We start from the raw sequence: 72,089 nt of genomic DNA, 5'->3' as shown, positions 1-72,089 counted from the left end.
AAACACACCTTACAATGCTTATAGAATGGGGGTAGAAAATAATTGTCAGAGTGAATAAAATCAGTTTCATTTGAACAAAATCAGCCCAGTTTTGGGGGTAAGAGATTGTCAACAGTACATCCTTCCAGCTGGTTATTCCAAACCAAAATCTTAACCATCATAAATTTAGTCAACACGACAGTCACCAGCTTTCTCTGAAACCATTTACGTAACAGGAATTGATTTACTACTGCTTCGACACATCTCATCAGTTGCCAGTTGATTGCCAAATGATGTGTAATTTAGCTATTTTGTGGAGTGCTTGAGTGTTTTCACCTTGTTCTGTAGAAAATGGAGATGACTGTTTGCCTCAGAAGTCATTAGCTGGTCAAAGCAAAGGATTACTTTGTTGGAGCCAGACACAACATCTTTCCCTATCTCCACCATCACGCATGGCCCTGGCCACACACACACACACACACACAAACGGCTGCCCATGCCAGCTTGTCACCCGTGACAGAGCACAGCCCTGATCTTTGGTGACTGTTCACAGTTGTGGTAAAATATGCTGCAGATCCAGCCCCCTCTTGTGACATAGCACTGAAGCGTGGCAGCCATTCTACTAACGCAAGAAGACGCCCACTCAAAGCATTCACCTGCTCTCTGCCTGCCTGCCACCAAAACATTGTTCATTATGACTTGGGTAAAACTACCTTGTCTGCCCAATGCACATGGAAGTGGCTCTTGCTTTTGCAAGTTTTATTCATTCCCTCACTCTAACCCAAAGAAAATGTTTTAAAAAACAATTGAACAAGTATTTGAAACTAAATGGGTCGTTCCACCAAGTAGGTGCCTTTTGAGTAGTGTAACTTGGCGGGAGAAAAAGCACTTTTATTTCACCTAATTTGGATATACTATCATAAATTGCACATGTTCAACTTAATTTAAAAAAAGTTTTCCCATCTCAAGAAGTGAAATTAAAAAAGTACTATAATAAGTGTCTATTAAGAACCAAATATATTAACAGGGTTGATAACTTCATCTTAAATCAGCCATGAATCCCCTTGTGACAGGGGGAATGGAAGCTTGTCGTATGCAACAGGGAGGGGCAATTGAATGCAAGCTTCACCAAAAAAAACACATTGTTAAAACATTTCTAGCCTGTCTATGGGTAACAGGGTTGACGTGTTACGCTCGACCCACTCAGTTTTCCACCACAAAAAAAATAAGAAAAAAGAGTAGAACCAGCTCACCTGCTTAACACTTATTAGCTCCTTTTGTAAAATAAATGTCAAAGGAATATTTAACCATATTAAAATTAGATGTTCAGTTCATGTCACAGGGTTGACCTTTAAAATGAATCACTGATCACATTAAACAAATAATCATCAGAAATTACTAGGTCAAAGCCACAGGATAACTAGGGCTTTACATTGATGGTGAAAAGTTGGAGAAACGTTGGTGTTAAGGTGGGTTAAAATCCTCCTAGAGATCAGAGGATGCACAGAGGGACATGTCTAAATGCAGAATTTTGGCACTTTAGCAAGTCTTTATTCATATTTAAAAAATCACATATTGAATTTTTCCATGTGGTTTATATTAAAAGGCAATGTAGCCTAGTGGTTAGAGAATTGGACTAGTAACCGGAAGGTTGCAAGTTCAAAGCCCTGAGCTTACAAGGTACAAATCTGTCATTCTGCCCCTGAACAGGCAGTTAACCCACTGTTCCTAGGCCATCATTGAAAATAAGAATTTGTTCTTAACTGACTTGCCTAGTTAAATAACAGGCTTTTAAAATTCAATATTTTTTGCACAATTTCTGCTTTGCACTAATTTGAAAGAACAGACCAAATGTGAAGAAAAAAATTGAGAGCAGATATGAATGCCTTCTGTCTAGATCTTAACCGTATACCCCCTTACACACACATTGTGTTTTAACGAGACTCACAGATCAATGTTTAACTATCAATTGCATATTATAACATTTTTGTATTGTGCTGTCTAGGCCTACATAATTTTACATCTACTAACGAATGTTGGGTTGGTAGATTTAGAGGTGTTTTGCTATGATGCAAGAGAACAAGAGTTTCTATGGAATGGCATAGTCATTTAACTGGAGGGGGTAGTTTGGTGACAGGGGTATCCCTTGGTAACAACAACCTGTGGAAGACTGCTCGTTGCTAAGAGATTTCTTCAGAAAAGTGGACCCCCCTTCCTCCAAGAGTACAGATTACATGCAGAATCGCACTCCGTTAGCTGACATGTTCCTAGTTGCCCCAATTAAGACAATCTTTTTCAAATAAACTAACTTTGTCTTCAGTTAAGGAAATGGTTTTGTCACAAAAGTGTGTTGATGTCCGTTAATATGAATCCTACCCTACGACATTCCCTAGCCTAGTTCGACTAGTCTGTCAGTGATGTGATGGCAGACCTTATTTCCATGAGAATGGTGAGGGGCAGGGAAAGGGTTAAGCCTGGACTGTGGGATAAGGAAGAAGGGGCACTCAATGCAACGCTAATTTTCTGCCCCATGGGGCACCCAGAGAAAAGAGGACAAAGCCAGCCATAAGACACGCTGAGAACCACGGTTTACTGTGTGCACCTGCATGCTCTAAAGCAGTGAGGGAACAATGAGATTTACCGAAACGGGTAATTATGCTCGGGAGTTGGATGGCTTTCCACTCTCCTTTTCTGTTGGGAAAGAGAAGCGGGCAAAGGCCTGGTGAAAGTTTAGACTATCTCCATGTTAAATCATATAGGCCTTGAGTTTATTCTACGGAAGACTTCAGTTTTGCATTGGAAGACTTCAGTTATGTTTCATGTAAATGGTGTTAGTTTTAGGAATTTATCATAGGCACATTATGTGACAGTAGAAAATAGAAAAATAATAACACTTTATTACTTTTTTTGTTTTACATCATTCTTGTCAAGTGACTTGAAATAACAATACCCTTACTATAAGGGTATTAATAAAACATGAATCCAATACATTTCACAACGGTAAATAAGGCCTAAACCTCAGAAAAGCAGCATCGATTTAAACTAAACAATAACAAAAATCCTCAAATATCGGTTCAGTTTTGTGTTTCAAAAAGTTGTGAAATAAAAACCAACTGCTATTTAACTTTTATATAAATTACAGGGTGTGTAGACCCATTTAGAGGTAAATTCATTTTCTGAACGGATACAGAAATGGCAGCTGTCTGAGAGAAACATTTGAGATTGTCAATGTCGAAGCCATTTTGTTCAGAATTCACAAAAACAAAATGTCATACTTCCACTTCAACTTTTTGAGTTCCCACTGCAGTCATTAATACTCTTTTAGATGGTGGGTTTAGAGGAATAGCAGAATGGGACAATATCTGGGGTTTGGAATCACTCATAACCATCAAGGCATTCCAACTGGAATGTACACTGAAACCACTCAACCAATCAACGACCAATGATGACGACATCGTCATCTTGTCACAAAATATTGTCTGTGTCAGTGAGGGATCTCATCTTTGTATTAAAATGAATATTATTTTCTTTCTTCAGTCCCTGCACATCTACTGACCCCATTGGGCTACCACCAGTCAATGCCAGCATATCAAGTCAGATCACGTTGTTTCCCAACATCCATCTTACTAGACTTCCACAATAACAGTGTCAGACCCTGTAGGTCAGATGTGGATAAGGGACCAACAAGAATTAGGAGGGGAGTCGACAGCACTTCAACCAACATGATACACGGTTGATTGAATCAGTATAATGTCTCAGTTCAGAGGTGTGCGAGTTGGTGAGTGAGTTCAGCTTAGAGGTGTGTGAGAGGGAATTCAAAGGTGGGTGAGTGGAGCTGACCCTCCCAGGTAATGCTGCTGGATGTTTGCTGCAGAGACGGAGTACCCTCTCTGGGCCTCTGAGGCATCTCCCCCAGGCATGTACATGCTGATCATGTCCCTGAGATGGTCTCCCTGGACCTGGATACCACGCTGGGTCTGGTGCTGCTGGTGGGCCTGGTGGTGGTGCTGCTGGAGGGGGCTGTGGGGCCCGGTGGGGGATGGGGACATGCTGTGGCCATCAGACTGCTGCTTCACCATGGACATCACTGGGCTGACCTGCTGGGGGCTGCTGTTGTAGGACATGGGGCTGAGGGAGAGAGATTGGAGATTGGGTTACTGATCAATTGAGACAAACTACTTTGAGTCAAAGTAACCATTTGACTTCAAAAAGTCACAAAAGGGTCACTGACCAAAAGTAAATGGACAAGATGGAAATAGACTAATAGCGCCAATAAAACCACCTGGTCATGGGTTTTGTATATTCAAAAACAGTTTAGGCCTATAACTGCCAATGGTACATTGGAAAGAAAATATATCTGAATAAAGTAACAATCTAGACTCACCTGTATGCGTTGGCACCATTCATGTAGGCTTGGGCCTGGGCCATGCTGGACTGATACTGAAGTGCTGACAGGTCATAGCGGTGAAGCTGTTGGCTGTAGCCGAGCGCCTCGCTCTGCATCGCCGCAGTGTAGCCCCCTGTGTGGCCCCAGCCATATGCGTCCATTCTGGGGTTTCCAACTTGTCCCTGAGCCGCGGACGCACTCAGCAGGTGGTTACCGGCCGACATCTGATACTGGGCGGCTAGAGTATTGTTCTTCGGCATCGGTTTGGTTTTACGACGGGGCTTGTATTTGTAGTCCGGATAATCCTTCATGTGCACCGCGCGGAGGCGTTTAGCCTCGTCAATGAAGGGCCTTTTCTCAGCGTCTGTTAGAGATTTCCACGCGACACCCAGCCGTTTGGATATCTCAGAATTGTGCATTTTGGGATTTTCCTGAGCCATTTTCCGTCGCTCACCGCGAGACCAGACCATGAAGGCATTCATGGGCCGCTTGACTTTGTCCATTGGGTCAGGTTGGATTGTCGGTAATTTGGAACCTGTGTGGCCGCCCTCGTGCCCCCCTACTCCGTTCGCAGGTGGCATTCCTGTTCCAGGATGATGTGAAGGAACAGAGGACTTGAGTTGGTGCTCTATAATGTTATACATATTTACCATAAACGAAATATACAAAGTTTGAACAGAGCTTTAAAATTACACCGGCTGTGTAATGTCAACCAAGCATCTCAAGCAGAAGTTGAAAACAATAATGATAAAACAAATTGTCAGAGATGGAAACAAAATCGTCGCAAAAACATCCTGCTACCAACTCACGACTTCAGATGCTGGCCTTTAAACTACAATGAGAAGAGAGATACTGCTGTAGAGTTCCTTCTTGAAATAACTCCCTATCCCACTGGTAGCTGGTGATTATAAAACTTCTTCACAAGCAAATCTGCTTCTAACTTCCCTCCCTCCAGCCCACTCATTTACATCACTATAGAAGGGGTGCGGTGAATTTGGAATGCACTTGAGTGAATATGAAGAGAGGCGGAATCGCTGTGGGAGGGAGGGAGGGAGGGAGGCAGCCCCCCCTTCTCTCTCTGCAACGCAAACTTCAAACTTTACTTTGTTACATTTATTATATAGTTCTTGTTAATTTAAGATAAAGAATACTTTTGTTTCAGGCTTCTCCATAACATTGGCCAACAGACATGTTTAAGACAAGGGAGGGAGAAGGCAGGGAACCCCTCACCCAATTCTCTCTCCAATACAAACTTTAAAAACGAGTTTACATTTTCAGATTCATCATTCTTATTTACTTAAGGTTTATAATTATTTTATTTCAGATCTTTCTCTATAATATTGGCCACCACATTAATGACACTTGTTGACAGTAATCAAAATAAGTTTAGGCTTTTCATATCAATGTAATGTCAGAATGACATCTGTAGCATATTTGAATGACCTAATAACATATTACAATGTACAATCCATTGGATTCCATTGTCAAAAGCCTGGTAGGCTTATGTTTTCAGAGAGAAAGTATGTCAACAAAACAAGACCCATTTCACAGTATATACCCCATGCATGGTCCATGCCTCCTCTATCCAGTAGCAGCTCCCTGTGGTTCTAAAATGAGACTAGGTGTGATATTACTAGTAGCTACCCATTACACCTTTTTCTAGTTTCTATGGTCACCACTTTACACCTCCACTGGGGGCTAGGTGTTTGCCCATAGCCATCAATCAGTAAATAGCTCATTCATTATGCTTTGCAGGATTAAGAGTCAGTGCTTGAATTGAGCTGGTGCCCACAGGTGTACCGGCACCTCTTATAGAATACAGGCAATAAAATATGATGACCACTGACACCTACATATAAAGACTACTGGGCCGGCACCCAAAATGAGTACTAGCTGGCACCTACTATTTCAGTCCACTTCAAGCACTGAGTAGTGTGATACAAGTTGAATGTTAGAGTGATATAATCAAATGGGATCATGACAAATATAACAAAAACTATAAACTGGTGAATTACGTTGGTATCCAGTTTATAATAGCAATAAGGCACCTCAGGGGTTTGTGGTATATGGCCAATATACCACAACTCCACTTTGTGCCGTGCCTAGGAACAGCCTAGCCGTGGTATATTGGCCATATACCACAACCCCCAGAGGTGCCTTATTGCTTAAATAGACCGCAATGTGCACAATAATACCAGTCCCCCTTAGCATCAGGGAGATTTGGTTGGTTGAGAGATCGATCTGTTCATTTGGACTGAAAGTCCACAATAATATATACATTATCCAATCTATTTGGATTAGCTAGTTCCAATGGCCACAATAACACAGCCATTAACCAATTTATTTGGACTGGTTCCAATGACCAAGATAATATAGCCATTATGCAACTTATTTGACTATTTGTACTTGGAGTATGCCTCTCCCATTGTGCCAGGGTCATTCTTTTTGTGAGTAGAAGATAAGGGAAATAGAGGAAATACATGTATGTTTCCTGGTGTTGTGGTGGTGACAATCAATTCAACATTAAAGTGGGCAAATAAAAGACCGACAAGACAGAGGGGGTGAGATTTGAAAGCCTCTAGCATTATATACATAGGAAAAAAAACAGAGATTGGCAATGACAGATTTGAGGCAAAGGAAAATGAAGTGGAGAGGTTGAGGAGAAGAAAGAGGATAGAAAGAGAGGGAGGCCAAGAAACAGAGAGTAGCACAAACAAAAGGTTGGTGATGGGGGGTTGGTGGTTGGAAGAGAAAGTCCTCAGAGACAAGCAGATTGAAAGCCGCTCTATTCATCGCTCTCTCCTCCGGCTCTTCTCATGTAAATGGGCCCTGCGGTCTCCCAGCTATCCGTCACAGGGCAGGGGGACCCAGGCAGGGCCCTTTACGAGCCTCCCGCACACACAATTGCTCTACCAACAATTGGGGTGCCAATGGGGGGTTGGGGGGTCACGGTTGGGAGGCCAATCTTGGTGAGAGAAATAGTGAAGGATGGATACCGGAGAGGGGGGTGGGGGGTGGAATTGGAGGAATGACCACCTACACTGAGCCAGAGAAGTATACATTGGTTTAGGTTGGTTGCATTTAATAACATAAGGAAAAGTGATGAAATGATAACAGGAACCGTGTGTGAGAATGACAAGAGGCTGTTCGATGCCAATTCTCAACTGTAAAAGTTTAAAGGGCGAGGATTTGTTTCTTAATAAGAAATAGGACGCTGACATGCTGTTACCTTCTAATAACTCTGATTCATGTAGATTTGTTCAATTGACACGCTGAGAGATCTTTAAAGGGGGCTGTAGCCTATAGACCTACATCATTTCTAAAGAGCACTTAGGCCTATTTCGGACAAACATAAAGACACACAGCAGAGAAATTACAAATTGTAGAAATATACTAGAAAATAATTTCAGAAAAACATGGACTTATTCACCAGATCCACTTTATGACTGTCAGTAACTCCATTAGTAACTAGTTTAGTAAAACAATGTAAATTTGTAAAAATTCTAACTCCCGAATACCTTCCTGGTGTTGTGGTGGTGACAATCAATTCAACATTAAAGTGGGCAAATAAAAGACCGACAAGACAGAGGGGGTGAGATTTGAAAGCCTCTAGCATGATATACATAAGAAAAAAAACAGAGATTGGCAATGACAGATTTTAGGCAAAGGACACTTGAGACAAAGCTGTTGTTGATAGTCTTTCTGACCTATCTACCACCTTGGGTCCATCTCTCTTTTTTTTGTGGGTGCATTTAAACATAAAAAGTGATTTATAATGTTTTAAAATCTAAATGCCTGAAGGATAGGCACTGCTGAGTGAAGCAGCAACACTGGATGGAAGGCACCCAAAATTGGACAGTATTTGGAATCCATCTGGTGGCAGACACAGGTATTTATTTATTCTTAGTTTAACTAGGCAAGTCTTAAGAAAAAGTTCTTATTTTCAATGATGGCCTAGGAACAGTGGATTAACTGCCTTGTTCAGGGGGCAGAACAACATATTTTTACTCTGTCAGCTCAGGGATTTGATCTTGCAATCTTTCAGTTCCAAGTCCAATGCTCTAACCACTAGGCTACCTGCCTCCCATTGAAAACCCCATTGTCATAATACATTTGTTTTTCCTCTGTGTAATGTCAAACAAGCAGTAACGTTCTACATTTTATCCCTAAAATGGTACTGGTCAAGCATACTGCTTGTGCATTTCAATGAACCAAATGTGATTAAGTGCACTCTGTGGTGATCAAATCAGTTCCAACTGCAAATATCCAAAGAAGCTGAACATTTTTATTAAATCAAAGACATCCCCACTTACATAGAGCAGAATACAATGTAGAAATTATTTTTTACATTGTTTCTGTAAAAATGATTTCAGCTAGACTACATTTGTATGATAATTGCTGTTGTTTCATTATGTTTCAGCTAGTCTACAACGTCAATATTGTTAACTATGTTTGAGCAGAAATCTTAAAATGCTTGCAGGCAGACTAATTCTGAAATGTTGCCAAATTATTGTCAAAAGAGCTGATCTGATTGGTCAAAATACCAATTTGGTGGAATAAGATCAGAATTTGGCTGCCTGTGTAAATGCAGCCTAATTTTGGTCACAGTACAACATTTGCCTAGTCCTAGAGACAATCCGAGAATGCATCTGAATACAAAATATATGGGTTTATACAAGACAAGAATGCAATTATTTCATGGCCCCACTATTTATGCAATAAATCCCCCCTGCATGACCATTCGGATGTTCCAAAAAACAGGATCATTAAATCTCTTAATATGGGTCATATTGAGGGAGATCGATTAAGCTGAACTGCAGTGCACAGGTCTATAGCCAGTGACGTAAATGGGTAAAAGCAGTGAGGGAGGAGCACCCTTCTCAAATTGAAGAGTAATCTGCACCGCTCGGTCATTTGGTCAACAAGGCAGCATGATGCATCGTTTAGAAACATACAACATTTCTTTTCCGCAAAACACACTATATATATAAAAGTATGTGGACACCCCTTCAAATGAGTGGATTTAGCTATTTCAGCTACACCCGTTACTGACAGGTGTATAAAATCGCCATGCAATGTCCATAGACAAATATTGACAGTAGAATAGCCTAGCAGCCGCACACAAGCCTAAGATCACCATACGCAATGCCAAGCGTCGGCTGGAGTGGTGTAAATCTCACCGCCATTGGACTCTTCGAGCAGTAGAGACGCGTTTTCTGGAGTGATGAATCACTCCATCAGGTAGCCTGACGGACGAATCTGGGTTTGGTGGATGCCAAGACAACGCTACCTACCCCAATTTATAGTGCCAACTGTGTAGTTTGGTGGGGGAGGAATAATGTTCTGAGGCTGTTTTTCATGGTTCGGGTTAGGCCCTTAGTTCCAGTGAAGGCAAATCTTATCGCTACAGCATACAAGGACATTCTAGATTATTCTTTGCTTCCAACTTTGTGGCAACAGTTTGGGAAAGGCCCTTTCCTTTCCTGTTTCAGCATGACAATGCCCCTTGCACAAAACGAGGTCTACACAGAAATGTTTTTTCGAGATCGGTGTGGAAGAACTTGACTGGAGAGCCCTGACCTCAACCCCATCGAACACCTTTGGGGTGAATTGGAACGCCAACTGCAAGCCAGGCCTAATTGCCCAACATCAGTGCCTGACCTCACTAATGCTCTTGTGGCTGAATGGAAGCAAGTCCACACAGCAATGTTCCAACACCTAGTGGACAGCCTTCCCAGAAGAGTGGTTGTTATAGCAGCAAAGGGGGGGCCAACTCCCTATTAATGCCATTACTTTGGAATGAGATGTTCGACGAGAAGGTGTCCACAAACTTTTAGTCATGTAGGGTCATGCAGGGTATATTTTCGAATTTTGACATCCGGTTCCGTTGGCATGCATTGAAACGTGTGGCCTTATCGTGGCTTGCAAATTACCATGAATTAATGGACTTATTTCCTAAAATGTATTATTTCCTGATACTAAACAATATATTAAGGTGTTGGACATTCATTGTGTGACAAGAAATAACTATCAGGTCTATTATGCTCCAGCAGCTAGAATTTGTCTGTCCACAATTCAACTGTGGGAACATGGAGGCTCTCAACACCAGACAACAGAAAGAGCTGTCCGCTACTATACCAGAGATTGTTCATGAGGAGATTACCTCTGCCCTTGACTTACCACTAAAAATGTTAAATGAATCATTGGCAGTGCTCACTGCTGAAGTGGATAACTTTTTAACTAAAGCAGAAAGTCTGGACATGGCAGCCAATGCAACAGAGGTGCTACTCCGTGACCTGGAAACAGCGCAACCTAAATTGGAAGGGATAATCATACTCCTTAAAAGAGAAAACAGAATAAAACTAAAATTATTTCCTTAAATTCAATGTGCGGGTCACAGGACATGAAACTGGTGTGGAAGCAGGCAACCCAACTTCCATCATGAGACTGCGGTAAAGTCAGCTTTATATTAAAGATGCGGACTTTGCTCATCAATACCTCTTTAACAGAATATGCCGGGATGAAATAAATGTAATATTCTGAATCACCTGACGATAGTGAACAATCTATACCCCTTTTCTCGGTTCCGTTCTGTTTTCAGTCCATTTACAGTCATTTCTATGGCAGGGACCATCTTAAAATTGCAATTGGAACCTAGAAAAACAATCACATGACATAGAACTCTCAAGTCAACTGTAATATAGTGATTTACGATAGTGATTTACAATCAATTAAAATGTACTTCCTTAAAACTTTAATAGCTTCGAACCCATAATACCTTCATGAATATACCATTTTTTCTATACATTTTATATAATTGTATGTCTAAAATACTTCCTATACTTCAATAGCTTTCACCCAATACGGACTTGCATGAACTATTGGTCCAGGGACCTCTTCCCTCCAATCCACAGCAATTACTTTTTGGCTTTGTGACGGTCTATTTTTTTTTAATGTTAACTTTTTTTACACGACAAACACTTTCCTAAAACTTGAAATGACTTCCATCCCATATGACTTCTATGAATTAAAAAAGAGGCCAGCTTTCCATTATAGAGCAGTGTGTCACCATTTGGCTACACTAAGAGTCATATTAACTGCCGTTTTCCCGCGCTTCATTGAATGTCTTCACTTTGACATGAGGAGCACCGCTTGTCTCCTTTGAATATAATCAATTTGTCATTCGGGTTGAGCCACATGGTCAAGTAGACCCTTTTCCGGCTTACAGACTGGCCATCGACCTATCTAGTCATCAATGTGCTATGCAATACTTACCAGGAGAAGAGAGAGCCAAGGAATAGCGCTACTATCCTGCATCCTTCAGCTGGGGTGGGCATCCTTTCCCTACTGCTTGTCTCTGTCCAGCACTCTGAGACACCTGAGAGCAACACAAGAGGGATTACTTGGCTGGGAATCGGATGGTAGCGCCCTCGGCCAATGTAGGAAAGCATGAGCTTTGCTGGTTAGAGTGTGTGTTCGTGATACTTGTTACTGTTCAATATCTATAGTATCTATATCCACAGTAAAACGAGTCCTATATCGACATAACCTGAAAGGCCGATCAACAAGGAAGAAGCCACTGCTCCAAAACCGCCATAAAAAAGCCAGACTACGGTTTGCCAGACTAACAGCACATGGGGACAAAAATCGTACTTTTTGGAGAAATGTCCTCTGGTCTGATGAAACAAAAATAGAACTGTTTGGACATAATGACCATCGTTATGTTTGGAAGAAAAAGGGGGAGGCTTGCAAGCCGAAGAACACCATCCAAACCGTGAAGCATGGGGGTGGCAGCATCATGTTGTGGGGGTGCTTTGCTGCAGGAGGGACTGGTGCACTTCACAAAGTAGATGGCATCATGAGGTAGGAAAATGATGTGGGTATATTGAAGCAACATCTCAAGACATCAGTCAGGAAGTTAAAGCTTGGTCGCAAATGGTCTTCCAAATGGACAATGACCCCAAGCATACTTCCAAAGTTGTGGCAAAATAGCTTAAGGACAACAAAGTCAAGGTATTGGAGTGGCCATCACAAAGCCCTGACCTCAATCCTATAGAAAATTTGTGGGCAGAACTGAAAAAGCGTGTGCGAGCAAGGAGGCCTACAAACCTGACACAGTTACACCAGCTCTGTCAGGAGGAATGGGCCAAAATTCACCCAACTTATTGTGGGAAGCTTGTGGAAGGCTACTCGGAATGCTAAACAATTTAAAGGCAATGCTACTAAATACTAATTGAGTGTATGTAAACTTCTGACCCACTGGGAATGTGATGAAAGAAATAAAAGCTGAAATAAATCATTCTCTCTACTATTATTCTGACATTTCACCATCTTTAAAATAAAGTGGTAATCCTAACTGACCTAAAACAGGGAATTTTTACGAGGATTAAATGTCAGGAATTGTGAAAAAAATATTTTAAATGTATTTGGCTAAGGTGAATGTAAACTTCCGACTTCAACTGTATGTGTGAATATGGGTATATGTGTGTTGCGAGCAGAAGTCACTTTCATTACCGTGCCATCCCTTGTTTACTCCCTTCGACCTGCACCGTCGTCAGAGTGCCCCCATGTGCTGACAACCACCTATGTTCCTCCTGGCCAGAGCCGGGGATTTGTTCGAGCCGCCTTCATCTAATAGACCACTTGTCAACTCCCTTCGGCCTGCACTCTTTTCGAATCTAGTCACCATGAGGGGTATTATTATCACCAGAATGATGCATTCTATGTGCCGTGCCTGTGTGCCTCTCACAGTTAGTTTCTCATAGCTTAAAGCCCCTCTCCTTGTAAACTCTAGAGGGTAAGGCCCTATCTAGTGGACCTATTTTGTAAGATGGCCCTCCGACCTGCAACTGTCTTTTACATTTATATACTGTATGTGTTCCCCTTCTTATAATGTATATTATTGCCCCTTTTACTATCATCCTGGGCTAAGGTCTCCTTAAGAGGGTCATAGTTACTACCACCATTTACCCGCGCTTAATTTAATTTCTTCACTTGACATTCAGAGCACTGGGCAGAAATCACATCGCGTCAATACCCACCTCGGGCCTTCACGATGCTTTGATTTAATTAAACAGTCAGATTCCCCTGGTCTGCACCAGTTCTGAGTCAGTTGCTAGGCGCCGGCTATGGCGACCTGCCGGAGACACATGCGCGAACTGGGCAGGCATGCGCCGTAGCTAGGGAGATCCATGAGAAGGGCCTGGCACTCGTCCAGAGTAGCCGCCGCCAACCGCCGGACTAAACCCCCACCGGTCCGCCATCGCCAGACGAACCTCCGCAGGCAGCCCCTTGCGAGACCATGCACGAGAGTCCACGAGACGGGCCACACGACAAATTTCCGACGGTTGCGAGAGGAAGGCAACAGTGCGACTTCTCCCAAGCTCGAGCCCAGCCCGACCGACCCAGCCTTTAAATCTGACTTGCCGACTATCCTTACATACCTTGTTCTAAAATGCCAGAGGCTGTTCACCTTGTAGAGATGCTATGGATATGGGTACGGTCCGGGGAGAGATTTACACCCTACCCTCTCTTCTGGAATTTCAAGGGCCAGCGAGAGCTCACCGGACACTACTGGAACGTAACGCTTTCCAGGGCTTTTTATGTTGAAAATACTTCCTATATGTAACAGTATAACTTTAGACCGTCCCCTCGCCAATACCCGGGCGCGAACCCGGGACCCTCTACACACATCAACGACAGTCACTCACGAAGCATCGTTAACCATCGCTCCACAAAAGCCACGGCCCTTGCAGAGCAAGGGGAACCACTACTTCAAGGTCTCAGAGCAAGTGACGTTACCGATTGAAATGCTATTTAGCGTGTACCGCTAACTAAGCTAGCCGTTTCAAGTTTATCTCAATACTTTGTTATATACCCTTTGTTGGCAATGACAGAGGTCAAACGTTTTCACACACTGTTGCTGGTATTTTGGCCCATTCCTCCATGCAGATCTCCTCTAGAGCAGTGATGTTTTGGGGCTGTTGCTGGGCAACACGGACTTTCAACTCCCTCCAAAGATTTTCTATGGGGTTGAGATCTGGAGACTGGCTAGGCCACTCCAGGACCTTGAAATGCTTCTTACAAAGACACTCCTTCGTTGCCCGGGCGGTGTGTTTGGGATCATTGTCATGCTGAAAGACCCAGCCACATTTCAAATTCAATGCCCTTGCTGATGGAAGGAGGTTTTCACTCAAAATCTCACAATACATGGCCCCATTCATTCTTTTACACGGCTCAGTCGTCCTGGTCCCTTTGCAGAAAAACAGCCCCAAAGCATGATGTTTTCACCCCCATGCGTCACAGTAGGTATGGTGTTCTTTGGATGCAACTCAGCATTCATTGTCCTCCAAACACGACGAGTTGAGTTTTTACCAAAAAGTTATATTTTGGTTTCATCTGACCATATGACATTCTCCCAATCTTCTTCTGGATCATCCAAATGCTCTCTAGCAAACTTCAGACAGGCCTGGACACGTCTGGCACTGCAGGATTTGAGTCCCTGGCGGCGTAGTGTGTTACTGATGGTAGGCTTTGTTACTTTGGTCCCAGCTTTCTGCAGGTCTTTCACTAGGTCCCCCCGTGTGGTTCTGGGATTTTTGCTCACCGTTCTTGTGATCATTTTGACCCCACGGGGTGAGATCTTGCATGGAGCCCCAGATCGAGGGAGATTATCAGTGGTCTTGCATGTCTTCCATGTCCTAATAATTGCTCCCACAGTTGAATTCTTCAAACCAAGCTGCTTACCTATTGCAGATTCAGTCTTCCCAGCCTGGTGCAGGTCTACAATTTTGTTTCTGGTGTCCTTTGACAGCTCTTTGGTCTTGGCCATAGTGGAGTTTGGAGTGTGACTGTTTGAGGTTGTGGACAGGTGTCTTTTATACTGATAACAAGTTCAAACGGGTGCCATTAATACAGGTAACGAGTGGAGGACAGAGGAGCCTCTTAAAGAAAAAGTTACAGGTTTGTGAGAGCCAGAAATCTTGCTTGTTTGTAGGTGACCAAATACTTATTTTCCACCAATATTTGCAAATAAATTCATTAAAAATCCTACATTGTGATTTTCTGGATTTTTTTTCCTCATTTTGTCTGTCATAGTTGAAGTGTACCTATGATGAAAATTACAGGCCTCTCATATTTTTAAGTGGGAGAACTTGCACAATTGGTGGCTAACTAAATACTTTTTTGCCCCACTCTATGACTTCTATGAATGAAAACAATAACACACGAGACCAGCTTCCGCTCCACTGGCCATTTTATAGCAGTGTGTCACCATTTGGCTACCTCAAGAGGGTCATATTACCCGCCGTTTACACCACTTCATTTGATTTTTTAACTTGACATGAGGAGCGCCAGCGAAACGGGGCTCGTCTCCTTTGAATATCATCAATTTGTCATTCGGTTGCGCCACATGGCTGGGTAGAATATTATTCATTTTTTGCCCTCCAGGACACCTACAACACCCGATGTCACAGGAAGGCCATCATCAGAACTATGAAACAACACATATGGAATCATGTAGTAACCAAAAAACAAATCTAAATATATTTTATATTTGAGATTATTCAAAGTAGCCACCGTTTGAGGTGATGACATCTTTGCACACTCTTGGCATTCTCTCAACCAGTTTCATGAGGTAGTCACCTGGAATTCCTTTCCTTTTAAATACGTTTGAGACAATCAGTCAGGCGGGTATACAGAAGATAGGCCTATTTGGTAAAAGATCCAATCCATATTATGGCAAGAACAGCTCAAATAAGCAAAGAGAAACGAAAGTCCATCATAACTTTAAGACATGAAAGTCAGTCAATGCGGAACATTTTAAGAACTTTGAAAGTTTCTTCAAGTGCAGTCACAAAAACCATCAAGCGCTATGATGAAACTGGCTCTCATGAGAACCGCCACAGGAAAGGAAGACCCAGAGTTACCTCTGCTGCAGAGGATAAGTTCATTAGAGTTACCAGCCTCAAATAAATGCTTCACAGAGTTCAAGTAACAGACACATCTCAACATCAACTGTTCAGAGGAGCCTGCGTGAACCAGGCCTTCATAGTCAAATTGCTGCAAAGAAATCACTACTAAAGGACACCAATAAGAAGAGACTTGCTTGGGCCAAGAAACACGAGCAATGGACATTAGACCGGTGGAAATCTGTACTTTGGTGAGACGAGTCCAAATATGAGATTTTTAGATCCAACCACCGTGTCTTTGTGAGACGCAAAATAGGTAAACGGATGATCTCCGCATGTGTGGTTCCCACCGTGAAGCATGGAGGAGGTGGTGTGATTGTGTGGTGGTGCTTTGCTGGGGACACTGTCTGATTTATTTAGAATTCAAGGCACAATTAACCAACATGGCTGCCACAACATTCTGCAGCGATACGCCTTCCCATCTGGTTTGCACTTAGTGGGACTATCATTTGTTTTTCAACAGGACAATGACCCAAAACACCTCCAGGCTGTGTAAGGGATATTTGACCAAGAAGGAGAGTGATGGAGTGCTGCATCAGATGACCTGGCTTCCACAATCACCTGACCTCAACCCAATTGAGATGGTTTGGGATGAGTTGGACCGCAGAGTGAAGGAAAAGCAGCCAACAAGTGCTCAGCATATGTGGGAATTCCTTCAAGATTTTTGGAAAAGCATTCCAGGTAAAGCTGGTTGAGAGAATTCCAAGTGTGCAACGCTGCTATCAAGTCAAAGAGTGGTTACTACATGATTCCACATGTATTATTTCATAGTTGTGATGTCTTCACTATTATTCTACAATGTAGAAAATAGTAAAAATAACGAAAAACCCTTGAATGAGTAGATGTCCACATTTTTTAACTGGTACTATATAAGAAAAGGTTTGAGCTTTGCCGATATGAGTGTGTGTGGGATACTTGTTACCACTCCATCCCTTCACACCTTACCTTGTGTTCGTCTCTGTTTGGGTGGCTGTGTATTGTGAGCGGAAGAGAAGGCACTTTCATTACCAGGCCATCCCTTGTTTACTTCATTCGGGCCTGCACAATTGTCAGAGTGCCCCCTTGCTCTGACGACCGCCAAAGTGGTCTCCCAATCGTGGTAGGGGTTTTCGTTGTCAGGAGTACCAAGGAATGTCAAACCCACTTGACCTGATGTAGCCCCGGGTGGTTTAAGCACCCTCGTCACTCAAAGCCTTTTCCTCGAGCAGATCTATGGAGTACAGCAGGACTCTCTGGCTTACCAGCTTTGCGAAGGCTGCCCTTTGGGACTGCTATACTTCCATGGGTCGCAGCACTTGGTTGTTACGAGTGGGCCACATGGCCCTGGTCCCTACCGGGACTCCCGGAAACTTTTCTAGGATTTCTGGGGCAGTATGGAGATGGTGCGTGATCTTTTTAGATCTAGCCAACTCAAGAGTGTCAAAGGCGAATTCGTATGGCACTGTAACATTGACCACCAAAGCTGCAGCTTTCCTCAGTTTCCCATTCTGTGAAAAGAAACTTATCTCCTTGATAACGTTCCATCTGTTGCTTTCGGCTTCTACTAATAGGTCACATACCTTGTTGTGCCTATTTATGCAGGCTCCTTGGATCGACGGGCATCGACCCAGGATGTGTGAACAAGATTCGTACGGGTCTGGACAGCGCCTGCAATGAGGAATCCCTCTCTGGCCTTCCTCTTGCAAGCATCTCCGGGGTGGGATAAATGTTGGCCGTCAACTTAAGCCCTTCGATGTACTGGCCTTGCTTGAATCCCACTGAGGATTAGCCAGCCAAGTATTGCTGGTCTTGCCATTACCAAAGGCCTGCGTCCCTATACCTTGAGTTACCAGGCTGATCCATTTCCGCATTTCCTCTCGCCTCCAATCGTACGGTATTGGGCACCGCGGTGTCACTAAGCCGGTTAAGTTGTCTTCGAGGGAGGGCCTCCCTGTGTCACTCCCACCGGCTCTCAGCCATGTTCCCTTGAATACCGATTCCTCAACCGTGCTGCCAGTTATCTTCCGGGTGCACTCATCAGAAGAGTGCCACAGCCAGTGGATTCTTCTGGCCTGGATCGATGGAATTTGGCAGACCAATATTATTTTTATTTGTCAAACGGCAGCCAAGCATCGATGATCATGTCACTAGAATAAGACTTGATATTGGAGAGGAGCATTAAGCTCATCACATTGGACTTTCACCACCCTGTGATGTTCATCGTCATTTATTTCATATGTAGCCTAATAAACTGCACACTTTCCCAATGAGTCGTTGTGGGAGGACAACACGTCATCGCGTGACACCCAAGTTTACTTCAATATGATGGTTATTTGGTAGACACTAAAAGATCCCACCTTGTCTAGCGTATTTTTGTTGTCTGCATTTGGAAAGTTAACCGGAGAATGTTCTGTTTCCATCAGGCCTGTCATGACATTTTTTATGCAACATGTACTTTACTCGCATAATAAGGTTGGATGAAAACCTGGTTAGTGTCGACAAAAAAAAATCACTGGACAAGTTAATGGAAACATAGCTACTGATTATATTAACATGATAAATAACTGGCAAAACAAACACATTATTTATTTGGTAACTTTATTGAAGTCACCCCCCTTCCCCAATTTGTAAAATGAAACCAAACTAATGAATAAAAAAAGGTGTGGGAAATAAATAAAATGTTTATACTGGAATTTTATTCCATGTAGTCCATCAAATGTCTTTGCACTCAAAGCAAAACTCCCAATAGCCCCCTCTGTACACCTTCAGTTTCTCCCCCAAAATGCCAACCTTTGTGAAATGTAAATTATACACTTTAGAATTAAATATGGGTAGTTTTATATATTCAATCAAAATATCTACCAACAGCTTGTGTCTTACCACTCATTAACGGTGTTAAAATGAATAGCTCTACTTTCAAGGAGGCACATGGAGGATTTTTTAAAACATTTTTATAAACAATGTCATCCTTTGTTTGTTTAAAAACTCTCCTGCAGAAAATCTACTGCATATCAGCAATGGAGAGTGATAAAATATAACAACTTCAATGCAAATAACAAAGACTGCAACTGCATAGTGCAATCCCCATTCCCAAAAGAAGTTACCATTTCCTATTGAAATGGAGTCCCAAGGGGTCCTTGTATACAACATAAGGACATGAAGTCTGCTGCTAATGCAAACATACTGATCCTCGTCTGTGACCAAGTAAACATACAATTCTAGGTTTTTATAATGCAAGGCTAGCAGGAGAGGTGGTCTCTTTCCTTTAAGCCATAGAGAACCAAATGAGTGAGGCTGAGCTGAGGGACCGCAGAGGGTATGGAAAAGGAGGGGAAAACAGGGGTTCCCCTACCCCATTTAAGAGCGCAAAATTGGGATACACGGGAGAGGCTTGGATAGGTGGGAATATAGATGGGTGATAGGTAGGAAATGGGAGATTTTAGACAACAGTGAGATGATGATAGTGGTATGTAGACCACCAGCAGGCAGGGCGCCAGGGGCAGGGGGCTCTACTCTAGATCAGGTCAGCCACATTCATGGGCATCTCTTCTACTGTGGTGTTGTAGAACGTCTCAATGTCCCGGAGAGTGCGCTTGTCCTCCTCTGTCACCATGTTGATGGCAACACCCTTTCTGCCAAAACGGCCTCCTCTCCCGATCCTGGCACACAACATTTAAAGACAAGGTTAATATGAACCCTGCCGATCTGCATTTAGAATTAAAACAGTAGTGAAATAAACATGAAATGAAACAAACCAGGAGGAATGTGAGCAGATCAATATAGATAACTCTGGAAATGTAAAAAAATAAACAGGAATTCCTGATTCATTCGCTTTATAACTAGGGTGGCAACAAATTCTACAGGTGGAATTCAAACCTGAGTTAAGCACACAAAAATTATACATGATTCCCTTTTAATGCACTTCTCTCTATGCATATTCTGACCTTTAATTTAAGCATGAGAATAGCATGCTATTCACACGCTATTCATTCTGGGGTGGAGACCCAAAAACTTAAGTTGTGGCAAAGGCGTCTTTATACGCCGTATTCTGACAGCTACCTAATTACCTCATAATTCCACTACCTTTACGCACGATGAATAACGTCGAGCAACTTGTCGGTTCCAAGTGGAACATCTTTCTTTTATCCAACAGAAATAACACCATTCTCCATGCACTATTGATTAGAGCTAGGTAAATTAGTAATCCATTTGGATAAGGGGATTGTAAATAAATCTAAATAAATGTGAAACCAGTCAAAGGGTAGCAAACTGAAGCATATCAACATATCACCTTTCCCACAGTGAAGTTCATGAAATGCTGGCCTTATAACTTGGGGTGAAATTTGGAGACCCGAGGTATAGGCTTCTGTAGCCATAGAGCCATGCACAAAGGGCAGTATAACGCCAAACCTACAGAGTTTATTTATGATTTCTAGAATGTTTTAATTAGAGTGAGCTCCAAAAGTATTGGGACAGTGACACATTGTTGTTTTGCCTCTGTACTTCAGCACTTTGGAATTTAAATGATACAAGGAAGTTAAAGTGCAGACTATCAGCCTTACTTTTAGGGTATTTTCATCTATATCGGGTGAATCGTTTAGAAATTACAGCAATTGTTGTACATAGTCCCTCTATTTTAAGGGACCAAAAGAATTGGGAAGAATTCACTTGTGCCTTGATTACTTCTGGAAGTTCGTTTTGCACAAAGTTTGTTTTGCATTTCTGGCATTGTTCACTAGCCAACATCAACTTCTTTTTGTTCTAACCTATTGTACAACTTTCTCACCTTCCAATATTTCATGGATTGAACAATCCATTCAAATTCTATAGTTACAATATAATAGTGAGCACTTTGAATACACTGTTGTTTGACATGACAACGAATGAACAAGCCCAGGGAGGAATTATTGTGACAGGATAGGAACCAAAGTGTTGGTCAGTGTTACCTAGGGGACCCTATAATCTAGCTAGATTAAATGTTTTCTCTTAGCTACATCATATAGCTAACATTTTCATGCTTCGCCTATTCCTCTTTGATTTAGAAGATACTGTTGCACAAAAACAATGATGACAGGCCTACACCAGCACTGGTATCAGGCTGTATTAGCTAGTTATGTTTGCTCCGACTCAGTAAATGTATTAGCTAACTGGTGATTAGCATTAGCAGCTAAAACTATACAATTTTAGCAACAACTTGCTAAAAAAATACACTAGCTGTTTGCACACCGCAAGACACACAACGCTTGTGGATTTATATTAAGAAGCAAAGTGGAAATGAGCATCGTTGTCATCAACATCTTGTCGCAAGTGCTGTATTAACTATGCAGACTGAGCGCAAGTGGTCGTAGCATATCACATTTAGCGGAGTAGCATATCACATTTAACAAACCAAACATTCAGGCCTCTGCATCTATACCAGTATATAGTAAAATACGCTATACCGCTCATCCCTAAGGGTCCCTCCTACCTGTGAATGTAGTTCTCACGGTTGGTTGGCAGGTCATAGTTGATAACCAGAGACACCTGCTGAACATCAATTCCTCGGGCCTGAAAGGAGAAACATGATCAGCACTCCTGCAATGCCTGACCTCTAGCTGCCATTGCTTTATTACCCTGAACACTGATGCAGGCTAGCATAGTCCTGTGTGGATCAGTTGGTAAGAGAGTGTGGTGATAGCAATGCCAAAGGTTATGGGTTCAGATCCAACAGTGATCACATACTAAAAATGTATACATGTTGCCACTTGATTCAAACTTTGTCATCACTGTTCATTAAGAGTAGGCTAATTAAATAAATCATATAGAGCCCACTTACACATTCAATTAAGATATTAAAATAATTTTACATCCAACATATGAAAAGATTCAGGGCACAGCGTGCTCTACCAAGGTAGTCCTGAACTCAACTCACCAGCAGATCTGTGGTGATGAGAACACGGCTGGAGCCAGAGCGGAACTCCCTCATGATCAGGTCCCTCTCCTTCTGGTCCATGTCACCGTGCTGGGGAGGAAGGACGACACTACATTTAGCAGACACTCTTATACCAAGCCACTTATAGTCAGACAAGATAGTTAGCCTGGATCTGACATCACCTTAGTGAATGAACGCACAAGCATTTCATGAATCTCGATACCGTACCAAGATCAAACAGTTACAAAAATCATAAAAAAGACACAACAAATGCTGATCTATCGGAATCATACAAATGCTGATCTATGGGAATCATACAAATGCTGATCTATGGAAATCAGACAAATAATGATCTATGGGAATCATACAAATGCTGATCTATGGAAAATATACAAATGCTGATCTATGGAAAATATACAAATGCTGATCTATGGAAATCAGACAAATAATGATCTTTGGGAATCATACAAATGCTGATCTAACCAGATCAACGGGATGTTTTCTGCACAAATAGAGGCACTAAGAAGTACAGGAGGAACTTTGTGACAAAGATAGGAACTATACTGTGGAGATCGAAGGCTGTGGCTTCTGTAGATATTGCAAACTAATGTGTTTAATGTAAACGATGACATCTCAATAGGATAAATTACAGACACTTCAACCCTGTGCCCGTATTAAGTGTTCAACTCAATGATGAGTTTGTGCCGATAGCATGTACCAACCCGTTGCTCACGGCAGAGTCGGTTTGGGATGAATATGGCTTTGTCTCTCTCCCCCTGGCAGATAAGACTCAGTGCCACTCAAAAGACAGGGGGTGGAACTAACCACTTTTTAAAAAATCAACGGCACTCTCCCAGACACAGATTGAGCTAGTCCGAGAGATCATGCTTTTAATCCAGGACTAGGCATAAATCGGCACCTGGAAACCCAGCTCATAAACTGTTATCAGTTTTCAGAAAGTATTCACATCCATTGACTTTGTCCACATTTTGTTGTGTTACTGCCTAAATTTAAAATGTATAACATGTAGATTTCTTTGTCACTGGCCTACACACAACACCCTAATAATATAAAATTGGAATGAAGTTTTTCCAATTTTCTTTTTTACAAATAAATTCAAAATGAAAAGCTGAAATGTCTTGAGTCAAAAAGCATTTAACCCCTTTGTTATGGCAAGCCTAAATAAGTCCAGGAGTATCAAATCAAATGGATTTATAAGGCCATTTTCACAACCGCATGTCACAAAGTGCTGATACAGAAACCCAGCCTAAAACCACAGAGAGCCAGCAATGCAAAGGTTTGAATATTTGCTTAACAAGTTACATAATACAGAGCCTTCAGAAAGTATTCATACCCCTTCACTTGTTCTACATTTTGTTGTGTTACAGCCTGAAAATGATTGTCAAGCAATGATCAACAAGCTATTTGACATAGCTTGAAGAGTTAAAAAAATATATAAAAAAATGTGAGACTTACCCAGAAATACTCACAGCTGTAATTGCTGACAAAGGAGATTCTAACATGTACTGACACAGGGGATTGAACACTTATCTAATCAAGATATATTAGGGTTTTATTTAGCTCGTCTTTTTTTATATACAAATGTTAGAATTTTTCTTCCTCTTTGAGTATTTTATGTAGATCGTTGACAAAAAAATAACAATTAAATCCATTTTAACCCCACTTTATAACACAACAAAATGTGGAAAAAGTCAAGGGGTGTGAATACTTTCTGAAGCTACTGTATGCCTTTGTTCATCATCATCCTCCACATACCTTAGTGGTATATGACAACATATTATTACTAAAACATCAATGCACATAACACTAACCATTATCAACCCATACAGTGGGGCAAAAAAGTACACAGGTCAGCCACCAATTGTGCAAGTTCTCCCACTTAAAAATATGAGAGGCCTGTAATTTTCATCATAGGTACACTTCAACTATGACAGACAAAATGAGAATTTTAAAAAAATCCAGAAAATCACATTGTAGGATTTTTAATGAATTTATTTGCAAATGATGGTGGAAAATAAGTATTTGGTCAATAACAAAAGTTTATATCAATACTTTGTTATAAACCCTTTGTTGGCAATGATAGAGGTCAAACGTTTTCTGTAAGTCTTCACAAGGTTTTCACACACTGTTTCTGGTATTTTGGCCCATTCCTCCATGCAGATCTCCTCTAGAGCAGTGATGTTTTGGGGCTGTTGCTGGGCAACACGGACTTTCAACTCCCTCCAAAGATTTTCTATGGGGTTGAGATCTGGAGACTGGCTAGGCCACTCCAGGACCTTGAAATGCTTCTTACGAAGCCACTCCTTTGTTGCCCGGGCGGTGTGTTTGGGATCATTGTCATGCTGAAAGACCCAGCCACGTTTCATCTTCAATGCCCTTGCTGATGGAAGGAGGTTTTCACTCAAAATCTCACGATACATGGCCCCATTCATTCTTTCCTTTACACGGATCAGTCGTCCTGGTCCCTTTGCAGAAAAACAGCCCCAAAGCATGATGTTTCCACCCCCATGCTTCACAGTAGCTATGGCGTTCTTTGGATGCAACTCAGCATTCTTTGTCCGCCAAACACGACGAGTTGAGTTTTTACCAAAAAGTTCTATTTTGGTTTCATCTGACCATATGACATTCTCCCAATCTTCTTCTGGATCATCCAAATGCTCTCTAGCAAACTTCAGACAGGCCTGGACATGTACTGGCTTAAGCAGGGGGACACGTCTGGCACTGCAGGATTTGAGTCCCTGGCATAGTGTGTTGCTGATGGTAGGCTTTGTTACTTTGGTCCCAGCTCTCTGCTGGTCATTCACTAGATCCCCCCCCCCCGTGTGGTTCTGGGATTTTTGCTCACCGTTCTTGTGATCATTTTGACCCCATGGGGTGAGATCTTGCGTGGAGCCCCAGATTGAGGGAGATTATCAGTGGTCTTGTATGTCTTCCATTTCCTAATAATTGCTCCCACGGTTGATTTCTTCAAACCAAGCTGCTTACCTACTGCAGATTCAGTCTTCCCAGCCTGGTGCAGGTCTACAATTTTGTTTCTGGTGTCCTTTGACAGCTCTTTGGTCTTGGCCATATTGGAGTTTGGAGTGTGACTGTTTGAGGTTGTGGACAGGTGTCTTTTATACTGATAACAAGTTCAAACAGGTGTCATTAATACAGGTACCGAGTGGAGGACAGAGGAGCCTCTTAAAGAAAAAGTTACAGGTCTGTGAGAGCCAGAAATCCTGCTTGTTTATAGGTGACCAAATACTTATTTTCCACCATAATTTGCAAATAAATTCATTAAAAATCCTACAATGTGATTTTCTGTTGTTTTTTTCTAATTTTGTCTGTCATAATTGAAGTGTACCTATGATGAAAATTACAGGCCTCTCATCTTTTTAAGTGGGAGAACTTGCACAATTCGTGGCTGACTAAATACTTTTTTGCCCCACTGTATGTCCATCACCAAACACATACCTGCGTGTTAGGTATGACAACACTGTGGGATATGGACACAGAGCTGGAGGTGCAGGAGCTCTTACCAGGGCAGAGACAGTAAAGTCCCTGGCATGCATCTTCTCAGTCAGCCAGTCCACCTTCCTGCGGGTGTTGATGAAGATCACAGCCTGGGTGATGGTCAGGGTCTCGTACAGATCACACAGGGTGTCCAGCTTCCACTCCTAACAATGGAAAGGGGGTTGAATTGAGACTGAAGACATGGGAGTAACGTTACTTTATAGCTAAGTAGTGGAGAGGGAGAGATCCCAGCCACGGTGGAGAGCAGTCTGCTTTCTTTGCCAAAGAACACCGTTCCTCTAACAGCATGGGAGACGGAGGGAACTCGGGACCCCAAAAACATTTAAAAGGGTGCTTAAAAGGATATAGCTACACATTATTAGTATCACTGTAGAAAGATTTTTTCATACAAAATCAAATCAAATCAAATTGTATTTGTCACATACACATGGTTAGCAGATGTTAATGTGAGTGTAGCGAAATGCTTGTGCTTCTAGTTCCGACAATGCAGTAATAACGAACGAGTAATCTAGCTAACAATTCCAAAACTACTACCTTATACACACAAGTGTAAGGGGATAAAGAATATGTACGTAAAGATATATGAATGAGTGATGGTACAGAGCGGCAGAGGCAAGATGCAGTAGATGGTATCGAGTACAGTATATACATATGAGATGAGTATGTAAACAAAGTGGCATAGTTTAAAGTGGCTAGTGATACATGTATTACATAAAGATGCAGTAGATGATATAGAGTACAGTATATATGTATACATATGAGATAAATAATGTAGGGTATGTAAACATTATATTAAGTAGCATTGTTTAAAGTGGCTAGTGATATATTTTACATCAATTCCCATCAATTCCTATTATTAAAGTGGCTGGAGTTGAGTCAGTGTGTTGGCAGCAGCCACTCAATGTTAGTGGTAGCTGTTTAACAGTCTGATGGCCTTGAGATAGAAGCTGTTTTTTTTGTGACCTCGCCTTCTGGATGATAGCGGGGTGAACAGGCAGTGGCTCGGGTGGTTGTTGTCCTTGATGATCTTTATGGCCTTCCTGTGACATCGGGTGGTGTAGGTGTCCTGGAGGGCAGGTAGTTTGCCCCCGGTGATGCGTTGTGCAGACCTCACTACCCTCTGGAGAGCCTTACGGTTGTGGGCGGAGCAGTTGCCGTACCAGGCGGTGATACAGCCTGACAGGATGCTCTCGATTGTGCATCTGTAGAAGTTTGTGAGTGCTTTTGGTGACAAGCCAAATTTCTTCAGCCTCCTGAGGTTGAAGAGGCGCTGCTGCGCCTTCTTCACGATGCTGTCTGTGTGGGTGGACCAATTCAGTTTGTCTGTGATGTGTACGCCGAGGAACTTAAAACTTACTACCCTCTCCACTACTGTTCCATCGATGTGGATCAACCATCTTGATAATCAAATAATCAAGTACTACAAGTTTAACGAAGGAGAGGCGATCTCTAAACTCATCACTAGCTATGTTTTCATGAACCTTTCCAGTGATGGTCAACATTTAGAATGCTTACACAGAAAATACATGCGACAATTGCCTGCTACGGTGCGTTTCCATTGAACTATCTTGTGTCGATAAACTCAGCTGGATGTAATGACGTCACACTTTCGCAAAAACCCTACAGTGTCAAAAAAAAATGAAGTGATTAAAGTGTTACCATTAAATTGCGCATTAATACATTGCCGACAGCCTGTATGCCCTCACACCAGCATACATAGAATGCAATAATTGACTAATATTTGCCATATTCTAATCATTCTCATGTGTTAATAACATATAGCCAAGGTTCGTGGCATGGTGAAACTTGCACTCCTGTAGCGGTGAAACTTGCACTCCTGTAGCGGTGAAACTTGCACTCCTGTAGCGGTGAAACTTGCCAGCCAACCAAGAAAAGAAAAGCGAAGCAATTCCGGCATTCTTTAAAGTCAGTCAATGTCCTGAAAAAAACATTTTTATAGTTCGAAAAAATGATTTTGCAAGCAGTATAATTTAGAACTAAATGTTGAGCTTTATAGTTACGTGATGACACCACGTGCCCCACAAATTCAAAATGATTTAGCAAAAACTGTTTCCAGCATCATTTGTCACAACAAAGGTCCCACAAAAGAAAAATCTACCCCTGTTGAACGTATGTAAAAAAAATAATGTTTTTTTGATCTTTAGAAAATGTTTTCTATCTGCCGTTTCCATTACAGATGTCGCAAAGATTTGAGCTTTTGTCTAATAGACCTGGGTCATTGGAAACCTGCTTACTGATTAGTATTCTACAGTTGAAGTCGGAAGTTTACATACACTAAGGTTGGAGTCATTAAAACTCGTTTTGCAACCACTCTGCACATTTAATGTTAACAAACAATCGTTTTGGCAAGTCGGTTAGGACATCTACTTTGTGCATGACACAAGTAATTTTTCCAATAATTGCTTACATACAGATTATTTTACTTATAATTCACTGTATCACAATTCCAGTGGGTCAGAAGTTTACATACACTAAGTTGACTGTGCCTTTAAACAGCTTGGAAAATTCCAGAAAATGGTGTCATGGCTTTAGAAGCTTCTGATAGGCCAATTTACATTATTTGAGTCAATGGGAGGTGTACCTGTGGATGTATTTCAAGGCCTATATTCAAATGCCTCTTTGCTTGACATCATGGGAAAATCAAAAGAAATCAGCCAAGACCTCAGAAAAACAATTGTAGACCTCCACAAGTCAGGTTCATCCTTGATAGCAATTTCCAAAACGCCTGAAGGTACCACGTTCATCTGTACAAATAATAGTACGCAAGTATAAACACCATGGGACCACGCAGCCGTCATACCGCTCAGGAAGGAGACGCATTCTGTCTCCTAGAGATGAATGTACTTTGGTGCTAAAAGTGCAAATCAATTAACAGCAACGGACCTTGTGAAGATGATAGAGGAAACAGGTACAAAATTATCTATATCCACAGTAAAAACGAGTCCTATATCGACATAACCTGAAAGGCCACTCAGCAAGGAAGAAGCCACTGCTCCAAAACTGCCATAAAAAGCCAGATGACACTTTGCAACTGCACATGGGACAAAGATTGTACTTTTTGGAGAAATGTCCTCTGGTCTGATGAAACAAAAATAGAACTGTTTGGCCATAATGACCATCGTAATGTTTGGAGGAAAAAGGGGGAGGCTTGCAAGCCGAAGAACACCATCCAAACCGTGAAGCACGGGGGTGGCAGCATCATGTTGTGGCGGTGCTTTGCTGCAGGAGGGACTGGTGCACTTCACAAAATAGATGGCATCATGAGGCAGGAAAATGATGTGGATATATTGAAGCAACATCTCAAGACATCAGTCAGGAAGTTAAAGCTGGGTCTTCCAAATGGACAATGGCCCCAAGCATACTTCCAAAGTTGTGGCAAAATGGTTTAAGGACAGCAAAGTCAAGGTATTGGAGTGGCCATCACAAAGCCCTGACCTCAATCATATGGAAAATTTGTGGGCAGAACTGAAAAAGTGTGTGCGAGAAAGGGGGCCTACAAACCTGACTCAGGTGCACCAGCTCTGTCAGGAGGAATGGGACAAAATTCACCCAACTTATTGTGGGAAGCTTGTGGAAGGCTACCCGAAACGTTTGACCCAAGTTAAACAATTTAAAGGCAATGCTACCAAATACTAATTGAGTGCATGTAAACTTCTGACCCACTGGGAATGTGATGAAAGAAATAAAAAGCTGAAATAAATAATTCTCTCTGCTATTATTCTGACATTTCACAGTTTAAATGTATTTGGCTATTGTGTATATAAACTTGTATTGTGTATATAAACTACAACTGTATATGGTCAGAACAGTTACTAGTGGGGGGGGGGTTGCAAAAATCGATAGTTACATACAGTATCAGAACTGGAGTTCTAACCAGTTTTAGGAGGGCGTGTCATATTTTTATGGTTCTCCCCGTTGCCCCTCCTTCTCCCGACAGTAGGGCCTGTCCACTTCATGACCTTTGTACTTCTTTTAATACATTTTTAAAAAATGTTAAAATCAACTGTTTTTCTTACATATAGGATGCTCCATGAGTTTATTTATTATTATTTATTACTAGTAGAGCAAAGAGCCTCACGAAACTCTTGTATCACAAGCATATATAAAGAGCCTTATATTTTATCTATATATACTTTTCTAGAACAAGCATCTAGAACAGCAATACCTCTTTCTCCACGTTAATGTAGAACTGGCGAATACCCTCCAGGGTGAGCTCCTCCTTCTTCACAAGGATACGGATTGGGTCACGCATGAACTTCTTGGTGACTTCCAGCACATCCTGAGGCATGGTAGCAGACAGGAGCACCACCTGGAAAATAGGGTTGAGAAAAGGTATTAGCTAGGCTCTATAGAACAAAATAACTGACAGAGGAAAGTCTCTCTCTCTCTCTCAGAAATAAATATTCTATATTCGCCAAGATGATGCTTAATTCTGTTGCGACATTTGTCAGCAAAACAATCTTAATTTAAAGTCCTGAATTTCCAGAGAGGCAGCAGGAAGAGCATGAAATCAAATCAAATGTATTGGTCGCATTCACAGATTTGCAGATGTTATCACAAGTACAGCATAATGCTTATGTTTCTAGCTCCAACACTGCAGTAATCTATATATCAGGAATCAAGGTAAGACCCAAGTACAGTCTGTGTGAAGTAACAATGTTTATTGTAACAACAGGGGCAGGCAAACGACAGGTCAAGGAAGGCAGGGGTCGATAATCCAGAGTAGAGGCCAAGGTACAGGACGGCAGGCAGGCTCAGGTCAGACAGAGGTCGGTAATCCAGAGGCGGAGCAAAGGAACAGTACGGCAGGCAGGGTCAGGGACAGGCAGAGTGGTTAGGCGGGCGGGTACAGGGTCAAGAATGGCAAGGGTCAAAAACCAGGAGGATGAGAAAAGGAGAGACTGGGGAAAAACAGGAGCAGAGACCAACGCTAGTTGACTTGAACAAACAAGATGAACTGGCACATACAGACAGAAAATATAGGTATAAATACCAAGAGGCTAAGTGGGGAAGATGGGCAACACCTGGAGGGGATGGAGACAAGCACAAGGACAGGTGAAACAGATCAGGACGTGACAGTACCCCCCCACCCCCTAGGGACGCCACCTGGCGTTCCACCTGGGCGGATACCTGGTTGACTGGGGGTGCCGGCGGTAAAAGTCGGCAATGAGGGCCCGGGTCCAGGATGTCTTTAGCGGGAACCGAGCACCTCTCCTCCGGGCCATAACCCTCCCAGTCAACCAGGTACTGGAAATCCCTGCCCCGAACCCCCAGGAGGCGTCTCACCGTGTACGCTGGCTGGCCACCAATGACACGGGGGGAAGGGATGGGCCTAGAAACAGAAGACAAGGGGCAGTCAGACATGGTTTTTGACTCTAGACACAGAAAGGGTAGGAAAAATACAGAGAGTAAGGGGCAACAGAGGATGAACAGCAGAGGGGCTAATGATCTTGGAGCGGGGGGGAAAGGCCTCGGCTTCCGGGGGTGAAGTCGCGGCACTATTGCGGCATGCCAGCGCCTCAGGTTTGACCTTCTTGGATACCGGTCGGTGCTGCGGAATCGAAGTGGCCCGGGCCTTACTGAACCCCTCCCGGAGGTCCTGGTACTCTGCGAAGCTGGCGGAGAGGTCGGGGCAATTTCCAAGCCCCCAGGAACACTTCCCGGGGCAGGCAGAGCTGACTTTAGGCAATGAGTGCGGCAGGACAGGCTCCAGCCCACAATGGCACCAGTAGCCCAGTCAATGGAGGGATTGTGTTGCTGGAGCCAAGAGAATCCCAATACCACGGTACCCTGCGGAGACTCAACCATAAATTGGTATAAATGTACGGATATAAAAGTACGGATAATCCTGATTTGGACAATATAGATTAATGAGCCAAATCTCGTTTTTGTCCACTTTCATTTCATTTCACTTCATTCAAAAGAATCCACCTTCCTTGCGAAACATTCCTGACTATTTGCACATTCCGATCGTAATATTTGTTCATTAATATCATCACACCTTTTGAGTTCCTTTGTCCATGACAGAAAATGATTTCACCACCCTATTCCTATTTCCACGCAACTTCATCTAAGGATGTAGAGTGAGTTTCCTGTAAACAACTCCATCTAAGGATGTAGAGTGAGTTTCCTGTAAACAACTCCATCTAAGGATGTAGAGTGAGTTTCCTGTAAACAACTCCATCTAAGGATGTAGAGTGAGTTTCCTGTAAACAACTTCATCTAAGGATGTAGAGTGAGTTTCCTGTAAACAACTTCATCTAAGGATGTAGAGTGAGTTTCCTGTAAACAACATCATCTAAGGATGTAAGAGTGAGTTTCCTGTAAACAACTCATCTAAGGATGTAGAGTGAGTTTCCTGTAAACAACTTCATCTAAGGATGTAGAGTGAGTTTCTAAACAACATCATCTAAGGATGTAGAGTGAGTTTCCTGTAAACAACATCATCTATCTAAGGATGTAGAGTGAGTTTCCTGTAAACAACTTCATCTAAGGATGTAGAGTGAGTTTCCTGTAAACAACTTCATCTAAGGATGTAGAGTGAGTTTCCTGTAAACAACTTCATCTAAGGATGTAGAGTGAGTTTCCTGTAAACAACTTCATCTAAGGATGTAGAGTGAGTTTCCTGTAAACAACTTCATCTAAGGATGTAGAGTGAGTTTCCTGTAAACAACTTCATCTAAGGATGTAGAGTGAAAACAACTTCATCTAAGGATGTAGAGTGAGTTTCCTGTAAACAACTTCATCTAAGGATGTAGAGTGAGTTTCCTGTAAACAACTTCATCTAAGGATGGATGTAAACAACTTCATCTAAGGATGTAGAGTTTCCTGTAAACAACTTCATCTAAGGATGTAGAGTGAGTTTCCTGTAAACAACTTCATCTAAGGATGTAGAGTGAGTTTCCTGTAAACAACTCCATCTAAGGATGTAGAGTGAGTTTCCTGTAAACAACTTCATCTAAGGATGTAAGAGTGAGTTTCCTGTAAACAACTTCATCTAAGGATGTAGAGTGAGTTTCCTGTAAACAGTAATTGTTACATTCCTTTTCTTTTAGAAATGTAAAGACTGATCTTTTTTTAATAATCTGCTAAACCATTACAATTATTACTGGCTATACTTATTTCACCCCTTACCATAACTAGATACTATTCTCATTCTAAATTGACAATAATTAGTGCTTGTATAGTTACTGCCATCAGAGGTATTATGATGGTCAAAAGTAGAGCTTTCAAATGTCTGATATTTAGAATTCAAGAAATAGGTTCTAGCTATATTTGTTTTATTCCCTTGCCTGTTTGCCTGTGAGCCAATGCCACAGATGTTAGAAAATTGAGACAAGATATTATGTGTGTAGTAAATCTGAATATGTTGATGTGTATGATATTGGATGTGATTTAGTGAGAGTGTGTACGATGTCTGTATAAGAATAAGACTATAATGTGTGATGTCCAAATAAATAATAACTTCTTGATGGTAGTGGGGTGAACAGGCCGTGGCTCGGGTGGCTGAGATCTTTGATGAGCTTCTTGGTCTTCCTGTGACACACGGTAGATGTCATTGAGTGCAGGCAGTGTAGTTGCCGTACCAGGTGGTGATACAGGCCGGCAGAACGCTCTCGATGGTGCATCTTTAAAAGTTTGTGATGGTCTTAGGGGCCAAGCCAAATTTCTTCAGCCTCCTGAGGTAGTACAGGAGGGGGCTGGGCACACACCCCTGTGGGGCCCGTGTGTTGAGGATCAGCCTGATAAAGGTGTTGTTGCCTACCTTCACCACTTGGGGTCGGCCCGTCAGGAAGTCTAGGACCCAGTTGCACAGGGAGGGGTTCAGACCCAGGGCCCTGAAATTAGTGATGAGCTTGGAGGGCATTATGGTGTTGAACACTAAGCTGTAGTTGATGAAAAGCATTCTTACATATGTATTCCTATTGTCCAGGTGGGATAGGGCATTGTGCAGTGCAATGGCAATTGTGTCATCCGTGGATCTGTTGGTGCAATATGCAAATTGTAGTGGATCTAGGGTGTCGGGTAAAGTGGAGTTGATATGATCCTTAAAAGCACTTCATGATGACAGAAGTGAGTGCTACGGGGCGATAGTCATTGAGTTCAGTAGCCTTTGCTTTCTTGTTGGGATGTAACGGTACACGTATTCGTATCGAACCGTTCGGTACGGACAACCCGGGTCGGTCTGCTCTGAACCTGAATGATTACATTAAAAAAAGATGTACAATTTTTTTTTGAAACTCTAGGAATAGGCTATGATTACACTGCGGTGTATGCCTTGAGTAAATCTGAGCTGAAGTAAACATGGTCTATTCCGTTAAAACAACATAAGCCTATTGCACACGATGTAATGAGAATTCAAATCTTAATTGGCGAATTCCAAACTGTACTTTAGAGAGGCGCAGCCGTGAACTAGTTATGTGCAATGACTAGTGTTGGGGGTCGATGAACCAGGAGGATTTTCCCTCATCGTTTAAATCTCCTGTTTGAAAAACATTTTGGCTTCCCAGTAGATTACAACGGCGATGGACAGATAGAGTATGTTGCCACTGCTCAACGAGAATAGCCTATGCAGCTGCCAACACCTCAAACATGTTGACACATTTACGCCAACACCACCCCAGTATTCATACCAACGGAGCAGGACGGAAACGCAAAGAAAACAACCTTGTCTCCCGTCTGTATTCAAGCAGCCCTTCACAGCAGATTCTGACCGGGCCAAAGACATTTGAGAGGGATAAGTATGTTTATAGCCGCAGATATGCTCACATTCCTGTTAATTGAGAACAACATTGTGTTTCGAGCCACGTTACGAAAGTGGGATTCAAATGGATTTGATTGCAATTTTTTTGTCAATGATCTACACAAAATACTGTCAAAGTGGAAGAAAAATTGTAAAGTAAAACAATATTTTGATTAGATAAGTAGTCAACCGCCTGAGTCAATACATGTTAGAATCACCTTTGGCAGCGATTACATCTGTGGGTCTTTCTGGGTAACTCTCTTAAGAGCTTTGCAAACCTGGATTGTACAATATTTGCCTATAATACTTTTTTGTAGTTCTTAAAGTTCTGTTAAATCATGCCAAAATTTAAGCAAATTTTAGTCAAACTGTAACTAGGCCACTCAGGAACATTTAATGTTGTCTTGGTAAGTAACTTGTGTATATTTGGCCTTGCATTTTAGGTTATTGTCCTGCTGAAAGGTGGATCCGGTATTTGGTATTTTATTAGGATCCCCATTAGCTGTTGCAAAAGCAGCAGCTACTCTTCCTGGGGTCCACACAAAACATGAAACATAATGCAGAATGACATAATACAGAACATCAATAGACAAGAACTACTCAAAGACAGAACTACATTACAAAAAGGCACACGTAGCCTACATATCAATGCATACACACAAACTATCTAGATCAAATAGGGGAGAGGAGTTGTGCCGCAAGTTGTTGCTTTATCTGTTTTTTGAAACCATGTTCGCTGTTTATTCTGTTTATTTTTTATTATAATACTGTACACTTTCTTGAATTTGTTCTGGATTTGGGGACTGTGAAAAGACCCCTGGTGGCATGTCTGGTGGGATTAGTGTGTGTGTCAGAGCTGTGTGTACGTTAACTATGCAAACAATTTTGGATTTTCAACACATTGTTTCTTACAAAAAGAAGAAGTGACGCAGTCAGTCTCTCCTCAACACTTAGCCAAGAGAGACTGGCATGCATATTATTTATGTCAGCCCTCTGATTACTATTAAAAGCAAAATGAGCTGCTCTGCTCTGGGCCAGCTGCAGCTTAACTAGGTTTTTCCTTACAGCCCTCGACCACACGATTGGACAATAATCAAGATTAGACAAAACCAGAGCCTGCAGAACATGCTTTTTGGAGTGTGGTGTCAAAAAAGCAGAGCATCTCTTTATTACGGATAGACCTCTCCCCATCTTTACAACCCTTGAATCTATTTGTTTTGATCATGACGGTTTACAATCGAAAGTAACACCAAGTAATTTAGTCTCCTCAACTTGTTCAACAGCCACACCATTCATTACCAGTCAGCTGAGGTCTAGAACTTAAGGAATGATTTGTACCAAATACAATGCTCTCAGTTATAGAGGTGTTCAGGACCAGTTTATTACTGGCCACCCATTCCAAAACAGACTGCAACTCTTTGTTAAGGGTTTCAGTGACTTCATTAGTTGTGGTTGCTGATGCGTATATGGTTGAATCAACAGCATACATGGACACACATGCTTTGTGTGCCAGTGCCAGGTCATTCGTAAAAATAGAAAAGAGTAGAGGGCCTAGAGAGCTGCACTGCGGTACACCAAACTTGACATGTTTGACATTACAGAAGCTTCCATTAAAGAAAACCCTTTGAGTTCTATTAGATTGCCATATCATGGATTCAGAGCTGAGGTTGAAAAGCCATAACACATGTTTTTTCAACAACAGGTTATGGTCAATAATATCAAAGGCTGCACTGAAATCTAACAGTACAGCTCCCACAATCTTCTTATTATAAATTTCTTTCAACCAATCATCCATCATTTTTGTCAGTACAGTACATGTTGAGTGCCCTTCTCTATAAAAGCATACTGAAAGTCTGTTGTTAATTTGTTTACAGAGAAATAGCATTGTATTTGGTCAAACACTATTTTCTCCAACAGTTTGCTAAGAGCTGGCAGCAAGCTTATAGGTCTGCTGTTAGAACCAGTAAAGGCCGCTTTACCACTCTTGGGTAGCGGAATGACTTTGGCTTCCCTCCAGGCCCGAGGACAAAGACTGTCCTCTAGGCTCAGATTAAAAATATGACAGATAGGAGTGGCTATAGAGTCAGCTACCATCCTCAGTAGCTTTCCATCTAAGTTGTCAATGCCAGGAGGTTTGCCATTATTGATCGATAACAATAATTTATCCACCTCTCCCACACTAACTTTACAAAATTCAAACTGGCAATGCTATTCTTTCATATATATATTTTTTAATGCATGAATACAATTGCTCACCGTTCGTTGTTCGCATTTCCTGCATAAGTTTGCCCACTTTGCCAATGAAATAATCATTAAAATAATTGGCAACATCCAATGGTTTTGTGATGAATTAGCCATCTGATTCGATGAAAGATGGAGTTGAATTTGTCTTTCTGCCCATAATTTCATTTAAAGTACTCCAAAGTTTTTTTCATTGATCTTGGCTTCATAATACTTTTTCTTCTTCTTTTTGTTGCGTTTAGTCTTTGCTAGGTATTGGAAAACAAGCCTGGTCTTTGTCGTTGAATCTGTGCTTAAAATTCAATGCTCGACAGAGGGTGTCACGACTTCCGCCAATGTCGGCTCCTCTCCTTGTTCGGACGGGGTTCGGCGGTCGACGTCACCGGCTTTCTAGCCATCGCCGCTCCATTTTTCATGTATCCATTTGTTTTGTCTTGTTCCCTGCACACCTGGTTTTCATTCCCCAATCAATCTACATGTATTTATTCCGCTGTTCCCCCTCGTGTTTTTGTGTAAGATTGTTTTTGTGATACGTGTTTTTGTACGCACTAGGCTTGCGTGCGTTTTCCCTCGTGTTATTTCACGAAGCCCGTTTGTATACATTTGACCATTGTGACTGTTTTTGCACGTTTTACACTGTGCCTTGTCGGTTGGAGGTTTTTGGACGCAGCTGCGTCCGTCGGTATATTCTCTCCTGCCGAAATAATGTGTGCGCCTGTTCACAATTCTCTGCTCTCCTGCACCTGACTTCAGCACAAGTACGGACACGCCTAACAGAGGGACCTTACAGATGATTGTATGTGTGGGGTACAGAGATGGGTAGTCATTACAAAATTATGTTATACACCATTATTGCACACAGAGTTAGTCCATGCAACTATCTGACTTGTTAAGCACATTTGTACTACTAAATTATTTAGGCTCGCCATAAAAACAGGTTGAATACTTTACTTAGTTTTTCATTTTTTATTCATTTGTAACTCATTCTAAAAGCATTATTCCACTGACATTATGGGGTATTGTGTGTAGATCAGTCACACAAAATCTAAACTTAAAATTCTTAATCTAAACTTAAAATTCAGGCTGTAACAAAATGTGGAAAAATCAAGAGGTGTGAATACTTTCTGAAGGCATAAGCAATGAGCAAGCTAAAGCCGAAGTTGTCAATGAGTTGTCCACTACAAGCTTACTACAGATGGATAGACCCCCAAGGCTACAGAAAGCTACTTAACAGTGACAAGCCCATCACATTAGCCTGGAGTGGGAAATGAGAAGTAGCGTACTACAGACATGCCCTTTGAGTCACACAAGTATGCTTCTTGAGTAGTAGTACTTCACAAGTAGTATCTTTTTCTCTTTGTAACAAAACATAGTATAAACCTATACAATGTCTGAAACATGTTTACATATTGATTTCACATGGATATAGCACTTTATTTTAGTGTTTTTGTTTGCGTAATCGTGTGTTTTATTTAAGAAAATACAAAGTGCTGGTATTCCTTATTGTGCTCTCATGAGGCATTATATTACATGATCATATACTGCATGGAATCAGAAATACCAACACTTTGTATTTTCTTAAATAAACAAAAATGAACTAGTACCGAAACTAAGGGTGGGAATGTTTAAACATTAAAAATGTTTAAACAAAGTTTGGATCCTTAACATTAAGAAAAATCCCAAACCGAAAAACACATTTCTTTGTTTCCCCCCCCCACTTAATTAAAGTCACTGTTCATTTATCACAAAACATTTTCCGAGATACAGCCGATAGGTTGTGAAGTCCTGGGGAAGTTGTGTAACTCAAATAAAACTAAAGAGGAAGAGGCGAACATTAGGCTACTTGGTGAATTTGGAAGTCATGCAAGACAAGACATTGCGAGATGCAGATTACCAAAACATAAGAGCAAGCTTCTGCCTCTATCTTCCTCAAGCTGGCCTGCCTGCTCTACTTGCTCTGTCTCATTGCTAATGATGCAAGTGTGTGTTCAGTCTTCAGTCTGTTGCATTTAGAATATCCTAATCCAGTGGTCGCCAACCGGTCGATCGTCGATCTTCAAGGCATTCCTAGTCGATCACCAAATATTTCTGTAGAAAAGCCAACGAACAATAAAGGCTTGCACTCCTTTATTTAAATCATGTTGAGCTGTTGCCAGTAGGTGCACTTGATTCAAAAGTCCTGCGCACCGGGTAAGCAAAGCGTTCCCATGAGACAAAATACGCCTACCCGGCGGACCGGCAATTCTGTGACTCGTTAGCAAGTAATATACTCTGAAGCAGTGGATGATTTTCTCGCCGACTGAGCCTGATTAGAACTCCACTTCTCCCTCTCCTCCAATGTCAACGGTTTGGTGTAACACCCAGGATGAATGGGGCTGCCTCGGGAAGATCCAGGTCAGAGAAGTGGCCACCGATCGAATGTCCAAAAGTTATTTTCGGCTGTAGGAAATACTACAAACATTCTGTGCAAATAATATAAGAAATATAAGAAATAACAGGGTGACCATGTCTGTCGGCGCAATTTTGTCATGATCATAGCTTTCTAACGGACTGTTTGACAGTCTGTGCCCTTACTTGTGCGTGTGGTCCTCTTACCTGTGTGCTGGTGCCGAGCTTCTGGAAAATCTCATAGATCTGGTCCTTGAAACCCCGGCTCAACATCTCATCAGCCTCATCCAGGACAAACATCTTGATGTACTTAGCAGCTGTAGGGGGAAGATGAGCACTTGGTTCAGACAACTTGAACACAAAATAGTCCAATCCCAATACTCCATTCAGTAAACAAATAATTTAATAAAACATACTGATGTAAACAACAACTTGAGAAAAGTAGGACAAACAGTTATGTTATCTCCAGGGGTTAAAACCCGAGATTATTTTACAATCGTTTCGTTCTGGACAGAACAATTATTTTGTTCGTTCCGTTCCACTGTTCCAACCAGTAAAATAAAGATCTGAACCGGTTCGAACCAAAAAAAAGTATGTTTATATCGTTCCTTTCAGTTCCTTTTTAAACTTGTGAAATATCTTTTTTTTTTTAACATTTAGTTTGCCATTACATTACCTTACCAATCAGTGGGGATAGAACAGCTTAATTGCTATGGAGCAGGCAAGCTATTTACATGCATTGGACAGATGAGTGTAGGGTGCGAGATGTGCCAGAAATGTTGTGGGTGGGGAGAGAGCGAGAGAGGGTGGAGGAAGAGGCTTGAAGTGCTGTGGATGTTGTTGTTGTGACAAGCATTTATACAATTATACCAACGCAGGAGCAGCTTCTATGAAGGAATTTTGAATGTCTTTGAACTTCAGAGTTGGCTTAACGTTGGACCAGCTAGCTAGCAAGCAAGCATGTGTGTGCAGAACAGCACCAGAACTTGAATTTAAAACAAGTCTTACCTTTTTGTAGTTAATAAATCCAACGTGAAACATGAAAACGATAGTATCCTTAACTAGCATTGAATAGGTTAATCTATTCTCAAATTAAAAATCTCTCACCTCGTTTCTGAATCACGCTTGAAACGTCAATAGGCTACGAGACTATGCTTTGGAGGGGGAGGGGCAGGTTGTCTACATGCACACACACTGGAAAAGATTTTCAGCTGGCAGGCAGGCAGGCAGACACGGGAATACATTTCTGAGTGGCAAAGTGTGGGCTTTGCATAAGCACTTTGTTGCGTTTTTTTGTGGGACTGAAAAAAATGCCTGAGAACGTAAAAGAACATTATTTAAAAAAAACTAGAGTCAATTGATGCACCCGTGCTTCACAACTGTAAAACCTAATATGTCACCAATAACGAAAGTGGAGATTCCCACGAACACGACAGTCTCTGTTGTTTGGGTCTATGATATCCACAAGCTTTACGGCAGTTGTCTGAACTCTGTCGCGGATGTCCTCATTTCGAAGAGGTCTTCTCAAAAAACTGACTGTCCAGACCGAATATCAAAAGGGGACTCTCACAAACAAGAAGGTGTCGGTTGTTCTGCTCTACGCCAGTACCGGGCTGTAAAAATGGCAAAAAGTGCATTAGGGGGTAAAATGTGCCAAAAGGTAAAAAACACTTCAAAACCGTGTTTTAATGATTTATTTTTTTACTTTGTGTTTTGCCATTTATGAATGGTGTTATTCAAAGCGTTTCTATGGGTTATAGCAGTAAAGTCTAAATTCAATGTTTCATCAAATATATATTTTCTATACCTAGAGAGGTCCTAAAATTCCAAATCAAATGGCTAAATTATAAATTTTATGATTATCTTGAAACAATTTCATATGTTAGCATAGTAGATATTGTGATCTAAGGGCTTAGACCTACAGGGTTAACCAGTACCCATGCTTTTAAAATAACCGTTCTGTTCCGGAACAGTATAGATCACTTTCGTTTGCTGTTCTGATTCTGTTCTTCGGGAAAAAAATCTAATTCCAATCTCTTGTTATCTATACAAATCTGGTTACAAAAAAAAGATCATTAATGCAGAATAACACAAAAGTAAACAAAGACCCTGAGGTCATTACTCACAGAGGAACTTGCGGTTCAACATGTCAAACACGCGGCCTGGCGTTCCAACCACTATGTTCGGAGCCTCAGCCTGGAGCTTTGTCACCTCGTTACGGACGTTTGTGCCGCCAATACAGGCATGGCAGGAGGCTCCCATGTAGTCACCGAGGGCCAGGATCACCTTCTGGATCTATTGAAGAGGAGAGGGAGTCAATACAATTTATTAAAACCCTTTTTCAAATCTGCAGTTGTCACAAAGTGCTTTTAGAGTAACACAGCCTAGACCCCAGAGAGCAAGCAGAAGCACAGTGGCAAGAGAAAGCTCCCCCTCTGGCACACATTTTACTACATTTACATGCACACAATACTCACGAAGACCCACATTACAATTCTATTCCATATGTTCTTAGTCGAGGTAATTCCATGGTCAAGATACTTTTAGCTTTTTCATACAAATTTGTATTACTTTGGCAAGCAACAATATTCATAAGGAATCAGATTTTTGCAACTCAATTATGAGTTTGTGCCCTTAGCATGAACCAGCACCGAGTCGGCTGGGATGAATATGGCATTGTCCCTTTCCCCTTGTCAGATATAACACTCAGTGCCACTCAAAGACACTTCCTTGCCCAGAGACAGAGATAGTACAATATAGTACATGGTTTGATTCACACTATGGAGCAGAGCCGAGCCACGCTTTACCGTGCTGGTCTGGTTACTCATCCACCATAGTTGCTAGAACCGTACTGGAAAGGACCATGTCATATTAAAATACCAGAGGCACCATGGTACAGCATCGGTGCGACTGTGTAAAGGGTGCAGGAGTTGCATTCACAGTTAACTGTTTTTAGGCCAATTTAATGTTTGTGCAACCTGCCTGCTGAGCCAGCTCTCGGGTGGGAGCGAGGACCAAGGCCTGGGTGCCCTTCAGCTCGATATCAATCTGCTGGAGGATGGAGATGGCGAACGTGGCAGTCTTCCCTGTGCCTGACTGGGCCTGTGCAATGACATCATAACCTGGTGGGAAATGAAAATTCATTTGTTCACACCATAGCAAAACATTTTGTAACAGAAAACAAAAACAAGTGTTTCTTATTGGACAAATTCAGGTAGGTCCCTACCCGTCTCATCCCATTTGGTTCCTAGTTGCTAAGACCAAGGATACGCTTTAAAGGCATTTGGGTCACTCTGTTTTGAAGCTCAGGAAATGTGTACGCTTAATCATTAACTTGCATGAAAATAATAAAAAATGAAAGGCAAGATTGAGAAGGTCTCCAAACCTGACCGGTAGGAAACTCTGGAATAAATAAAAGCCAGTATAGTATGATCTCTCAAGAAAACCTTATGTTCGACACATGAATTAAGAGGATTAAGTAATTAAATAAAGGTTAAATGTTTTTTTTAAATACAATTTTTAAGTAAGCAAGTATAGATGCTCATGCAACGTCTGTCAGCGACAATTTAGGCTAGATCATCTTGAAGCAAGAAGCAATGTTCAAGAATCAACACATTAATAGGCATTTGGAACCTTAGCTTATACACATCTTGAAAAAGGACTGACTGAAACGTGAACAAAATAAACAACATGCAGAGGTTATATCCTGTGTGTGTGAGTTTATACTTTAGGAAGCTTGCACTTACCCTTGATACAAGGGAGGATGGCCCTCTGCTGAATGGCAGATGGTTTCTCAAAACCATAGGCATAGATTCCTCTCAGGAGAGTCTCACGCAGGGCCATCTCATCGAAGCTGTCCACGATCTCATTCCAGTTACTCTGTGGAGAGAAAAAATGATCGTAGAGCACGGTCAGTATAAATAGCACCCCAGTACTGTACTTCTTATACACAAACCCCAGTACCGTTTTTTTTTAGCCAGTGGAGACAAAAAAAAACAAGTGTGAGATACATGCATCTTTTCTTCCATTCCATTAGACAACATGCCATTCGATATTCAACAGTCCAACATTTAACAAAGTGTAGCTTAACACACACACACACACAAACACTTACCTCAATGATGCCATCTGGCTCCATGCCCTCTGGGCCATTGTCTCTGTTGGAGAGGTCTCTGTAGGAAAACGTTAAATGTTGATACTTTAGGATACATGTCATGTTGCATACATTTGCTAAATATAATGATATCTTGGGAAAAAATAATAATAATTCTGACCAAAAATCTATAAGGGGTTTGCCAGAATGTGATTGGCTAATTACAATGATTGCATTGAGGCAGCCATGTTCAATAAACTTGCATATCGTTGCTGACAAACAGCAATGCAAAAGCTGGGGCACACACACCTAACTTGCGTGATACATTCTGAGGACAAGATGAAGCAAGAAGCTCCACTTCCATCAATCTGTCAATGTGAAAATACAGCGATACGCAGACCAATTGGGGATTTTTTTTTTATGGAGGTCTATGAGTGTCAGATATGGTCAACAACATTTTTTATTGCTAATATGCTAAGTGAGGCTTATTTGATCTAATATAAGTTTCGTAATGTTTAGTTTGTTATGAACATACTGATATAAGTGGACGCACATGGTATCTACGCAACTTTGAGAAAAAATATTTCATGTCGTAGTTGTCTGTTGTGCACAAGCGTTATCTGCCCTCTCATTGGCTAGAATGTTCATGCCTGATCTCGCCTCCTTTCGCCAACGACTCCCATTGTTAGGGCACAGATAAGATGGATCTTGTCATCACATAAAGCAGGGGTGCGTGCACAATCAGAATTCAGAGGTCCAGTGATTCACAACAGGTCCAAACCATTAAAATGTCTAACGTGCGCTATGTTTTGGGGGCATATGTAGTTCTTGTATATGTATAGCTAATAAACAAAGTACTACATTTCAATAACATTTCAACAATATTTATTGCACATTTTCAATGTAGACACTTTAAACAGGTAAAATAAATATGCAGCGTAATCATAAATAAAAGTAGGCCTATCACAAATGTTTTCACTTCAAGCAAAACAAGGCCGCATCTTCACAAAAAAATAACAAAAGTCCCTGTTTCTGAAAAAAAGTGCTTTGATTTTTGAACAAATAAGAAGCCACAGGTTTAATATTTATCTTTACAACTCTCTCCCACCTCTCTTCTTTAGTGAGAGAAATAGGCTTTTGCTTGCCCTGCCAGTCATTTGAACCTTGGCTGGAATGGAGTCAGTGCCATTGTCATGCACATACTGTATGTAGGTGCTCATTGGTGAGTCTAGAACAGTACTTATTCTTAATGATGTTCATAGTGAAGAAAGAAGACTCACAACTGTATGTGGAGCCATGCATGGTCAAGGTGTGTAGTGCTACTTTGGTTAGACCAGGGAAAACAGTCTCAGACACAGCCTGCAGCCAGAAAGCGTCATGATCAGTTAGTTGAAAGGGCTCTCTTAGTGCAACATTTGCTTGCAGATCAATCAGTTCCATCTGTAGAGATCCAACATGTGCCCACTTGAAGGTCTGTGTCACCTCCTTTGAAAATCCCCTGACATCTGTGATGATGAATGGATTCTCAATTAGAAGGAAATGCTATCTAAGGCTGAAGCTGTCAAAGCGATTGCTGAAGTTTCCAATCAGCTTTATCTATGAAGTCAACATGAGGAGAAGCATCTCTCTCACCCTGAATCTGTTTCTGCACTTTTGAGAAGTGTGCACAGTCTTCTTGAAGATCTTCATTGGACAATTCCAGTTCCCTCTGGAAGGAGAGGACAGATGTCATCAAATCACAAACTGAATTGTTCTTGCCCTGTAGTTTCACGTTGAGCTCATTAAAGTGTGACGTGGTGTTTACCAAAAAAGCAACAATATCCATTTTGCTCGTCTTGCAAAAAAAGTGAAAACTGTGTTGCCTTCTGACTCTTGAGCTGTACTAGGAAAGCTGTTATCTCCTTTCGAATGGACCAAAAGCATTTCAACACCCTACCTTTACTGAGCCATCTTACGTTGTTGTGCAGCAGTAGGTCTTTGCATTTGCCTCAACTTCTTTCATGAATTCTCTCAGCAGGCGATGCTGATGAGATGGGGATGCCCTGAGGAAGTTAATGAGTTTCATCATTGTATTCATCACTTCAGCATACTCTTCCGACAGATTGCTGTGAGGTCAGGGTTTTCCTCTTTCGTGCCGTGCCACAGCTCCCCTCTCTCTTCCTATCATGGCAGGGGCCCCATCTGAGGTGATAGAGACTACTTGTTTTAGATCTATTCCCTTCTTTCTCTGCATGTCCTTTATGGCCATGGATATGTCCTTTCCTCTTGTATGTGTCTCGAGTGGTGTTACACCTAACAGGTCTTCGCAGAATTTCGTCTTCTCTGTGTGGTAAAATCTAACATACACCAGAAGCTGGGCCTTATCACTCACATCAGTAGATTCATCAACAGCTAATGCTCTGCGTGGTGCACTCCGAATAGCTTCATCACGCTGTGTTAATACATCCTCTGCTTGTATTTCACTCTTTCTTGCTGTTGTTGTACGCGACATTGGGATTTTCTTGACCTTTTCACACAGCTCGGAAAGTTTCAGCAACAGCATTCGTGCACTCCATCGCCACTCCCCCGTCAGTAAAACGGATTTTGGTTTGACCCAAAATCCAAGCTATTTTTAGTTAACATTCACTTGCACGTTGTTGGGCAGTGAATGCATGGGAGAAGACTCTGGTGGACCGATCATACTGGGCTTTGAGTTAGTTTATTTTGCGTACCCTCACCTCAGACTGCTGTGGATATTTTTGCTCAAAAGATCGTGCTTTGTCTCATAGTGGCGCTTCACGTTGGCACTTTTTATTAGAGCCACAGTCGCTGAACATATCAGGCAGAGTGGTTGGTCACTCGCTGCAGGAAGGATAAAGGCATATTTGTCTGTCCACTCCTCTTTGAAAGCTCCATTTTCTGTATCGACTTTCCTGACTTTTGCGCATACCATTCTATTATTTCTCCTCTCGCTTCCGCCTTTGCTTCTCTTGCGGCCTCTCTCTCTGACAACATCAGTCTCCTAACATGCATTGTAAACATTTGCTTTGATTGGCTGAGTTTCGTGAAGTGATTTAAGTAACGCACGCGATTGGACAAGTATGGGGCGCTGTCTGGGACCTTCCAAGCTGTGCTGTATGTGTACATTGAAAAAAAGGGTTGCTTCATCAGTATTTAATTTAACAATTATTTATGAGAAATGTGTCGAGGTCCAGATAGAACCTACAACTATCAGAAAATGTGCATGACCTTTTTTTTTTGCATTTCCCCACCAGAGGTGTGTTTCCATCAGATACAAGGCTTTGCGTGATGATGCAAAATAAGGGCTATAAATACATAGGCCTACCGGCAGGCTGGTACAGGGGGCTTGTCTATCTGCATTTACCCCATTGGAAACATCCTTATTATTATTATTATTCGCAAAAAAATTGTAAAGTATTCTCATTGTAAATATTCTAACTTTTTAACCATAAATGGTAGAGACATGGGGTTTGGATTATTGTTTTTCTAACCTAATGTTATATTGAGTGGGCATATTTTTTATAAACCTTGAATGAATTTAACATTTTATGGGTGAACACAATACAAAGTATGTCACTGTCCTTCTAAGACACCAATGTCCCTTTAAGAGCTCCGTTGGCCCGAAAGGCCAATATACAGATCTCTCCGTGACTGTTCGGGTGGAGTCCGTTTTTTGATTGGGTGAAGTCCGTTTTTTGATTGGGTGGAGTTTTTTTGGGGGGAGCAACGCGCAACTTTTGGTAACATACCCTAGCCGGTCCATGTTTCCTACTCTTATTCACAGGGGGGCAATAGCTTTGTTATTTTTTGGTCTTCTCATTTGTGGTGAAAGCAAGGAAGAGTCATCTTCCCTTGTCAGTAGTAGTTAGCTGGCTTTAGCCTTTTCAGCTTCCCACATCTCAGATTTAAAATGAAATAATATGACCTGGCAAATATTTGTATAGTTGTCAGTGTAACCTACAACATGATCCTAGTTTGATATGCTGCTTGTATGTATTCACTCCCATATTAGCTAAAAAATAGAATGTCATGTTTTGGTCAGAGAGAAAGAAAAAGCACACGGCAACAGCAGTTTTTACCGTTAGTAAAAACTAGTTATTAGTTCAGAGACTTGTCCAGAACCCACTCCTGCGTTGTCTTGGTTGTATGCTTAGGGTCATTCTCCTGTTGGAAGGTGAACCTTCACCCCAGTCTGAGGTCCTGCGTGCTCCGGAGCAGGTTTTCATCAAGGATCTCTCTGTAATGCTTAGCATTCAGCCCAAAGAGTTCAATCTTGGTTTCATCAAACCAGAGATTCTTGTTTCTCATGGTCTAAGAGTCTTTAGGTGCCTTTTGGCAAACTCCAAGCGGACTGTCATGTGCCTTTTACTGAGGAGTGACTTCTGTCTAGCCACTCTACTATTAAGGTCTGATTGGTGGAGTACTGCAGAGATGGTTGTCCTTCTGGAAGGTTCTCCCATCTCCACAGAGGAACTCTAGAGCTCTGTGAGAGTGACCATCGGGTTCTTGGTCACCTCCCTGACCAAGGCCCTTCTGGTGGTTCCAAACTTCTTCCATTTAAGAATTATGGAGGCCACTGTGTTCTTGGGGCCCTTCAATGCTGCAGAAATGTTTTGGTACCCTTCCCCAGATCTGTGACTCGACACAATCCTGTCTCGGAGCTCTACGGACAATTTCTTCGACCTCATGGCTTGGCTTTTAGATCTGACATGCACTGTCAACTGTGGGACCTGACATAGACAGGTGTGTGCCTTTCCAAATCATGACCAATAAATACAATTTACCACAGGTGGACTCCAATCGAGTTGTAGAAACATCTCAAGAATGATCAATGGAAACAGGATGCACCGGCCTCAATTTTGAGTATCATAGCAAAGGGTCTGAATACTTATGTAAATAAGGTATTTCAATTTTTATTTAATAAAAAATGTGCAAAAAAATCTAAAAACCTGTTTTCACTTTGTCATTTTGGGGTATTGTGTATAAATTGATGAGGAAATGTTATGCAATTCATTTTTTAATAAGGCTGTAACGTAACAAAATATGAAAAAAGTTAAGGATTCTCTGGTCTGAAGAAACCCAGATTGTACTCGTTGGCCTGAAAGCCAAGTGTCACATCTGGAGGAAACCTGGCACCATCCCTATGGTGATGCATGGTGGTGGCAGCATCATGCTGTGGGGATGTTTTTGAGCGGCATGGACTGGGAGACTAGTCAGGATCAAGGGAACAACGAACGGAGCGAAGTACAGAGACAGGACCTCAGACTGGAGCAAAGGTTCACCTTTGTACAGGACAACAACCTTAAGCACACAGCCAAGGCAATGCGGGAATGGCTTCAGGACAAGTCTCTGAATATCCTTGAGTGGCCCAGCCAGAGCCCGGACTTGAACACGATCAAACATCTCTGGAGAGACCTGCAAATAGCTGTGCAGCAACGCTCCCCATCCAACCTGACAGAGCTTGAGGATCTGCAGAGAAGAATGGGAGAAACTTCCCAAATACAGGTGTGCCAAGCTTGTAGCATCATGCCCAAGAAGACTCGAGGCTGTAATCGATGCCAAAGATGGTTCAACAAAGTACTGAGTAAAGGTTCTGAATACTTATGTAAAATTTGATATCAGTCTTTAAAAATAAATTGGCTAAAATGTCTTAACCTGTTTTAATTTTGTCATTATGGGTTATGTGTAGATTGATGAGGGAAAAATTCCGTAACAAGTCATATATATATATATATATATATATATATATATATATATATATATATACACATACATATGTATATGTATATATACAGTGGGGCAAAAAAGTATTTAGTCAGCCACCAATTGTGCAAGTTCTCCCACTTAAAAAGATGAGAGAGGCCTGTAATTTTCATCATAGGTACACTTCAACTATGACAGACAAAAATGAGAAAAAAAATCCAGAAAATCACATTGTAGGATTTTTTATGAATTTATTTGCAAATTATGGTGGAAAATAATTATTTGGTCAATAACAAAACTTTATCTCAATACTTTGTTATATACCCTTTGTTGGCAATGACAGAGGTCAAACGTATTGCAGATTCAGTCTTCCCAGCCTGGTGCAGGTCTACAATTTTGTTTCTGGTGTCCTTTGACAGCTCTTTGGTCTTGGCCATAGTGGAGTTTGGAGTGTGACTGTTTGAGGTTGTGGACAGGTGTCTTTTATACTGATAACAAGTTCAAACAGGTGCCATTAATACAGGTAACGAGTGGAGGACAGAGGAGCCTCTTAAAGAAGAAGTTACAGGTCTATGAGAGCCAGAAATCTTGCTTGTTTGTAGGTGAGCAAATACTTATTTTCCACCATAATTTGCAAATAAATTCATTAAAAAATCCTACAATGTGATTTTCTGGATTTTTTTTTCTCATTTTGTCTGTCATAGTTGAAGTGTACCTATGATGAAAATTACAGGCCTTTCTCATCTTTTTAAGTGGGAGAACTTGCACAATGGTGGCTGACTAAATACTCCCCCCACTGTACATATATATACATAGATACATATATTTGTTACAGCTCAACTAAAACAATCTCAGTCGACCAACAGCCAAACTACCAATCGATGACCATTCGACTAATTGTGGTAAGCCCGACCGGCATCATATGAGATGTGAATAGGCAACATTTCATTCCTTAGTCAGAGTATATTTTATCTCGCTTTCAGCTCAAATAATGGCACCACCGATTTCAAGAAATTTTGCCTTGTTTTTTACGCGGTTGTGTCATAATTCTTTGCATACTTTCCGATGAAGCGTGTGCAACGATGCAAGCTTCAAATTAGGGACAAACGGAGTATGCATTCGAGAACTGCCCTCCATGCTCCGTTTCACCCATTTTGATTTGGACTCATTCTCCAACCCTCCAGTGCTCCAATTTGCATGCTTGTGGCACAGTAACATGCATTTTGAGAAACACCCAATGTATGATGTAAGACCACACAGCTCACGTTATGTGCGCGAGGGTTGCAAAATAAATGTACACATACATGTTATTCAATCATTGCTTCTAAATTGCTCCGCGCATCAACGAGCATCTGCGTTGCCAGGCACTACAATAGAAACGTGGTTCTATTTGTGACGCTTCATGCGCTGCAAGTCCTGCCCCTCCCATCTCCTTATTGGTTTTTAGGAGCATTTACACACATGGGTGATTGAAATATTTACTGAGGTCCACACTTAAGTCCAGTTGGGTGGTAATGCACATTAAAGTTCGTTGCCAACCGCCAAATGAAGTCCAAAGAAGACTGAAGGAGGAGAGATTACTAGAAACTAACTTGGTTTACCCTTTTATCTGTGGATTAATTGTCGGAGTAGAGGACCTGGTGCATTTCAGGTAAAATAACATGCCAATGTTTATATCCCAGGACAAATGAGCTAGCAACAGCAAACTAGCTAAATTGCCATGAATGTTTTAATGCTTTTCGACCTGTCTCCAAATTAATATAGTTTGTTCGGAGTTCGTTTTGATATTCCAACCTGTGTGTCCTGATCGAGTCTGGTGTGGACAAACTCAACATGCGCGATATGGCGCACGCACGCCCCATCTAGACAGCATGTTAGAAGTAGTTTTCACATACAAAATTTGTCTAAACTCAATCAAATATGCTTCCCAAAAATAGCATGGTCGCTGTTGTAGAACGTTTATTTGCACCAGCATCCATCATGAAAATCTGAAAAGACGTGTCCATGTAAATAGGATTATTAGGGAAATCGTTTTTGCAAAGCATGTAAACGTTTTAATCGAAATATTATATTAATCCGACTATCCACAATAATCTCACGGTGTGCATGTAACCGTGCACAGTGACAGAACCATAACCCCTGAAATGTACCTACACATGGTTATTCTAGCAACAATTGTGAAAGGAAACGTTTCCACCGCAATTCGTCACATGATACATTTTGCAGACACAAAAATATTGGTCGTCTGTTGACATTTGTAACATTGTACCAACACTTCCTGTTTCCATCACACTTTTTATGACTTTACTCACATAAAAACGGTGGATGGAAACGTGTTTTCTGATACATTTGATCACGTCTTCCCAATGCAGACGATTTAAACACGCCAATACAAATACAGTTTATTGTGTTCAGACAGAGGTTTTGAAGAGAACAGCACGAGTGGTCATTGTGGATAACAAAATTGGTGGGGGTTCGCTGGCTATGCGCTAACGTCAGTGGAAATTAAAACCCCGTGATTAAACGCCTAGCCTACTAGTAGTAGCTAGCTAGGAAAACGGCACTACTACACATTCAGCAGGGATAACCATACTAATTTAGCTGGAATTAGACAAAATACTAGCAACAGTCAATCAAATGCCCTATCCGATGCAAATCCTTCCATTTTGTACAAGCTCGTACACATAACGTTAACATTTGGGGTAGCTAAGAAATGTAACGTTCACGTTAGCCAGCTAACGCTAGACACTAAATTATCTCGCAAATTAGCTCGAGTTTTGGGATTGTTAGACAACGTCCGTTAGCTAATGTAGCTAAACATGACTAAAGACACTCACTGGGGCAGAACATAATTTGTGCACGATTGCGGGGCTCGCTGGTGGTGAGACAGGCCACCATTTTCCCGCAACCTCTGTCTGGTGTTCCCCTGCCAAATTATAGCTAACGTTAGCTAACAATTTTAGTGAACCGATTAGCAGTTCGCCTTCAAAGTCAGTCAATTTGTGAGCTGACCAGCAAATCAGTTTTTACAATTCATGGCATAATATTCGCTAACTAGCTAGTTAACATGTTATAACGTGATAAAATGTGCAAACGGCTTGGCGTTAGAGACATGGCTAGCAACTCCAACCAGACTACCAGAAGCTAGTTTACAGTTGCTAACGTTGCACTAAAACGACAGCACAAGGAATTCGCTAACGCAAAGCTCGATAAAATTGCATGCTGCATTTTATAACGGGGGGGTGAATCATGGAATTGCTGGACTGACAGTGTTATCATATCAACGTATAACTGGTTATAATAAAAAATTAGCTGGGCTCTTTACCTCTCTTCATAATCTGCCGACATTGTCACAAAGGGCGAATACGCCGCAAAAAATGTTTTAGGTACCACAACGTGATCTGGAAAGTACAGTTTTGATTGCAGAAGGGGACTATCGTTCAATGTTGGCCACACCCATTGTGATATTTTATTGGGTATGTAAGACGTCATTAAACTTGTGGTCTACGCCTTTTTCAACATAATAGGAGTGAAAGGATGCGTCTTTTCGTTCCTCCCCTGCAACAACATCATTGAAGAAACGTAAGGAAAAATGAATTCATCGAAGTTCTTAATTATGACGCAGAAGACATCATTTTGGCTCCGGTGAATGACAAAATACAGTGCTGCCAGTACTGAACCTGGTAAAATATATTCAGATGCTGAAAACAGTAATGTTCTGGCTAGATTTTTTTTCTCCAGAATAATGAAATAAATATTTTAAAGCCACACCATGAGAGAGATGTGCATATTATCAAAGAGTGGGTCACCAATAAAACCGAAAATGTGTCAGAAAGATCCGTGAATACGATTCATTATTTTGAATTCTACTCAAAACAGAGAGTGGAAAAACGGAAAACAAATTGTTTTCTAATTTATTGTTTTCAAAATTGGAAATGTAATAACGGAAAACAAATAACTATATATATAATTGTAAAAAAAAAATATATATACACGCTCCTAATAGAACATTTACTGGGTTTAGAAGGTGTGTTTCCTGCCTAGGTTGGCAGCACAAATAAATAATATAAACTGGGTGGTTCAGGCCCTGAATGCTGATTGGCTAACAGCTGTGGTATATATATATACCACCTATGACAACATATTTATTTTTACTTCTCTAATTACGATGGTAACCAGTTCATAATAGCAATAAGGCTCTTTGGGGGTTTGTGATATATGGCCAATATACCATGGCTAAGGGCTGTGTCCAGGCACTCCGGGTTGCATCGTGTTTAAGAACAGCCCTTGGCTGTGGTATATTAGCTATATACCACACCTCCTCTGGCCTTATTGTTTAATTATACCGTGAGTGTGACAGGACCATAAAAATTATAATGGTAGCTAAGATACATAACTGATATTGAAGTTAGCATGCCAATAGCACAAACTCAACAACAACTGAACAAAGTTGGCTAGCCCTACCTTGTTTCTGGTTATAGACATGCTAGTAGTAGCTAGTGGAAGTAAGTTAGTCCCTCAACCTGCTAGAAGATGAAGCTGCCCGACCAGAGCTACAGTGCGTTCGGAAAGTATTCATACCCCTTGACTTTTTCTTCATTTTGTTACGTTACAGTTTGAATTCAAAATGGATTAAATAGTTTTTTTCTCCTCACCAATCTACACAGAATATCCCATAATCACAAAGCAAAACAGGTTTTTAGAATTTTTGCAAATGTATTAAAAATACAAAAACTGACTTAACTTTTACTTAAGTATTCAGAACCTTTACTCAGTACTTTGTTGAAACACCTTTGGCAGCGATTACAACCTTGATTATTCGTGGGTATGACACTAACAGCTTGGTACACCTGTATTTGGGGAGTTTCTCTCATTCTTCTCCGCAGATCCTCTCAAGCTCTGTCAGGTTGGATGGGGAGCGTCGCTGCACAGCTATTTTCATGTCTCTCTAGAGATGTTCGAAGGTTTTCAAGTCCGTGCTCTGGCTGGGCCAGTCCATGACATTCAGAGACTTGTCCAGAAGCCACTCCTGTAATATCTTGGCTATGTGCTTAGGGTTGTTGTCCTGCTGGATGGTGAACATTCACCCCAGTCTGAGCTCCCGGGCGCTCTGGAGCAGGTTTTTATCAAGGATCTCTCTGTACTTTGCGCCATTGATCTTTGCCTCAATCCTGACTAGTCTCCCAGTCCCTGCCACTGACAAAACATCCCCACAGCATGATGCTGCCACCACCATGCTTCACCTTAGGGATGGTACCAGGTTTCCTCCAGATGTGATGTTTGGAGTTCAGGTCAAAGAGTTCAATCTTGGTTACATCAGACTAGAAAATCTTGTTTCTGGTGGTCTGAGAGTCTTTAGTTGCCTTTTGGCAAATTCCAAGCGGGCTGTCATGTGCCTTATACTGAGGAGTGGCTTCCGTCTGGCCACTACCATAAATGCCTGATTGGTGGAGTGCTGCAGAGATGGTTGTCCTTCTGGAAGGTTCTCCCATCTCTATAAATCAAATCAAATGTTTTTGTCACATGCGCCAAATACAACAGGTTTAGACCTTACCCTGAAATGCTTACTTTACAAGCCCTTAACCAACAGTGCAGTTAAGAAAATAGAGATAAACTCAATATATATATTTTTTAAGCAGCACAATAAAATAACAATAATGAGGCTATATACAGGGGATACCGGTTCTGAGTCAATGTGCGGGTGTACAGGTTAGTCGCGAAAATATGTACATGTACAGTGGGGCAAAAAAGTATTTAGCCAGCCACCAATTGTGCAAGTTCTCCCACTTAAAAAGATGAGAGAGGCCTGTAATCTTCATCATAGGTACACTTCAACTATAACAGACAAAATTAGAAAAAAAAATCCAGAAAATCACATTGTAGGATTTTTTATGAATTTATTTGCAAATTATGGTGGAAAATAAGTATTTGGTCACCTACAAACAAGCAAGATTTCTGGCTCTCACAGACCTGTTACCTCTTCTTTAAGAGGCTCCTCTGTCCTCCACTCGGTACCTGTATTAATGACACCTGTTTGAACTTGTTATCAGTATAAAAGACACCTGTCCACAACCTCAAACAGTCACACTCCAAACTCCACTATGGCCAAGACCAAAGAGCTGTCAAAGGACACCAGAAACAAAATTGTAGACCTGCACCAGGCTGGGAAGACTGAATCTACAATAGGTAAGCAGCTTGGTTTGAAGAAATCAACTGTGGGAGCAATTATTAGGAAATGGAAGACATACAAGACCACTGATAATCTCCCTCGATCTGGGGCTCCACACAAGATCTCACCCCGTGGGGTCAAAATGATCACAAGAACGGTGAGCAAAAATCCCAGAACCACACGGGGGGACCTAGTGAATGACCTGCAGAGAGCTGGGACCAAAGTAACAAAGCCTACCAGCCGTAACACACTACGCCGCCAGGGACTCAAATCCTGCAGTGCCAGATGTGTCCCCCTGCTTAAGCCAGTACATGTCCAGGCCAGTCTGAAGTTTGCTAGAGAGCATTTGGATGATCCAGAAGAAGATTGGGAGAATGTCATATGGTCAGATGAAACCAAAATATAACTTTTTGGTAAAAACTCAACTCATCGTGTTTGGAGGACAAAGAATGCTGAGTTGCATCCAAAGAACACCATACCTACTGTGAAGCATGGGGGTGGAAACATCATGCTTTGGGGCTGTTTTTCTGCAAAGGGACCAGGATGACTGATCCGTGTAATGGAAAGAATGAATGGGGCCATGTATCGTGAGATTTTGAGGGAAAACCTCCTTCCATTAGCAAGGGCATTGAAGATGAAACGTGGCTGGGTCTTTCAGCATGACAATGATCTCAAACACACCTCCCGGGCAACGAAGGAGTGGCTTCGTAAGAAGCATTTCAAGGTCCTGGAGTGGCCTAGCCAGTCTCCAGATCTCAACCCCATAGAAAATCTTTGGAGGGATGTTAAGGGAATTTTTTATCAATGATGACTAATTATGTATACATTTCAATCAGGACAGACTAATCAGAATACTATTATTTTACTGTATATGTACTAATCAGAATACTATTATGTTACTGTATATGTACTAATCAGAATACTATTATGTTACTGTATATGTATGAATTTTCTTTTTAATCCTAGTACTGAATATAATGTGTGTAAATATAATCAAGAATTAGAACAATGACTGTCTGTACCATGGTAGAAATGAATGAACTTATAGCCAGTCTGGCTAGAAGGCCTATCTCCACAAGCATGACCTTGGCTCGGTCATATATTATCTTAATAGGGAGAGACATGTGAGAACCATACAGCCATTGTACTAGAGCGGAGATGACACGGGCTGGTACTGAAACTAATGACGTCATTTTAAGTTTATAACCTGTGGTAAAATGTGTAAGGAGCAGTACTCTCGTGAATAAAAGCTGCTGGTTGACTTTAAGACTGGGCTCTATCAATTTTATACAAATAAGGGTCATACAAATCCTTAGGAATTGACAGAGTGTTTGATTTTAATTGGGTTTTAAAACAGAGGAATTTAATTCCTGCAACAAGGGAGTTGAAAGTCCGTGTTGCCCAGCAACAGCCCCAAAACATCACTGCTCTAGAGGAGATCTGCATGGAGGAATGGGCCAAAATACCAGCAACAGTGTGTGAAAAACTTGTGAAGACTTACAGAAAATGTTTGACCTCTGTCATTGCCAACAAAGGGTATATAACAAAGTATTGAGATAAACTTTTGTTATTGACCAAATACTTTTTTTCCACCATAATTTGCAAATAAATTCATTAAAAATCCTACAATGTGATTTTCTGGATTTTTTTCTCTCCTTTAGTCTGTCATAGTTGAAGTGTACCTATGATGCCCCACTGTAGGTATGGGTAAAGTGACTATGCATAGGTAATAAGTAGTAGCTAGTAGCAGCAGTGAAGTATAGTCCGGGTGGCCATTTGATACATTTTTCAGCAGTCTTATGGTTTGGGGCAGAAGGAGGATCAGACCCTTTTTTTCAATTTTCGCCTAAAATGACATACCCATATCTAACTGCCTGTAGCTCAGGACCTGAAATACAGATATGCATACTATTGATACCATTTGAAAGTAAACACTTTGATGTTTGTGGAAATGTGAAATTAATGTATTAGAATATAACACATTAGATCTGGTAAAAGATAATACAACAAAAAATGAGTTTTTTTTTTCAACATTGAAATGCAAGAGAAAGGCCAATATATATATGATTTAGGAATCTAGACGTCATTTAGATTATCGTGTCTGAGCAAAGTTTTAGACTTATAGAATTGCATTTCTGTTCAAAATGTTGTATCAAGACTGCCCAGATGTGCCTAATTGGTTTATTCATACATTTTCAAGTTCATAACTATGCACTCTCCTCAAACAATAGCATGGCGTTATTTCACTGTAATAGCTACTGTAAATTGGACAGTGCAGTTAGATTAACAAGAATTTAAACTTTCTGCCCATATCATATATGTCCTTGTTACTTAAAACGTTATGCTAATCACATTAGCGCACGTTAGTTCAACCATCCTGTGGGGGTACACCGATCCCGTAATGGTTAATGATGGTGTTGGAGATGTGCTTGGCCATACAGTCGTGGGTGAACAGGGAGTACAGGATGGGACTAAGCACGCACCCCTGAGGTGCACCCTTGTTGAGGAGTAGCCTCGCAGATGTGTTGTTGCCTACCCTTGCCACCTGGGGGTGACCCGTCAGGAAGTCGAGGATCCAGTTGCAGAGGGAGGTGTTTAGTCCCAGGGTCCTTAGCTTAGTGATGAGCTTTGTGGCCACTATAGTGTTGAGCTGAGCTGTAGTCAACAAACAGCATTCTCACATAGGTGTTCCTTTTGTCCAGGTGGGAAAGGGCAGTGTGGAGTGCAATTGAGATTGCATCATCTGTGGAGCTGTTGGGGCGGTGTGCGAATGGGACTGGGTTTAGGGTTTCCAGGATGATGGTGTTGATGTGAGCCATGACCAGCCTTTCAAAGCACTTCATGGCTACCGACATGAGTGCTACGGGGCAGTAGACTTTTAGTCAGGTTGCCTTCGCTTTCTTGGGCACAGGGACTAGGGTGGTCTGATTGAAACATAGGTATTACAGACTCGGTCAGGGAGAGGTTGAAAATGTCAGAAGACACTTGCCAGTTGGTCCGCTGTCAGTGTGACCATCGGGTTCATGGTCACCTCCCTGACCAAGGCCCTTCTTCCCCGATTGCTCAGTTTGGCCGGGCGGGCCAGCTCTAGGAAGAGTCTTGGTAGTTCCAAACTTCTTCCATTTTAGAATGATGGAGGCCACTGTGTTTTTGGGACCTTCAATGCTGCAGACATTTTTTGGTACCCTTCCCCAGATCTGTGCCTCAACACAATCCTGTCTCGGAGCTCTACGGACAATTCCTTCGACCTCATGGTTTTTGCTCTGACATGCACTGTCAATTGTGGGACCTTATATAGACAGGTGTGTGCCTTTCCAAATAATGTCCAATCAATTGAATTTACCTCAAGTGGACTCCAATCGAGTTGTAGAAACATCTCAAAGATGATCATTGGAAACAGGAAGCACCTGAGCTCAATTTCAAGTCTCTCAAGGTCTGAATACTTATGTAAATAAGGTATTTCTGTTTTATATATTTTTTTATAAATGTGCAAACATTTCTAAAAAACGTTTTTTGCTTTGTCATTATGGGATATTGATTGATGAGGAAAATGTTTTATTTAATCAATTTTAGAATAACGCTGTAACTGTCACGGTTCATGAATCCACTGCCTCCCTCTCTTTTTCTCTTTCTCTTCCTCTCTCTCTCTCTCTCTCTCTCTCTCTCTCTCTCCCGTGTTTGTGTGGGCGTGGTTCCCAATCTCGGCCTGATTGTCTGTGCCAGCTGGAATCACTTATCTTCCCTTTATATGTTCTGTAACCAGTGTTTCTTGTTGTCAGATCGTTGTTACTTCTCTGAGGTTGTGTCGTGTGTCCGTGCTCATCTCTCACCGCCCTTGTGTGGATTATCTGCTGTGCTTCCTCCTACCCATCCGGACACACTCCCCTGGATTTCTCAGCACGCTATCATCGGAAGATGCGCCCTAGTCCCTGGGTCGGATTCCGTCTGAGTACAGTCTGTCTGTCCTGTTGCTGCTGTAAACTGTATTCATTAAACCATCGTTGCTTGCATCTTGCATCCGCCTCTGTATTGTCACAGTAACATAACAAAATGTGGAAAAAGTCAAAGGATCTGAATACTTTCTGAATGCACTGTACATCTAACCCTCAAGTAGATTTCCACTCCCCCATGGAAATCTAATTAGTATTAAATATATTTATTTTAAACTGTTGATCTATTTTTTTGCATGGGCTGCATCTAAATCCACCATATCCGCTATTGGTGGCCTAACGCTTCTGCGGTGGAAGGTGTCCGAGCTACAGAGGTGTTTGTCAAACCATGAGACATCCGAAAATCGGTCTTCTCACGGAAACGCCTTTTGCATCTGAACGGGTTGGCCTATAAATGAATATGACCACTTTATGGAAAGATGAGACTCTCTACAACCCCCACAAGCCTCAAGAGTCGCCTGAAGGCAGCTCAGTACCAGTTTAACAAATGAATGTAAGTATATAACCACCTAAAAAAGTTGTTAAATATGTATATTAAAAATATATAGTTTCCTGATCTTCTTATATCTCTCAGATATAGGACAGACACTTCAAAACAAACATTTTTAATATGTTCTTTACTATTAGTTTTTCCCTGTATGAATCTGTTATTCAATGTGTTTTTATTGGCTAATAGCAGTAACGCCAAATTCAATCTTTCATCAAATATTTGTTTTATATTTTGGGGGGATACGTAAAGGGGTCCTAAAATTCTAAATCAAATAGCTAAATGATCCTTACTATGACCATCCTAAAATGATTCCATATATTAGCTGGAGTTCTTGGTAAGCGACTCCAGTGTAGATTGGCCTTGTGTTTTAGGTTCTTGTCTTACTGAAAGGTGAATTAATCTCCCAGTGTCTGGTGGAAAGCAGACTGAACCAGGTTTTCCACTAGGATTTTTCCTGTGCTTAGCTCCATTCTGTTTATTTTTTATCCTGGAAAACTCCTCAGTCCTTAATGATTACAAGCATACCCATAACATGATGCAGCCACCACTTTGCTTGAAAATATGGAGAGGGGTGCTCAGTAATATGTTGTATTGGATTTGCCCCAAACCTAACACGTTGTATTCATGGAAATAAGTTCATTGCTTTGCCAATTTTTTTGCAGTATTACTTTCGTGCCTTGTTGCAAACAGTAGGCATGTTTTGTAATATTTTTATTCTGTACAGGCTTACTTCTTTTCACGCTGACAATTAGGTTAGTATTATGGAATAACTACAGTACATGTTGATCCATCCTCAGTTTTTTCCTTTCACAGCCAGTCAACGCTGTAACTGTTTTAAAGCCACCATTGGACTCATGGTGAAATCCCTGAGCAGTTTCCTTCCTCTACGACAACTGAGTTAGGAAGGACGCCTGTGTCTTTGTAGTGAATGGGTGTAATTAATAATTTCACCATGCTCAAAGGGATATTCTATGTCTGTTTTGTTTTACCCATCTACCAATAGGTTTTCTTCTTTGCGAGGCATTGGAAAACTTCCCTTTGTGGTTGATTCTGTTCAACGGAGGCATTTTACAGATACTTGTTAGTGTGGGGTACAGAGATGAGGTAGTCATTCGAAAATCAAATTAAACACTGTTATTGCACACAGAGTGAGTCCATGCACATTATTATGGGACTTGTTAAGCAAATATTTACTCCTAAACTTATTTAGGCTTGCCATAACAAAAGCGGTGAATACTTATTGACTCAAGGCATTTTTTATTAATTTGTAAAAATGTACAAAAACATAATTCCACTTGACATTATGGGGTAGTGTGTTGGCCAGCGACACAACATCTCAATTTAATATATTTTAAATTCAGGCTGTAACGCAACAACATGTGGGAAAAGTCAAGGGGTGTGAATACTTTCTCAAGGCACTGTAAGTTAACTAGATCTTTTGGCTGGCTGATGGTGCTTATTGACTGAGTAATATTGAACTGCAGTTACTGTAAATTCTTAACTATCTGGCACTTTGCATAGCTGTCTTAGCTATTGCTTACACATACAACAGTATCCAATGAAGCTATAGTCAGTGCTGGTGTGTGTGTGTGTGTGTGTGTGTGTGTGTGTGTGTGTGTGTGTGTGTGTGTGTGTGTGTGTGTGTGTGTGTGTGTGTGTGTGTGTGTGTGTGTGTGTGTGTGTGTGTGTGTGTGTGTGTATTTACAAACAGTTTGACATGAGGTGTTTTCCACCTCCTCATTAATTCACATAGAAGTAGCACATTTCACTGTGGCGAACAATTTACATTTGAGGCATGCTATGCTGATGTAAGGCGAGGACTAGATAGATGAGCCAGACGCGTTTGCAGACATTTGCGCATCTCCAGTCAGAACAGAACCTGCACTAACTTTTTCCCCTGGATCATTTTCCGTCTGGCGCCCGAATTGCCTTCATTGTTGTTTTCCTTACTTATAATATTTTTTACACATGTGTGGGTTCCTATCAAAGTAAGTGCCTTATTACATTATAATAATAGTTTCTGTATAACTTATGTTGTTTCTACTGTAGCACACCGCATACACAGTTGAAGTCAAAGTTTACATACACCTAGCCAAATACATTTAAACTCAGTTTTTCACAATTCCTGATATTTAATCCTATAAAGAATTCCCTGTTTTAGGTCAGTTAGGATTGCCACTTTATTTTAAGAATGTGAAATGTCAGAATAATAGTAGAGAGAATGACTTTCACCTTTTATTTCTTTTACCACATTCCCAGTGGGTCAGAAGTTTACATACACTCAATTAGTATTTGGTAGCATTGCCTTTAAATTGTTTAACTTGTGTCAAACGTTTCAGGTAGACTTCCACAAGCTTTCCACAATAAGTTGGGTGAATTTTGGCCCATTCCTCCTGACAGAGCTGGTGTAACTGAGGCAGGTTTGTAGGCCTCCTTGTTCACATGCTTTTTCAGTTCTGCCCACATATTTTCTATAGGATTGAGGTCAGGACTTTGTGATGGCCACTCCAATACATTGACTTTGTTGTCCTTAAGCCATTTTGCCACAACTTTGGAAGTATGCTTGGGCTAATGTCAATTTGGAAGATCCATTTGTTACCAAGCTTTAACTTCCTGACTGATGTCTTGAGATGTTGCTTCAATATATCCACATCATTTTCCTACCTCATGATGCCATCTATTTTGTGAAGTGCACCAGTCCCTCCTGCAGCAAAGCACCCCCACAACATGATGCTGCCACCCCCGTGTTTCACGGTTGGGATGGTATCTTTCGGCTTGCAAGCCTCCCCCTTTTTCCTACGAACATAATGATGGTTATTATGGACAAACAGTTCTATTTTTGTTTCATCAGACCAGAAGACATTTCTCCAAAAAGTACGATCTTTGTCCCCATGTGCAATTGCAAACCGTAGTCTGGCTTTTTTTATGGCGGTTTTGGAGCAGTGGCTTCTTCCTTGCTGAGCGGCCTTTCAAGTTATGTCGATATAGGACTCGTTTTACTGTGGATATAGATACTTTTGTACCTGTTTCCTCCATCTTCACAAGGTCCTTTGCTGTTGTTCTGAGATTGATTTGCACTTTTCGCACCAAAGTACGTTCATCTTTAGGAAACAGAATGCGTCTCCTTCCTGAGCGGTATGACGGCTGCATGGTCCCAAGGTACCTTCAGGCATTTGGAAATTGCTCCCAAGGATGAACCAGACTTGTGGAGGTAACCAATTTTTTTCTGAGGTCTTGGCTGATTTCTTTAGATTTCCCATGATGTCAAGCAAAGAGGAACTGAGTTTGAAGGTAGGCCTTGAAATACATCCACATGTACACCTCCAATTGACTCAAATGATGTCAATAAGCCTATCAGAAGCTTCTAAAGCCATGACATCATTTTCTGGAATTTTCCAAGCTGTTTAAAGACACTGTCAACTTAGTGTATGTAAACTTCTGATCCACTAGAATTGTGATACAGTGAATTATAAGTTAAATAATCTGCCTGTAAACAATTGTTGGAATAATTACTTGTGTCATGCACAAAGTAGATGTCCTAACCAACTTGCCAAAACTATAGTTTGTTAATTAACAAGAAATGTGTGGCGTGGTTGAAAAACAAGTTTTAATGACTCCAACCTAAGTGTATGTAAACTTCTGACTTCAACTGTACACTTGACATTATGGTGTAGTGTGTTGGCCAGCGACACAACATCTCAATTTAATCTATTTTAAATTCAGGCTGTAACACAAGTTGCGTCGCACTGCAGCCCAGCTTGTGGGCTGCTGCAAAATTATATGGCACTTTATTTACAGTTTTTTTCGATTGCTAAACGACAGTGGACACAACTGGAGTCACATGTGCAAAACTCTAACTACAGTCTGCACAGCAGCAGTTCATGTGGACCAAACTCTAGTTCGTTTTTCATTGCTTGAACACAGTTTTCAAAACTCTACACACTTATCCCATGACTTTAACCACAACCTGCACAACACTGTGGATTTACAGCACTTTGTTCAAATGCTAACACACTGCTGTCAAAACTGTGAACCACACATTCAAAACGGAATAGATTTCAGCCTTGTGCCTTTCAAACACTGCTGATTGCAATTTCAGCTGAAAGGCTAAGCAGGTGTCTTGTTTTAGACTTGTTAGTGAACACACACACATATTACAGTATATATAGGTAGAGCTCAGAAAGACTAATTTTGGAAATGGAACAAGGAAGATGGGTTCGTGGAGGGAGAAGGGTGGCAGGGAGAGGGCGGATGCGTGGAGGAAGACAAAGAAGACAAAGAGTTGTTATTTCAGATGAAATAAGGGCTACATTTATAGACCATGTCGTGAACCATGGTCTCTCATTGAGAGAGGCAGGGTTGAGGGTGAAACCCAATTTGCAAAGATCCACAGTGGCATCTGTAATGCGAATTTTCCATCATGCAAACAGGTGAGAGTTTACATCCTTACAGTAAATGAAAACATTACAGGAATCTATTTTGTATTGCAATTATAGAATATTTACACAGATATATATTACAGTAAGTTTGACTGTAAAATATATTTTTACAACAGGACCCAAAGGCTGCCCCCAACAGGGGGAAGAGGAAAAATATTTTCAGATGCACAGGAAAATGCTATTGTTGACATGGTTGTTGTCAACAATGCAATAAAACTGCGGGAGATTCAAGATAGAGTGCTGGCTGATAATGATATATTTGAAAATGTTAATTCTGTCAGCACAACAACTATTGCTCGAGTCCTAAAGAAACACCAAGTTACAATGAAACAGTTATACACTGTACCGTTCGAGAGAAACAGTGAACGGGTAAAAGAGCAAAGATACCAATATGTCCAGGTAAGACGTCTGAGGTTACATACACAGCTATACAAAATATTTACAGTAAAAAAAAACACTAGCATTTCTACAGTAAAACTGTGCACTTACTGTTTTTCAGAGAGTAATGGAGGTGGAAGCACTGGAAAGACCACATTCATTTGTATTTATCGATGAAGCTGGATTTAACCTTGCCAAAACACGGCGCAGAAGAAGGAATGTTATAGGTCAAAGGGCCACTGTGGAGGTTCCAGGCCAAAGGGGGGGAAATTTCACCATGTGTGCTGCAATGGCCAATGATGGTTTGCTTCTCAACACACCACTCATTGGCCCATACAACACAGAAAGGCTTACAGCTTTCCTAGAACAGCTCTATGTTCAGCTAGTGCCAGCAGAACAGGGTGAGCCAGTAAGAAACCCCCAAGTTTTTGTCATAGTTTGCGATAACGTTGCTTTTCACCACTCTGCAGCTGTCACAGATTGGTTTGCAGCACATCACAGATTTATGGTTTTGTACCTTTTTTTTATTTATTTTTTATTTATTTCACCTTTATTTAACCAGGTAGGCCAGTTGAGAACAAGTTCTCATTTGCAACTGCGACCTGGCCAAGATAAAGCATAGCAGTGTGAGCAGACAACACAGAGTTACACATGGAATAAACAATTAACAAGTCAATAACACAGTAGAAAACAAAGGGGGGGAGTCTATATACAATGTGTGCAAAAGGCATGAGGAGGTAGGCGATAGGTAGGTATACCTGCCTGCATATTCACCCTTCCTCAACCCAATAGAGGAGTTTTTCTCTGCCTGGAGGTGGAAAGTGTTTGGTAACCACCCACATGACCAAATGTCTCTTTTGGAAGCCATGCGTACCGGATGTGAGGACACGAGTCCAGAGGACTGCCAGGGATGGATAAGGCACTCCAGAATGTTCTTCCCCAGGTGCATGGCAAGAGAAAACATTAGATGTGATGTTGAAGAAAACCTGTGGCCTGATGCTAGAGAGAGGCAGGATTAGGCCCTCAATTATTTGTTCGAATTACAGTATGTACTTTTAGTTTCTACCTTTTTTTTCCTCATTACTGTAATTCCGTAAATTACTACAGACTATTGAAGCAAACTGCTAATTTTCATTTACCTTAAAGAATTGTTATGTTCTAAAAATTTTAATAAATCATGTGAAAGAATGTCGCTCTTTTCTTTGAAGAAAATATTACTTTGTATGAAGTCACTGAAATTGTTCAAACTGTAAAGATGAAAAGTTTGTATTTTCTGTATTGGTGTTTGATGCTAGTGTTTTTACTCTCAGTGTGTTCTGAGAGACAGTGTGTGTTATCTCAGTGAGGGTTGTGCATAGTGTTTGGCTGCACTGAGCGTGTTTTGAGCCATGTGTTAAGAGTTGTGTTGCTTGGAATGAGTTTTGCAGGTGATGTGAACTGTTTAGCTCAGGTGACTGTTGGTAGTGCAGACTGTAGTTAGAGTTTTGCACATGTGACTCCAGTTGTGCCCACTGTCGTTAAGCAATCGAAAAAAACTGTAAGTGTCAGCCATTGTTGCCATTAATGCTAGTTTGCCCACCAGAGGGCATCTTTGAGAAGCTATATTATAAAAATGACATGGAGCTGTAGGCCTAAAATGCTGACCAAACCCTCTTGCGCGTGTGTGCCAACGCGCGCATGTTGATTTTGTAACCCCACACCAGACACGATCAGGACACGCAGATGGAAATATCAAAACAAACTCTGAACCAATTATATTAATTTGGGAACAGGTCTAAAGCATAAACATTTATGGCAATTTAGCTAGCTAGCTTGCTGTTGCTAGCTAATTTGTCCTGGGATATAAACATTGGGTTGTTATTTTACCTGAAATGCACAAGGTCCTCTACTCTGACAATAATCCACAGATAAAATTGTAAACCGAATTTGTTTCTCGTCATCTCTCCTCCTTCCTTTAGGTTTCTTTTTATTCTTTGGACTTTATATGATGGTTGGCAACCAACGTTACAGACTGGATTGTGGACATCAGTTCATCTTTCTTTCACCCATGTGGGTATATGCTCCTAAAAAACAATGAGGAGATTTGAAAGGCAGGACTTGCAGGCGTTGAGCGTCACAAATAGAACCAAGTTCTATTTTAGGGCCTGGCCATGCAGACGCTAGCTATCTTGCCGAGCCATGATTGAATTACATGTATGTGTAAATGTATTTTTGCAAACCACGTTTCCGGTCTGGTCAGCATGTAAGAGTCAAAGGGAGCCTTTAATAGAACAAACTATATGGGATTGTTTTTTTAGAAATGTAGCTTAATGAATTAAATTGATGAATGTTATTTTATCCCAAGAAAAAATGAAAATGCTTTCCTTATTGCAGCTGTTTTAGCGTAACTTACTTATTGGCATAAAGGCCTACTTCAATATACAGTAAATCAATCACTCATTAATTTGTGCATGTCACCAAACAGCATACAAGTCATCCATGTCTTTAAATACAGTCAAGCATTTTAGTTCTAAAACTAAATAACAAAGGGAGCCTTGATTCATTTTACAATCACGGCTAAAGCGATTTAATGAAGGGTTTCAGTTAGGAAAATAAGGCACTGTACAAGGTGACCGGTAGGGAGTAGGCCTAGGCTACTAAGTGACTGCGAGTGAAGAGCAAAATAATCCTTACATTTCCACATAAAAATCTGATTGATTTATAAAGACCAGTCCCCATTTTATTTTTTATTTTACCTTTATTTAACTAGGCAAGTCAGTTAAGAACAAATTCTTATTTTCAATGATGGCCTAGGAACAGTGGGTTAACTGCCTGTTCAGGGGCAGAACGACAGATTTGTACCTTGTCAGCTCGGGGGTTTGAACTTGCAACCTTCCAGTTACTAGTCCAACGCTCTAACCACTAGGGTACCCTGCCACCCCGCCCCATGCCCTGTCATTCAGTTCTATTTATTCCCATAGTAATTCGTTATGGATCCATCCAGATGTGATTAGAAAACAGTGCATTTGGTGGGCTATGTAAAAGAGATCGGAGAAGTTGTTTGCAGAGTTTACAAACAGGAGGTGGAGTTCCAGAGCTCACAGGTGTGCCTGGCATGGGTTGCGACTCCATCTCGTTCCTCGCCCTCTTCAACGTGTCACCGCCTGACTCTCCGCCAATAACGCCTGGCTCTGGACCAATGCATCAGCTGTTGCTTGTATCTCTGCCCTCAGAGAATGTTTCTCTTTCTGCTGGTCTGCCTTCAATGACTCGATCTCAGTCTTCAAAGTTTGAAATTGATCCATGTGCACCTTCATCAGATGAGCCACAACTTGTCGGCTAAAGCGATTTAATTCATCAATAATGCATTTTAACGTTTTTAATATTGAAGAGCAAAATAATCCTAACATTTCTAAATAAAAATCTGATTGATTTATCGAGACCGGTCCACATGCTCTGTCAATCAGGGATATTTATTCCCATGGTAATTCGTTATGGAGCCATCCAGATGTGGTTAGAAAACAGCGCATTTGGTGGGCTATGCAAAAGGGATGGGAGAAGTGACATGCCTCACAAACATCCATGAATACATTTAAAGTCCCTAAACAAGTCCCTTTACACTTGTGTGTGTATACGGTAGTTGTTGTGAAATTGTTAGATTACTTGTTAGATATTACTGCATGGTCGGAACTAGAAGCACAAGCATTTCGCTACACTCGCAATAACATCTGCTAACCACATGTATGTGACAAATAAAATTTGATTTGACTCGGCAAGAGTCTATTGTCCTGCTGATAGTTGAAATAAACATCTGCATTTTGAGAATATTTTTGTCATTATTTGATTAACGAAAGCATGAAGATGTTGATGAACAAATACTGTACAGTACTACAGTGCCTTGCGAAAGTATTCGGCCCCCTTGAACTTTGCGACCTTTTGCCACATTTCAGGCTTCAAACATAAAGATATAAAACTGTATTTTTTTGTGAAGCATCAACAACAAGTGGGACACAATCATGAAGTGGAACGACATTTATTGGATATTTCAAACTTTTTTAACAAATCAAAAACTGAAAAATTGGGCGTGCAAAATTATTCAGCCCCCTTAAGTTAATACTTTTTAGCGCCACCTTTTGCTGCGATTACAGCTGTAAGTCGCTTGGGGTATGTCTGTATCAGTTTTGCACATCGAGAGACTGACATTTTTTCCCATTCCTCCTTGCAAAACAGCTCGAGCTCAGTGAGGTTGGATGGAGAGCATTTGTGAACAGCAGTTTTCAGTTCTTTCCACAGATTCTCGATTGGATTCAGGTCTGGACTTTGACTTGGCCATTCTAACACCTGGATATGTTTATTTTTGAACCATTCCATTGTAGATTTTGCTTTATGTTTTGGATCATTGTCTTGTTGGAAGACAAATCTCCGTCCCAGTCTCAGGTCTTTTGCAGACTCCATCAGGTTTTCTTCCAGAATGGTCCTGTATTTGGCTCCATCCATCTTCCCATCAATTTTAACCATCTTCCCTGTCCCTGCTGAAGAAAAGCAGGCCCAAACCATGATGCTGCCACCACCATGTTTGACAGTGGGGATGGTGTGTTCAGGGTGATGAGCTGTGTTGCTTTTACGCCAAACATAACGTTTTGTATTGTTGCCAAAAAGTTCAATTTTGGTTTCATCTGACCAGAGCACCTTCTTCCACATGTTTGGTGTGTCTCCCAGGTGGCTTGTGGCAAACTTTAAACTACACTTTTTATGGATATCTTTAAGAAATGGCTTTCTTCTTGCCACTCTTCCATAAAGGCCAGATTTGTGCAATATACGACTGATTGTTGTCCTATGGACAGAGTCTCTCCCACCTCAGCTGTAGATCTCTGCAGTTCATCCAGAGTGATCATGGGCCTCTTAGCTGCATCTCTGATCAGTCTTCTCCTTGTATGAGCTGAAAGTTTAGAGGGACGGCCAGGTCTTGGTAGATTTGCAGTGGTCTGATACTCCTTCCATTTCAATATTATCACTTGCACAGTGCTCCTTGGGATGTTTAAAGCTTGGGAAATCTTTTTGTATCCAAATCCGGCTTTAAACTTCTTCACAACAGTATCTCGGACTTGCCTGGTGTGTTCCTTGTTCTTCATGATGCTCTCTGCGCTTTTAACGGACCTCTGAGACTATCACAGTGCAGGTGCATTTATACGGAGACTTGATTACACACAGGTGGATTGTATTTATCATCATTAGTCATTTAGGTCAACATTGGATCATTCAGAGATCCTCACTGAACTTCTGGAGAGTTTGCTGCACTGAAAGTAAAGGGGCTGAATAATTTTGCACGCCCAATTTTTCAGTTTTTGATTTGTTAAAAAAGTTTGAAATATCCAATAAATGTCGTTCCACTTCATGATTGTGTCCCACTTGTTGTTGATTCTTCACAAAAAATTACAGTTTTATATCTTTATGTTTGAAGCCTGAAATGTGGCAAAAGGTCGCAAAGTTCAAAGGGGCCGAATACTTTCGCAAGGCACTGTATATATGCTTCATCCGACATTTTGTGGTTGCATGAGATTTGGAGTTAGAAATGTAAAACTTTAGAGTACTTAAGACATTGAAAGTTGGGGGGATTCTTTTTTACACCTAGCCAAGCTATTAGACTATCCTTTTGTAAAGGTATGTAGAGTCTATTGTCCTGCAAATAGCTCATCATGGAAACATTGTTTTCAGAATTCACAGCCTGCTACGCTTGTGAAAACAAAATGCCTCCAGCTGTCCACCACTAGTGTAAATAAAAACAGCATCTACACTGGTACAAATATATTATTGAATTCGCTTCATTTAATACTAACACGTGGTTACCATGGTGAATAATCCAATAATAATTGGTATGACGCTGCTTCTAAATTAAAATACTTGCAGATCAATAAAAAGTTCCTGTTGATGTAATTCAATTTAGAGGATTGGAAGATTCAAAATTAATATCTAAGAGTCATTTTTCATTAGGGCAAATCTGGTCTGTGATATTGAGTTAGAAATGTAAAACCTTACAGAGAATATCTAAGGGATGTTATATAATTAAAATGCAGGCTTTATAGTAATAATAATAATCTTCGGGTAACAGATCGGCCCTCAGAACTCATTAAGAGTTTCTATCTTCAATATAATAATTAATTCAGAAGGCTAAACCCATAGCTTTTAGGCCTGCAGTCAGTTATAATAATCCATGCATTCTGGGAATGTTAAGAAGTCCAAAAGTTGTGGGTGGAGTTAGAATTGTGGCTGTCAGAAGTATTAAAATCAACCAATGTCAGCCTTTAAATGCTTTATTATCCAAACGTTGAAAGTGCATGTGGGAGACGGAGAGAAAGAAAATTGTGTAGTTAAGGACACGAGGCAGAGAATGATGCGGGCGCTGGATATAAAATAAATTAGTACATAAAAAAAGATAAAATAAAACTTGCAACACACATCCTATTATTCATTATGAATAGGATTTATTTTGTTTACATTCTTCATTGTAACCACGATGTCACAAATAATTGAACACCAACATGAGCAGATTAATTTGGTCAGGTCAAAACAGTTCTTTATTAAAAGACTATCAGAAATAATGTGTACTATATATCCTACCAACGGGACTTTAAAAACTGTAATATCTTATGTTTCACGGAGTCGTGGCTGAACGATGACATGAATAACATACAGCTGACAGGTTTTAAGCTTTTTTGGCAGGATAGAACAGGGGCCTCTGGTAAGACAGGGGGTGGCGGTCTATGTATATTTGTAAACAATAGCTGGTGCACGAAATCTAAGGAAGTCTCAAGGTTTTGCTCGCCTGAGGTAGTGTATCTCATGATAAGCTTAAGACCACACTATTTACCAAGAGTTTTCATCTGTATTTTTCGCAGCTGTCCACCTACCACCACAAACCGATGCTGGCACTAAGACCACACTCAATGAGCTTTATACATCCATAAGCAAACAGGCTCCGAAACACCGGCTCCGACGCTCGTTGGATGTGGCAGGGCTTGCAAACTATTACAGACAACAAAGGGAAGCACAGCACAGCCTACCAGACAAGCTAAATTACTTCTATGCTCGCTTTTGAGGCAAGTAACACTGAAGCATGTATGAGAGCATCAGCTGTTCTGGATGACTGTGTGATCACGCTCTCCGTAGCGTGTCTGATTAAGACCTTCAAACAGGTCAACATTCACAAGGCCAGACGGATTACCAGGACGTGTATGGTGAGCATGCGCTGACCAACTGGCAAGTGTCTTCACTGACATTTTCAACCTGTCCCTGCCTGAGTCTGTAATACCAACATGTTTCAAACAGACCACCATTGGCCCTGTGCCCAAGAACACTAAGGTAGCCTGCCTAAATTACTACAGGCCCGTAGCACTCACATCTGTTGTCATGAAGTGCTTTGAAAGGCTGGTCATGGCTCACATCACCACCATTATTCCAGAAACCCTAGACCCACTGTCTGCAGCAGGATGGCCCTTCGTGGATGGACTTTGAGGGGTGTGGTGCTCCTCCAGCAGCTCTCTCATGAGGTTCTCTCTGTACTTTTGGTAGGTAATCACCTCACTTATGGGGGAGAGGGGGTGGAAAGGATAAGTTAGTGGGCAGGTGGGTGAGATATTGTCAATATAATTGTATAATGGAACTGTATGTTATTTGTATGTGAATTGTATATCCAATTACAAAAAATACCTTGTTCAGTAATCATCTCACCTGTT

At 41.3% G+C, this 72,089-nt stretch overlaps 2 protein-coding genes across 3 annotated transcripts; both read right to left on the bottom strand.

Moving 5' to 3' along the window:
* Positions 1-2,858: 2,858 nt before the first annotated feature.
* Positions 2,859-5,340, bottom strand: LOC112229008 (transcription factor Sox-19a). Of its 2 annotated transcripts, XM_024394876.2 has the most exons (3): positions 5,176-5,339; positions 4,364-4,949; positions 2,859-4,107 (listed from the first exon to the last, which is right to left on the bottom strand). In XM_024394876.2, exons 2-3 carry the CDS (start codon positions 4,945-4,947, stop codon positions 3,795-3,797), a joined length of 897 nt encoding a protein of 298 aa, XP_024250644.1. In that variant the 5' UTR covers positions 4,948-4,949; positions 5,176-5,339; the 3' UTR covers positions 2,859-3,794. The 2 variants fall into 2 exon arrangements, with proteins under 2 accessions (XP_024250644.1, XP_024250643.1); XM_024394875.2 differs by having other exon boundaries at positions 4,364-5,340.
* Positions 5,341-18,895: 13,555 nt separating this feature from the next.
* Positions 18,896-52,385, bottom strand: LOC112229010 (eukaryotic initiation factor 4A-I). Its single transcript, XM_042309147.1, has 11 exons — positions 52,277-52,385; positions 43,270-43,327; positions 42,902-43,034; positions 42,138-42,277; positions 41,282-41,450; positions 39,363-39,472; positions 29,949-30,092; positions 25,768-25,905; positions 22,226-22,315; positions 21,782-21,861; positions 18,896-19,973 (listed from the first exon to the last, which is right to left on the bottom strand). Exons 1-11 carry the CDS (start codon positions 52,297-52,299, stop codon positions 19,829-19,831), a joined length of 1,230 nt encoding a protein of 409 aa, XP_042165081.1. The 5' UTR covers positions 52,300-52,385; the 3' UTR covers positions 18,896-19,828.
* Positions 52,386-72,089: the final 19,704 nt, after the last annotated feature.

The sequence above is a fragment of the Oncorhynchus tshawytscha genome, linkage group LG30, assembly GCF_018296145.1.
Source record: "Oncorhynchus tshawytscha isolate Ot180627B linkage group LG30, Otsh_v2.0, whole genome shotgun sequence".
Taxonomy (NCBI): domain Eukaryota; kingdom Metazoa; phylum Chordata; class Actinopteri; order Salmoniformes; family Salmonidae; genus Oncorhynchus; species Oncorhynchus tshawytscha.
Note: the sequence above shows the minus strand (reverse complement) of the source record. Positions and strands in the feature narration are given on the sequence as shown.

What these genes read in the sequence shown, in the direction of transcription:
- LOC112229010 (XM_042309147.1), bottom strand. Translation starts at nt 52,299, where the DNA reads ATGTCGGCAGATTATGAAGAGAG. An exon ending in AGCCAGATGGCATCATTGAG is followed by an intron (nt 43,035 to 43,269) that starts GTAAGTGTTTGT and finishes TTCTCTCCACAG; the next exon opens with AGTAACTGGAATGAGATCGT. An exon ending in TCATCACCACAGATCTGCTG is followed by an intron (nt 21,862 to 22,225) that starts GTGAGTTGAGTT and finishes TTCTCCTTTCAG; the next exon opens with GCCCGAGGAATTGATGTTCA.
- LOC112229008 (XM_024394875.2), bottom strand. Translation starts at nt 5,019, where the DNA reads ATGGTAAATATGTATAACATTATAGAGCACCAACTCAAGTCCTCTGTT. An exon ending in AATGGTGCCAACGCATACAG is followed by an intron (nt 4,108 to 4,363) that starts GTGAGTCTAGAT and finishes TCTCTCCCTCAG; the next exon opens with CCCCATGTCCTACAACAGCA.